The following is a 67432-nucleotide window of genomic DNA, read 5'->3' as shown; positions in this document are numbered from 1 at the left end:
TAGCGTGGATGTTATTCCTAGAAGTCAGCTGCGTTATTTTTCAAAACGATGTACCTTCAATAAGTAAGGACCTGTTGGAATATTTTTTAAAATTAATTTAAAATTTAAAATATAATTTTAAAAAATTTTATTCAAACATTCAATTTTTTAAACTCATTTGATTTTTAAAACTCCATTTAAAATAAGCTGAAATTTGTTTCATTTTAAAAACTTAATATCATAATCAATTCTTGAAATTTTATCCAAACACCATCACATTCTAATAATCAATTTTTTTCAATTAAAATTCAAACACACCCTAAATATTATTTTTTTTATATTTATTCTTCAATAACTAAAAAGTATTTATGTGAGAGTATAATTACTGCAAATATTTTTAAGAATATGCTTATGTAGCGTTGTATTTTTTTATTAAAATATATGTTCTTTAAATATTGGCTTCTAGTTCTTTTTGGTACAAATATTATTAGGTACTTGTTGATTGTTGATACAGACCAAAGCACACCGCATCTTGGGAAGTTGTGTGCACGTGTCCACATCATTTTAGGTTTCAATTGGAGTTCAGTTTTAAAAAGGTAAATATCCAGTAAGGTCGCCGGAATATGGATGGGACTGCCTCCTTGCAAATATAACTTATAAACTATTTCGAATTGTTTTAATTATCAATTGTTAGTTACTCATCCTTTTCGTTTAAAAATACTTTTACGTTCAAACTCGTTATTAACATATTTGCAGGCATGCATAGGTACGTGTATCTTCTGATTATGCATAAAATTTGATAAAAGAAAATTATTATTGCAATAATTAGTTAACCGCTTGAGATGGCCTTGAATCTGTAACTTTTTATTTACCTCTCCAATCTTTTTTATAAATTATTTTTATTAACTTCAGCAATATCAATATAAAAAAATATAATGAATAAAAGTGTATAAAATTCTAGATACGTTTTTGTATAAAAAATTCAAAAAGTAATATTATATTATTATTTTTTTCATAGGATAATTTTAAAAATATTTTTTAAATATTATTTAAAAAATTATATCATAACTGAAACTCATCCGTTTAAAAATATAAAAAATTTTAATCAAATCTCATTCAATAAAATAATTACTTACTTTTTAACTAACCCTATATTTTTATATTTACTCCTATTAACACCCTATAATAAATATAAAGTTATCATTAAAAATAATTTTAAAAAATAATAATAATTACATCTAAAAGAAGACTTAGATTCCATGCCTAGAGCACATCCACGCACCCAATGCATGGCAACATGCGGCAAATTTTTAAGCATAAAATCGAATTAACGGTTACAAGTAAACGCACATGAGAGGTCATTGGTGGATATTTTCACGTATTGGTACTTATTTTCTTCTTTATGGAATCACCCTTAATCAGGATGATGAAGATGAAGCGATTAATCTAAAGTGAAGCAGTTAATAGCATGGTTTCAGTTTTGGATCCATGCTTCAATTCTAAAGTGTTATTATTAGGGAACTCTTTCCACTCCCTTGTAATTTTTATCTCTCAGAAATTTTGAAATTATTTTTAGGTTGTTCAATAATGAGCCTTATTTCTTAGATTGTGGTAAAGATAATGAGAAATTAAGTATTGTGAATTATAATATAATTTTTAAAATGCACCATATTCTGTAAAGTTTATATAAGTAGAGGCTATGTAGGTTGCAATTTAAAATTAAAAAATTTAAAAGCATGCTCATTAATAGATCCGGAATCAAAATCAGCTTTCTCATTCTCGTGGAATCTCTCAAAAATTTAAAAAATAGGAAGTGAGATCCAAATGTTGATTTGTTGTCGAATCAGATCTTCCAAGCTCATCATAAATGACAATGAGTGAAAAACAGAGCGCCTACTCCCTCTCATGTGCATATGCCTCCGACCGTTAACTTAATCACACACTTATAAATTTTCCACGTGTTGCCATGCATTGGGTGTGTGGATTTGTTCCAGGCATAGAATCCAAATCATTCAAAAATTAAAAATATTTTATATTTTTTAATCTTTAATTTTTTAAAAAATATTTTATATTTTTAAATAAAGAGGGTAAATGATATTAAATGTGCCTTTTAAAAGGTGTTTAATGAGATCGGAGGGAGGATACAACAGTCTTCATATACCCTATAGCTCTGCTAGCTTTAATCTGCAACAATCTGATCCTTTCCTCACGGCAAGAAATATCATCCAAGGCTCGAGAATTTTTGTTGACGGACTGTAATGTGGTCAATAATTTTGATGAGCATACTGATTGATTGATTACAGAATAAAAAAGCGATGCCAAAATGAAATTAACAAGGCCTATGCTCTGCCTAGTTCTATTCATACATCATGCTCCTTTAATCTTATTTCATACATAATGCTCCTTTAATTTTATTTATAAATTATTTTTATTAATTTTATCAATATTAATATAATAAAAATATAAAAAATAAAAGTAAGTAAAATTTTAAATATAATTTTTAAATAAAAAATATATAATATAATATAATATTATTTTTTATTTTTTTATTTCTTATTTTTTAAAGATAATTTAAAAAATTTAATTTAAAATAAAGCAATTACATTAATTAATGACTCATAAAATGAGCTAAATTATATTTTTAAAGAGTGATTAATATATAGAAGCGGAGTAGATGCTTGCGTAGGCTTCCTCTCGTGTCTCTTCACTCTTGCGCGAGGATGGCACGTCACATGTTACCTGATTGATAGATGGAACAGAGGAGAACTCTGTGAAAATACAGTATGAGTCTCTACTCTCTAAGTAGTGGAAGGCCGAGCATGACCAGGTATCAAACTTACCCTCCACAAAACCACGCATGGGGTCACCTGTAAGACATGAAACCGCAGTAAAAGCTGACGTGGAGTCAAATCAGAGCAACTATTATGTCAGTTTATGTTGTACAAACCTAGAAAAAAAATTCTTTCTAATTTTATAAGACGTGCTCCCTCCTGTCCCATTTACAATGCACACCTTAAATAGCTCCGTTTAATTTCATTTGTAAATTATGATACTTTCTCCAATTTAAAAATATAAAATATTTTTTAAAATATTAAATATTTAAAAATATAAAATATTTTAAATTTTTTAAGATATAATTATTATTTTTTTAAAGTATCTCTATTAATAATAATTTTATATTACTTATAGGGTATTTAATAAAGATAAGTATAGAAAGATAAGGTTAGTTGAAAAGTAAGTAATTATTTTACTAAGGAGTGAGATTTCGTTAAAAATATATTATATTTTTTAATAAAAGGGGTATAGTTTTTTAAATAATGTTTGAAAAATATTGTCAAAATTACTTTTTATGAAAAAAAAGTAATATGATATTATTTTTTAAATTTATTATATAGAGTCATATTTCAAATTTTACACATTTTTATTTTTTATATTTTTTTATATTGGTATTGATGAGATTGGTGGAAATGATTTATAAAAAGAATAGGAGGAGTACCTTATTAAATTTTTAATATAATTTTTTTGTTTTACCCAAAAGTGTTGAAGAGAACAAATATGTTATTAATATATATATTCTGTTTATTTAAAAATAAAAGGTATTTTTTAAAAATTTAAATGTTAAAAAATATAAAATATTTTTAATTTTTTAAAATATAATTATTACCTTATTTTTGAAAGATTCATTCCCATTTTTTTTAAAAATCAATTTTAATTTATTTTTTTATATAAGAAAAATTATATTTTTTAATAGGCATTTTTTACAAATTTTTTAAATTACCTCTCATGATTTTATCATTAATAGTCATAAGAAACAATTAAGACGGCTTGAATAACACAATTAATAAAGGGTATTGTAGTTTATTTTTTTTTTATTTGTAGACATAATTAATATAGTTAATCAATCTTCTTAACGTGTGTGATGCATTTTTTTTCCTACAAATATAAATAGAGGGAATTTTTTTAAGGGTGAAATACCTTATTAAATAAGGATAAATATGAAAAAATAAAGTTAATTTAAAGATAAGTAACTCCTTTATTAGGGGGTAAGATTCAATTAAAAATACCTTATATTTTTTAATAAAGAGAGTATTTAATAGGAAAAAAATTAAGAATTTATTAAATTTTAAGAAAAGGGTTAATAAATTTTAAAATTTTTTAATTTTAATAAAATATATGAAAAATAATTTATAAATAAAATTAAAGAGGTACTCCTTTCGGCCCTATATATAAAAAAATTTTTATAATGTTTTTTGTCATTAAATATAAAAGATTGTTAGCATATGTTTTAATAAATAAATTATTATACTCTTATTAAATTGAAAAGAGAAAAAAATAGGTACTCTCATTTATTTATTTTTAAAAAATTTATTTTTTATTTATAATAATCAGAGTTAAAATTAAAATAATGTTATACTTTTAATTAAATCACTACTCTCTTCATTTAAAAATGTAAGGTATTTTTTAAAAAGTTAAATTTTAAAAAATATAAGACATTTTTAATATTTTAAAGTGTAATTATTGTCTTTTTTTCAAAAGTATCTTTATTAATAATGAATTTATATTTATTGTAAGATGTTTAATAAAAATAAATATAAAAAAATATGATTAATTAAAGAGTAAGTAATTATTTTATTAAGAGGTGAGATTTAACTAAAAATATTTTATATTTTTAAATATAGAGAGTATCTTTTATTGAGACGAAGGAAGTCCGTGCGTAGCTCAATTCCTGCAGCCACACCACATCACCATCCCTCTTTCTTTCTTTCTTTCTTTAATTTTTTCTTTTTTTCTTTATTTTTTGGTGCCAAATTGCTGTATAGCATACTTCCGCTACAATCGCTACGTGGCATAAAACAACTTGCAATCTCTTAGAGAACTGACACTTCAGCGCCGATCCGTTCATTAAATTATCGTTCTTGACAAAAATATCTTTAAAACTGTATAAATAATTACTTGGTCAGTCCAACAAATCTAGTTCAAATCAAAATATCAGTTATATCTGCCATGTGAATAGCGTGTACTTGGAGTGGTCTCTTAGCTTGTTAAGAGAAACAACGTAACGATGCATGGACAAGTAATTTTAATGTATAGACCACTTTGTCTTATTTTGATAGAACATGTACGTTATAATAATTCAGCGGTCGGTGTTAGAATTTCTGAAAGTTTCATCTGCCTAGACGTCCAGGCGACATGCATACTTCACATTTGATTTTGTATTAATGGAATGAATGAATGCTTTTATACGACAGCTCTTCTTTAAAGATTTGTTAATTACATTTGAATATATCAATTTGTTTCTCGCGACAACGCACTCAGTTATCCGACATTCCATGAGGTGTCCACACGCATTATAACATAGACAAAGGTGTTCTTTTCCAAACTCGTCCCAGTTTAATCAATTACCCTTCGCGGCTTGGGAGAGCATGTCTTTGTGATGTCGAACTTAGAGGTACATGATATGATCTGGATTTTGTGAATGTTGGGTGGCTTTCAGGAGCAATGCTGTGACGGCTCGGCACGATCAATTAATTATAGAAGAAAAACGATTAATATATCACAGTGAATCCTGACATATGTGAGACCAATTATGGTTAGCATCTTCTAGGACAGGGTTAGGGTTTGATTCACGTTTTCGTCTGTTGTCGGCCTGTCAGGGTGATGAGACGTGAGGCATGCGCATTGTCGATTCGCCAATGTTTTAAAGACTGGATGAGCGAATAAACCAGAAAGTTAGCCTGTTGCAATTCTCATAATTCAAATCCGTCTGAATAGATAATCAAAATAACATACTCCTTCGGTGTTTTTTATAAAAAAATATAAAAAATAAAAATATGTAAAATTTTAAATATATTTTTATATAATAATTTAAAAATTATGTCGTATTATTTTTTTTCTCTCATAAAATGTAATTTTAAACATACCTTTTAATTATTATATGAAAAGCTGTGCCGTTACTAATAAATGGTACCAAACAGATTTTTTAAAATGTAATTTATAAATAAAATTAAAAAATAATAATTAAATAAAAATAGTATTAAAATAAAAAACAAGTTAAAACAGTTTAAATTGAACTTTCACGTGTCGTTAAAGAATGCTCAAGTCAAAGTAGGTCAATTAAAGGCAATTGCTAAAACAAGCTAAATGATTGAATCAAATTACTTTTTTCTCCATATGACCACCCCTAACCAATTCAGGTCTGAAAACATTGATATCGGCTAATCAATAAATAAAAAATGATAAAAGTATATTTTTGTTCTTGTAATTTTTTTTTTGAAATGTTAAGCATTCTTTACTAGTAAGTGGGGCATTTTTTTTCATAAATTATTTTGAAATGAGCAGAAATCCCTATCATTGATCCTTTAATGGATGGAATTTTTGCTCCTCTACAAAGTAGTTTTGGAAAAAGAATTTCTCGCTTACAAATATAAAGTATCTAACACTACTTGAAGGAGATTATAGGAAAAAAAATATTTTAACCTTTTAAAATATGCAAATGATAATAAAATTTCATAAAATGTGAAAATAACTAAAATATGCAAGTCCCTGTGGACCTTTCAAGCATTAATTATTTTTTATAAAATAATTAAAATACTCTCAATTTAAAATAAAAATAAATCCTACTGACTATTTTAATTTTAGCAATAGTAACTGTTTTTCTTTTGGCAGTGATAATAATAAAACAACTAATTACAACTTTTTTTATACAAATTTTTTATTTATTAAAATTCAAATGTTGTAAATATTCATAATTACTTTAATTTAAATAATAACTATATTTTTTCTATAAATGACTAGAATTTTGCACAGGAAAAATTATAATTGCTTATTTCATTTTGGTTATTGCTTAAATTAAAATAGTTACTAATATTTATTTTTATGTTAGAGTGTATTTTTGCTCTTTTGCTTACCTTTTAAAAGCGTAGGGCACCTTGTATTAATAAATAAGATTTTTTTCTTCTAAATTATTTTTTAGTTGAGCAAAATTCTCCTCCTTTAAAAATCCTTTAATGAAAGGTGATTTTGGCTCTCCCAAAAAATGATTTAGAAGGGAAAATCTCATACTTATTAATATAAAGTATCCGACACTCTTTGAAAGAAAATATATATATATATTTGAACCTAAAATAAAAGAGACGGGACAATACAAGGGGCTTTTCTTCCATGTCCCCTCCATCCTTCTCCGTGCACTTAGCTCGGCATTTGGAATTGGTTTAGGTACTCGTTATATAACGAATAACATGGATGTTCAGATTTAAATTTGCTATGAATTGATCATTTATATGTATGTTGAATAGTTTAGATTTAGCATTAATTTTAAAAAATTAGAATTTTTTATTTTAGTAAATGTAATATTAAAAATAAAGATAATTTTTAAACTAATACTTAAAAAATTAAAAAAAGTTGCAAGTCAAAGATTTTAAAATCGAACTATTCAAACTTTAGAGTAATTATGGATAATTAATTGATAAAATTCTAAAGGCTTTTAATAGTGAATTAAGCCATCAAGATTAAATATATATCATACATATTAGCGATAAAATATATTTATTAATTTTTTATAATTTTTATTTTAATAATTAAATAATAAAATAAAAATTGTGAATCTCAACAATATCCGATGAGCGCCGAAACCGGGCTCCACAACACTTCCTTTTCCTCTGGTGCATAACTTCCACACTCATTTCTTCCACAGTACATGGCTTACGGGCTCCTTAATCTTCATACAAATGTTTTCTCCTTCTTTCGCATCGAACTGGTTAAAACATCTCACCCGAAAAAGTTTTGAGGAGGAAGAGGAAGAAGAAGGAGAAGCAAAATCACTTCTTGCTGGTAAGTCGAATCTGATCTGTCACGAACAGAATGTTAAGCGGATTGGGTTTTCCTTTTTACGTTCAATGCCAAGACCTTATATATGAATCTAATGACGATTACACTACACAGGGCATCCCATGGATCCCACTTTTTTTTTAAATATTCTGAAGTCTCCATTTCTCATTCGCGTCTATATAATAAATATATCGGATCTGTGTTGATACCCACGCACGCACGCGTTTTTCTTCCGGTAATTAAAAATGATATTTTGTTTTGTTTTTTAAAGAAACGCTTATCGCGGTGTCATTTGTCAAAATTATATATCGACGGTGATCCAAAAAAGGCACCCGTCGACTAATCAGACCAAAAAAGAAACATATGTTGAGAAGGCGTTAATTTGGTTCGGGATCATAAGAGAGTTGTTGTTCAGAATTCAAATGAAGTGTTCTTGACCCTGAGGGCAAAAACGAAATAAAAAGGTATCATATAAAGTTGAAGCAGTTGGAGCTTGCTGGTTTAGCTTTTTACGATGGTTTGACTTTAATTTTTTAAAAAAATATAATTGACGAGAACAGTAGTTTGACATATTGAATCGGTCTCTCTCCACAAATCACAGACAATTATCGCATGGCCGAGAGTTCCGAAACTAGTACATGACATTCAACGCGTGCAAATTTGACGTTCGCAGTGTAAAAGTCATCGATCGCCTCTCTCCATCTTAAACTTGATTTGTTAAATCCGACGTCAATTGTTTACTTCGTTTACAAGTATCAATTGTATTGCCCGCAAATTTTGACTCCCAACAATGGAAGAGTTTTAATATTTGTCTCCCCCAATATTTTTTAAAACTAATCTAATATTATTTATTTTAAAGTGTATAAAGTGACACTACTTTTCTTGGATACGGACGTATAATTAAGATGTATACGAGTTTGACTTTGACTTTTTCCCAGGCATTCACAGTTCTTTCAATATCTAGCTTCTCCCGTGATTTAAAAAGAAGAAGCGTTTAATTTAGTTTATTTAAACATTTGTGTGATCGAATAAAAAGTATAATTATTTCTCACAGGAAAAAAGTATCATTACATTACTGCAGTAATTATTTCTCGGCCTTTTGGCTAAGATCAAGTGTAGAATTTATAAGAACTCGAAATCTTAATATCATCCATGTTTTGTTTCCATCAATATCATCAATGTCAATCAAGGTAGATTAAAGAATGAAATACAATAACATCTCATACAGCCCTCAACCAGAAAAGAAACTCGATCAAACAGAGAGAATCCAAAGAGTCAAATCCTTAAATGAATAAAAGAATGAACTTATTTCGTTGTGGATGAACAGGGAAATGAATCCTTCAAGCAACCCCGAGAATGGAGGGGGAAAAACGCTAACACGGCCTGAAAAGTGAAAAGATGTATATATATCTATGTACAGTTTGAATAGATAAGTATGTATGTGAGAGGCTTAATCCGAGGAAGGCGGTGAGTTCTGGTGGAGGGTGTCGTTATAAAGCATGGAAGCTGCACCGAAGTTGACAGGTTGATCTGGAAATGCGGGCGGAGGTTGAGCATAAGCAACGTGGCCGGCGTCGACATTGATCTGAAAAGCGCACCTCCCGCGACTACGGCCGGGGATGGTGGAGCAAGGGTTTCTGTGAGGACCTTCCACGGGGCCTCGCCGAAGTGATTGAATCACTAGGTTCTTCTGTAACCATAGCTCCCCTTCCAACGGCCTTGCCGCCATTATTTGCTGCAGGCTCAATATCATGATTGTTGCCAGCACTGCAAATATCTTTGTGCAGCAACCCATTTGGCCGAGGTTTTTGAGAAGAATTGGTATCTGTGAAGTGTGCCAGGAGAAGAAAGAACTATAATATCTGTAAATGGGGGAATGATAATGAAGGGAGAGAGAATAGGGTTGAGGAATTTATAGATGGATGTTCGTACCATGGTGTATGCGTATGAACGGGTAAGGTGAGGGTTGTTGAACGTCCGAGTAGATCAAAAGCCGCGTTTCGGAGTTTAAAGCAAGAGTAGAGCATAGTCTAAATCAAAGACTCGGCAATTTCCCTTTTGGACTGGAAACGAGGTAACATGTATTTTATTTGGAGTCTCGGTTTGAAAGAGTCGTCTGCGTTCCTTCTTTCATTTAGGCTTGAACGGGTCTACGGTAGAGGCCATAGTGGGCCTGCCAAATCCATTTTGTGCTCAAGTATAGTTATAACATTAAAAGTCTATTTTCTATATTTTTATTTTTTACAGTAATTTCCCCCTCCCCAATACATTACATTTGGACATTTTATAAATTTGAACATGACAGGGAAGCCAAACCTCTAAAACTGCAAAGCCTTTCTTTAATGTTAAAAAATAGAACATTTTTCAAAACATAAGTACATACACTAACTCACTAAGTGATAAATTTTAATTTTATGTAATTCCTGAAAAGGTACATACACGTATCATTCGTAAGCTTTCTGCTGAATTATCGGTATATTCGTAAGTTATATTATACTAGTAAGTATCCCGTGTATATTTTAGCATAAGTCATAAACAATTTATTATCACTAACGTGTGGAATAATAAAATATAATTTAATATTTTTTAAAAAATTAATTAAAGGCCTCAACCCTAAATCATAGTGTCATAGAAAGTGAACTTTTTGTAACTTAACCCCTTCTTCCTATAATCATGCAACTATCAAATATCCATTGTCCAAGTCAATTTTTAACTTTTAAAAATAAGAATAAGATGATTGGGAGTTAAGATGATAAGAGAGTGGTAGGGATAATGGGTGAGGAATAAGGGAAAAGGGAAATTAAGATTAAAAAAATTGAAGATGTAATTTCTATATAATTAAATTAAAGAACACAAATATAATTTACTAAAGGGCATAGAATAAAACTAAAATATAACAAAAATATTTTATCAATCATTACCACCCATGTATAAAGGTTTATATAAATCTGAAAAAATTTAACATTTTGTTTTGGCAGATAATACAGTCATTTATCTTAATCATAAAATGTGAAAAATTCAATACTAACTAATAATTAAGAATTGTCTTCAACTAAAAGTGTCAATGCAACAAAACTTAATTAAAAAGAAAATCTTAAAAAAAAAGGAAAAGAAAGAAAAGAGTGACAGCCCCAATAATTTAAAAGCAAGTTAAATTATGATACCAAATCCTGTAGATAAGATTTGCAAGCAATTTTTTATGCCCACCAAATGTGATAATAGTTACAAATTAAAATAAAATAGTGCATATATCATATAGACAGAAAGTGATAAAAAAAACTCAAGAGATAATCAACAAATAAATAGGAGAAAAAGAATACGTGAAATGTAAGATAAATATATGTTAAAAAAGAATTTATATGTTTTTTTAACATAATGATTGTCAGTTCGTAAAAGAATTGCATCATTGATGCCAAAAAAAAAAAAAAGGAATCTATAGGTGTCAAGGTCTCTTTCTACCATTAGAGGCACATCTTCCTGCAATACATAGATATGAAAGAAAATAAATTCTTAGTACTCTTTATCAATGCACTGAAAAAGAAAAAAATCTACAAGTAGAATAAATAAAATAAGAATTTTAAAATAACACTATATAATATAGAAATGCCACTGGAGATTGTTGCACATGTCCGCAACTTCATCAAGAAATTTTAATATGCCCTTGACAAGTTAATAATGTATGACTTATATATCTAACAATGTGCTCGCAATAAGATAGCAAATTTCATATATTAGTTTACTTTTTGGTTGGGTCACCTAAGATTGCATTGTGAAGGAGCCAAGAGTTGGTGCATAATCTCCTCGTATTCAAGCAATCAACTAAATGTGACCGGGAAAGCATGGAGTAGAGCAATGAGGAGGCTCTTGTTGGGAGGGAAAATCATCATGATAGTTGAGGGAGGCACAACTTGCAAGTTAAAAGATTATGGGGAAGTTAAGATAACATATGGAGGCTAACATGGGAAGCAATATGCAAAAACATGGACCTAAACACTATGGGAAGTTAAATCAAGGGTAGTTATTAGAATATGAAATTATTAAATAAATTAATTTAAACACATCTAATTGTAAAATATGATACATCTAATTGTAAAATTAAAGAAAATACGATATGATATTTGATAATAGAGATCATGGGATACAGAAATTATTCATGATTCAAAAATTTTTCATTTAAATCTACATTTTATAAATTTAGAATTTAAAATATTTAAATTAATAGGTATTAAAGGGTAGTTATTAAAATGATAAAGTCTATTATACTAATTAAATAAATTATTTAAATGTAAATAATTTTAAAATAATATGCATCACAAATTTTGAAATCCAAAAATAAAGGAGTAATAATATTAGAGAATAGAGATCATGAGACGCAAAAATTATTCACGAGACAAAAATTTCATAATTAAATAAAGTTTATTTTTTTTTATCTGTGGTTTCTTTTTCTGTATTTTAAGAATAAAGATGAGTTGATATGGAATTTTTGTATCCAAGAATTTTAAATTTTATAATGAGATAAGGTGAAATGGAAGTTAGGATTACAAAAATAAAGAAGGAGAAAAGTTGATAAACAAATGAGGAAATTAATAAGGGAGTTAAGATAATGGAAGTTACAATTATAATAATAGAGATAATGAGAGTGAGGATTAAAAAATAAATATCCAATAAAATAAGAGTATAAATTAAAATTAATTTCTTAAACTGATCCTTTATAACTTCATGAAATGGCAGTATTTAAAAAAACAGGACACATGTCATTCATAAGCATGAGCTTGTTATTAGTGGAATTAATAGCAAATAACATCTAAATTTAACTAATGAAAATTAAATCTAGCAAAAGGAATATTTTGAGCTCAATACACGACTCAAATATGATTTGAGACTATTTTGATTTCACTCCATTCCATTTTTTAACCTTAAAATTTTAAAAATACTGTGTTTAATCAGTCTGGTTCGTCCACACAGTATCGCTGATCACATACTCACATGAGTGCAGTAAAATCCCATTTCTGTCATTTTTTTCAGGCACTAAATCCTTCGGGATGACGAACTCGACGTGAAGTCAGAACCAGAACAAGATTGAAGATGATTATTTCTATTTCGATATTTCATATCCCCACACGCTTGAAGCCAACGCCCTGAAACTTCTCTAAACGGAAACATCCATAGAACCGAGACATCTTGCATACAATTGAAGAGAATTAAAGTACAAAAACTAACGTTGGTCCACTCGCAGTTTTCTGAACAGGCAAAAGCACAGATGCAACAAGACACCAAATACATTCTTACAGTCCAAGATCTGGTCATTGAACAATAACTCAAATGCGATGCAAATGAAATGGGCTAAAGGAAAAACTCGCCTACTCTATGCAAAATGAAACGAACCCCAACAAAAAGGCAGGGTACTGAATGTAAGGCGGAGGAAAAAGAAACGCTGCATACAATTCAAGACCCTATTTACTACTGTCTTGAGCGGAAACAAACTATCTTTACTGTACAGTTGGGATGAGTCTCGGAATCCTGGTTCACTATAGTACAATATACCTCCCTCCTAGTCCCAGAGCACTAGCATTGACTTTCCTGCTTCCATCTGCAAAAATATAAACAAGCTATCGCCCAACTTACCCAAGTGTGAAACATCAGGAACATCCGTACTAGAGCTATTATGCTTAAATATTGGCAGTTTGTACTAACTTTCCTGATAAAATAAAGCCTGGACTATCAGGACGGTCTATTTCTCTAATCCCAATCTCACGCAATTGTTGCAGGTGATATGCTATTTCTCGCAATAACTCGAGTCCTTCCTCTCTGTTTCTCATTATGTTGATAGTATGCTCAAGCAAACGCAGGTCTGCCTCAAGAACTCGCAACCTGCCAATCACATCATACTCAAGCTCACCATTCTCCTCGCACACTGGAGGTATTTCAGACGAAGAAACAGAATCTTGCATTGGTTGATTATTGACAATCTTTCCACAATTTTCTTGAGATTCAGAATTTATGCTATTGTCTGTTGGTTGGCAGTCATTTATGAAGCCATACACTTGCTTCTCCAACTTCTTTAACTCCTGCAAAATATATAATCTTTCATTATCAAACTCCAATTGTGGATTTTTCGCATGTGGATTTTTCGCAGGTTCCATATTCTTTTCCTCCAGAGCTATGTTTAACCCTTCAGCTTGTCTGAGATATTATGAATGCTTTCATTGTTTCCCGCACGAGAAGAATCTGGATGATCCAAACCAATATCTTTCACATTCATATCAGAGCTTGATTGAGTCAACTTCTCTAATATTGACTCATCAGGATATTTCCTCCTAAAATACTCAAGCTCTGCTTCCAGGTCCTCCAGCTCTCTCTCCTTCTCAGCAAGAAGGTTGTTGGCTTTTTGCAAGGCTTCTGTCTCGTACTCTGACTGCTCCTCCATCATCCTTAGGCATTGCAAAGCTTCCATATGCAGTGTCGCTTTTTCTTCCTGCAGCCTTGTTATCATGGCTAATGCTTGATTTGCAGCAACTGCAGAAGCATTTCTTTCTTCCTCCAGCTCTTTATACAGAGCACTCACAAGTTTCTTGCCATGATCTACTTGCCTTTTTAATCTGTCAACGACACTTTCACCTTCAATTTCACTGACAATGCTTCCATCCAGGGAGAGACCAGACTCATTTCTCTCTAGTGAGACCCTCTTTTGAAGTATCTGTATTCCAGCAGAGTTTGAAGCATCAGAAGTCTTAGCTTCATCACTATTTACAGAAAATCTAGGACTCAAATCATTTACTGATAGGTCAGTGCCCCGAGCAGCAGATAGTTGTGACAACAATATCTTCAAATCCTCACTGATTCTTGAAGAATCCTTCCCAAGCCATTGCTCAGCAAGCATACCAGATAACTGCCTTCCTCTATTACTTACAGCTAGTTTATAAGCGTCTCCAAGATCCAGTAAATTAGGAAATTGTTGACCATTTTCCCATAACACAAAACCTGCTTCAGATGTTGCTCGCTTAATGTCTGGTTTAATGATTTCCTCGTCCCCTATGGTAGACCGTTGCTCAGATGTCAGTCCCACCGTGCAAGTTGTCAAATCGTCACCTATTCAAAGGGTAGTTCCATCAATTTAAGTGAAGGTTTTCTTTTGAAAAATTACATTCAATGGCCTTAAGTTTAAAAGGAAAAATAATAACTTTAGGATGACCTGATTATAAATCATGAAAGACCTGATTGGAACTCGGGGAAAAAACGAATTCTAACAAGGTCTTTGACTACAAGTTTTAAAAACTTAAAAAGTTCTTTGTTTTTATTATTGCTCTATTGTCGATTATTCCCCTTTTGTCAAAACAAAAATTTATACGAGGGTGACGTTCATGTAGGTGAAACCATGGACTTATGAACATTGAAAACGTGGTTCTTCTTTTCTCATCAAAGCAACTTCAACTTCTCATCAACTAATACTAAGATAATGACATTATATTTTTTATTTCTGCAGAATTGCAAGGTAGACAAAGAGAGGTACTAAAATATAACTTACAGGTTTCTTTTGAAGCTTCCACTGTGGTTGCTGCTGCAGATTTACTTCCATGAGTATCTTTGTATTCTGAATGCATCCCTGGCTCTGATTCTATTGATGGTTTACACGGAGAAGCTGAGCATATAGGTTTTTCTGAGGCCAAATCCTCATCTAAGTCAATGACACAAGGCTTCCTCCGTACACATTGAGCATTTATATCTTCCTTCGTATCACGTGTTTCGCGAATTGGAGTGCTTATGACATCATCATCATCATCAGATAAAGCAACTTCAGACTCACCATCAGAGGTGAGCTTCAGTTCTGTGTACCCGACATGAGACAAAGGATCAATCTGACTAATTATTCTTAGGTGAGTTGCTCTCACTGATACAGGCGGTTCTGACGTCCACTTCTCATGAAAATTGGTTCCAATATCACCTGATGATGATGGAATATCAAATTCTGTAGCCTCAGACCTGACTGACTTGGTCAATACCAACCTTGGATCATTACCCCGAAAGACCCTTGGCTCGTCACAACAAGAACATTGTTTTGTGGTTGAGAGAGAAACCTTATGGTCATCCAATAACGGGTCCTGGTCATACGGGATCTTAGATCCCTCCCCCAATTTACCGAGCAGTAACCGGCAAGTTTCGGAATTGGATTTATTGACAGTAGCGAAGGAGAAAAGACAATCTTCACACATCCCATGAACATTAACTAGCTTGTCATGTGCACGACAAAGAATTAAGGTAGAAATCTCCAACTTATGATCTCTGCAAATCAAGTTCCAATAGTATCCTTTTCTCTCCTTGCCTAACACATGATCAAGCCTCGAGCACAGCAGGCATGGCATTTGCAATTGGCAGTGGCATGCGAATTTCGTAATGATGAAGGAAAAGACAGCATCAACGAACAGGAAAGAGATCAGCAACCATTCAAGCAAGGCTGAAGCCAAGGCTGCAGTGACGCCCGCGGAAAGGTTGCGTGAATTAGCAGATGAGATTCCCGCGGTAGCCATTGTTGAGTCAATTCAAGTGACTCCAAATGGAGAAACCGAATGCTTGCAATGGGCCGAACTCCAATGTTCTCGATATGGTATCGTTCAAGGCAAAAGGAAAAGTGCTGGGAAAAGGGAACAGAATTAGATGACTGATAGCTGTTTTGCCCAAGAATCAGAAGTTGTACAAAAATAATAACGGGTGTGTCGCAGGGAAAGTACTAGAACAAGATCAAGCATCGTAATCTAAATACCCCCAAAGTCAAATTTTTTGTATTCGGATGACTTTAACCGGATGCTAAATTAGCAATGAATCAATAGCGTTCCAGATGCAAAATAAATATCCAGGAAATCTTGAAGTGCTCAAAGGTAAAGAGATAGAAAAATACCAATATAATCAGCAGCAGATAGTTTAAGCAGAAGAAACGTATTCAAGAATCGAAACTCGCAAGTATTATGACACAGGATCAGCTAATCCATTAGATAGAATTTTGTTCTTTAAAAAGAATATGTTACTGGATGCCAAAGCAATCGGCAATCAAGATATTAGAAAAGGAAAACACAGCTCAATTATGTAAGATCAGAAAAAGACGTGATACCTTGTCAGGTGAAAAAATTATGGCCAAGTGAATTAATGCTGGGAATGAGAGAGCTCAATCAAAAAGAGTCACCCAAGAACGATTGAAAGAACAGGAAGTGATGAGCAGGGTGTGGGAGGTGAGTGATCTACACAAAGTAAATCAAAGGCCCAGCCGAGAAAGGCAGGAGCTTTCCAACGGGACGAACGCGGCAATCGCATTTTCCTATTGGCAGAGAACGACTTTTGTCAAATAAGTGATACAAACCGACGAACGCCAAAAAGTCGTCTACTGATAAATGTACGAATGGAAGCCTCATGCAATGCCGAAAATAACCCTTTAGTTGGTGAAAAAAGAGGATAAAAAGAGAGGAATTTGGTGGAGAAATGTTAACGGGCCAATCAGTGAAGAGCGAATATAACAAGTAAATGAGCGCAGTTAGCTTGAGGAGGGGGTGGGGGGTACATGTTGTGAAAACAGAACCAAGCATCGCATTAGAAGAAAACAAGGAATGAGTTAAGAAACAATGGAGAGGTCGGTTGGAAATTGAAAAAGAATATGGGGCGGCGGTTATAAAGGGGTATGGTCGGCGGCACCATAAAGGAAGGAGAGTTGATGGGTGTTGGGTGATGCCAACCTGTGTTAGGATTCCATTATCCATGATGCCCTCTCCCCTTTCAAATATATTTTCCTAAAATATTCATATTATTAATGTTTAATTAAAATGCACCATTAAATGCAAATCCTCGTATAGCATTGGAAATTTTTATTAAATGAACTTTAAAATGGGAGAATTTTCTTATGTTTAAGATGAAAAAAATTTGGTAGTTTTTTCCTGTATTTGGATGGGAAGAGAGTATTTTATCCACCTTTATTGTAAGACATTAAAAGATATAAATGATTTTTATTACAAGTCAGTACTGATTCAGTTTTTTTTTAAATATTAATATATTATCACTATTTAAATTAATTAACTACTTATATGATCTTTATTTCTAGCCACCTCACCAAAATTAATAAGAGATGATTAAGTCATTAATTTTGTCTAAAAAATATATATATACACTTTCAGTTCTACCTATATTTAAATGAAAATTTTTAAATATAAATTATACTCTTTTTCATAATTAATGAGTTTAAATAAAAATAATGTTAAAAAATATAATTAATATTTCATAAAGTGTATTATATTAACAACCATATCAATCTCTTATGAAAAAATTTCACTTCAATATTAGCAAAATTGAAAATCTCCTTCATCGCTTATAAATTTAATAATTTAACCATACCTCCATATATTTTTGTAAGTAATTAGAAAAACTTTGTACTAAAAAAATGAGGAACATACTTCCTCTCATTGTAAAACATTTTCAATCATTTCATATATTTTAATAAATGTTAGTTTTTTTATATCATAAAGAGATAATATGTGTTTTTATTTTTATTCTTAATTTTAAATATTGACATAACTATATTAAATATGTTTACGCTAATCAATAAAAGATAAAATTAAAAAATTAATTTAATTATTATTTAAAAAAAGATTATTATTTTTAAAAGATACTATGTAACAGATAAGGTATGAAAGTTACTATGTCACGCTGTATATTAATTTTTATTGCTATTAATTATTAATATTAATATTACTTAGGCGATTGGAGCCATGGACGCTATTCATGTTCCGAACATACTCCGCAGGATGAGCGTGGCGGCACGCCGTGGAGATGGTTCTGCTTTAACGCCCACACCGGTGGAGGAATGAATCTTCCCAATTTTGATGGGAATATATCAATAAAAGACTTGAAAAAAATTTAATATCAAACAAGAATATAAATGGATATGTAAACTTGCTAATTGTTAATATTTATTCATTAAAATTTTTTATTAGATATTAAATTCTTTTAAAAAAATTTAATCATATTCTCCCTCGTATTTATATTTAATTACATCTTGATATTCTTGTCTCAAACTCTCAATTATCAACACTATTTACATTGAGTAAAGAGTATTTAATTAACATGTTTTATTGGGACCAGAAAAAAATTCATTAACTTTATTTAAATATACATTCTTTAATAATACGTTTTCTCTCATTAACATTTAATTGAGGATAAAGTCAAAAAATATGATATAAAATTTTAATGATGTAATTTATAAATAAAAAAAAAAATATTTTCTATCCATCACATGAATAATGTAACATTCTAATTTAATTTTTAGAGTTAATTAGAATTAATAAAAAAATAAAAAGAATGTTTGAAGGTAAATAAATTAATTAGGAGATTTTTCAGTTTAACTTAAAATATAATTTTATGCTAAGATGTGTTTTTAGGGAGGAAAAAAAAAAGTTAAGGCCTGTTAACTTAAATGTTAAGTTATGATGATGATGATGATGATGATGATGATGAATGAGAAATATGTGCAGTAGTATAAGGAAAATATATATATATATATATATTATAACAACAATTTTGGAGGAAAGGTAGTGGAAAGGGAGTATATCAATTGTGATTTTGCCTTTTCAGGTAGAAGGTAAGAGATTTTGAGGTAAGATTTTATATTCAAAACTCCTTTTATAAATATTTTTCTATTCATTTAAAACTTTCTGATGATAGTAAAATTTTTATGAGTTGAGTAAATTTTAAAGTTTAAACTTAGAGTAAGTATTGATTTTTAATAATAAAAACTATTAATTAGTAGAGATAAACTAGTACTTAAATTCTATTAGTTTAGAGTTGTTTTATTGACTTATTTGAGAGTTTAAAATTAAGTTTTTAACCATAAAAATTGTGATTTATAATGTATAGGGCATCCATATTAATTAAATTGTATTTTTGGGATTTAGATAGGTTAATTTAATTAAATTTTGAATTTTATTAGAGGAATTTAGATTGAAAGGATATGGTTGTAAATGTGAGAAGTTTAGTTGAATTTTATATTTAATTGATAAATTACTATATATATATATATATATTGATGGTATTTATATCATTCAATATCGTAGATTAATCTGTTGTTATGGTTAAGAAATTTTCTATATGTTTGAGTTAGTTATAGCTTGCAAAAGAGGTAATATTGAAATATCCTTTCATATATTGAGATAATGGTTTTCATTAATGTGTGTGTGTGTTTATACTAGTATAATCTTATTGTGGAATGTAACATTTGTTTTATGTGATGTAAAAAAAATAATAAGGACAATTAGTAATATGATTGTTTGTTTGATATTGATGATTGAATATTTATGCATCGTGGTTTGCCTCCACTATACATGTAGTGGTTGGCTTTTTTATTATAATTCTCAATGTCTTTGATATTTTAGAATGATGGGCACTTCTTTTTTAAAGAAGGAAATCCTATTCTAATGGCAATGACCTTTGAACAACTTCAATTTAAGTTCTAGTTAATGGTAATAAGGGAGTTGAGAGCTATAAGGGTGAGGTTGAAAAATGTATCACTGTTGTTTTAATTTTATATTGAATTAGAAATTGTTATATAATTGTGAACATTACATTTCTTATTTTATATATTGATTGTGAAATATATTTATGTATCTATAGATATGTTTGCGAACTAGTTTAAAAAAGTATCTTAGTATATATTAGAATAATTAATTATTATTGAGATTTTGATCTCACATGATACTTTTTATCATGTTTAAGTGAGCAATTAAGTAGGGTTACAGCCTTACAGGGAGGGTATTGAAGAAGTAAGCTTAGGCTCCATTCTCTCAGCTTGGCACGCGGTTCTCTATTTATTTTAAAATTATAGTTGCTATGATTTAAGGACCCTTTATAAATTTTATTTTGGATAATTATTATAAGTTATTTGACTATAATTACTTAATCTTTTTGTTTGAGTTGGATAACTTTTAAACATGTCGATTTGGACTATATTTTTTTTATTGGGCCAAGCCCATTTATTTTGAATTGTACATATTAATGGTATAAAAAATGTGTGTTTAACAAAATTGATTGTAACTATAAACTGTTGTTGTACTCTAAACTTACTGCAAATTGTGTATTAGGCTTCATCTGCCTTAACCCAATAATGATTGTTGATGTCATTTTATTTGAACAGGTATATTTTTTAAAAAAATTTATTTATAAAAGAAAAAGGGGGAAAGGTTTTCTTTTGTAAAAAAGAAATTGTGATAAGAATTAGGTCTGTTACAAATAAAACTGTGAGGAGTAAATTTATTGAATTTTTAGATAAAACAAAATAGGTTGAAAGTGACTCATATTTCCTTGTGATTATTCCATAAATTTTTAGACTAATTTATTTTTTAAAAAAATTTCCATAACTTTTCAATTATATCCTTGAGTTAAATAAATCTAATGGTTAACTTATTCAAACTATCCGGTTAATTATTTGAATAGAATATAATAAATTAAAAATATAACTAATATATATATATATATATATATATATAAAACCAAGATGTCGGGTGGAGGAAGTAAATAGGTTAAGAGAGAGAACATAAATTGCTATAGATTGCTATTTACTTAACGCAATGCAGAACATTGAACAAACGAAAAGAGGAGTGGATGAATATTTGAAACCGCCCCTTTCTTTTTGGCGCCGTTAATGGCCGTGCTCAGTTGGTTCCATTTAAGCATGAATGATACAAGGCTGGCGCGTTGGAGTCACGTATCATTTGTTCCTCGTAATGGTGCACTCTCTTTGGTAGTCTGTGTTCCTTCAACATCTCTACTTTTTGTTTCCTTCTTTTATCCAGACAACAACTTACATAAAGCTTTCTTTCTTAATAAAATAGAACACATGTAAGCTAAGCCAAGCCAACAAGCCAAGGCGAGCACTTACTTTTCCATGCCTTTCAAATTTCAATCTTTCATTATATTTATCCTTTAAGAAAAAGTTATTGAAAAAAATATATATGCATATTTTTACAATTTCACTCAATTTTAAATCAAATCATTATAATTTTTTTCTTTTAACTAATCTTTTATAATTTGATCAATTAAAATTTTAATTTCTAAAAATTAAAATCCTTAAGTTTTTCCTCTAAAAAAGTAAAATTAAGAACTTTTATATTTTTAATAAATGATTGTATAAATTTAGAATTAATTACATAATCTTTATAACTCAAAATTTATATAATTAGGTTGTCTTCTAAATTTTTTATACCGGAAGAATGTTCATAAAAAATCAATAAAAATGCAAACAATGTATTAAATCAAATTTTATTTTTTTATGTTGGCTAAAAGTATTAAATTAAATTTTCTATAAACTCCAAGAATATTTTTTTCTTTATAAAATTTAATAATTTATTACTAATTTTAAATTTCAAGGGTTAACATATATGTTTAACAGATCAAACTATAAAAGCTTGATTAAAACAAAAAAAAATTGCAGGGACTTAATTTAATAATTTAAACTAATATTTAATAACATTTTTGTTGCCATTGAAATAATTTACTATTCACTGTTATAATACTATTTTTAGAGGTATTAAACAAGAGCCAAATTTTATACAGTATGTCGCTTCCTAATTCATGTACAGTAATTTTAAAAGACAAGTGCAGCGGAAGATTACTATCATGGCTAATAATATTGACAGGGCACCGGCTTAGATATTACCATAGTAAAGGTTATGTAAAAAATAATGTAGATGGTGCATTTTGTTCTAAAAGTGGTAAGTAGTAACATATTTCATTATTTACATATATTTTGTGATGATTTTTTTGCATTGTTGCGTCTTACAAAACTCAATTCTTACATATTTAGACATTTATTGGCCTTTATAATCAATTACGGCTAGCCTAGGGATATTTTGATCATTTTAATAATTTTTGGATAAATTTAAGACATTAACTTAGTTTGTATTTTTCTTAATATCAATGAAATAAGTTTGAAAACTCAAGTTCATTCTACAGTACAAAATGATATCAAAAAACATAAGTCATAAGATATTCCAAAAAAAAATATTAATATTAAGTTGTCATATTTTATAGCCCAAGAACTTGAAAATGGCTCTATATTTTGTAATTAAATTTGGGTTTTAATTTGAAATTTTGCATACATGCTTTGATCACTCATGTGTGCATAATTATAGGTCCAAACAAGGATTTGGATAAAGATTAAGTGGCTAAAAGATTAGATTATAAGACAAACTACAGAGCAAGAAGACTCTAGAGTAACATATGTGCAAGATTATATTCAAAGAGTTTCTAATAACTCTAAAACATACGGATTTCAACCAAGCATCTTCATTTTAGAAGTGTTAGTGAGTTTTGATCAAGTGTGAAAGCCTCCAAGAAGAGCTATAAGTGCACTCAAGTCAATTTAACTTAATTAGTGGTCACATGTACTGTTTTACTCTCTAACTAAGTTGTTAAGTAGTTTTAGATTTATCCTTAGTTTTAATCACCTAAAATCCACCCCCTTTCACTTATTTTACACCCCCACATGCTGACTAAGTAATCCAGATGCGATTTACAAAGTGGACATCTCACTAAACATATTATTTTATCACCCACTCACTTACACATTCTCTTACTTCATAATTCTAGTTCTGAACATTTTCATCCCTCTCTCTATCTCCTCTTATTCTCTTCACTTTCAGCAGCCTTTTTTCTCTTCTTAATCAAGGTTTGAAGCTATGAAAATCATTTAAGGAGGTATCCCTGCATGGATTATGAAGAGAACCACTTTATTTGTTGACATTCTTGCTACCAATCTGATCATGTTTACTTTTCCCTACTTCACATTGGCAGTCTGAGTTGTTGATTTCTTGTGCTTGTTTTTGGGAATATTTTGTGTTGTTTTTGATTTGTTGGGTTATTGACCTGTGTTCGTTATTTGCTTCATCTCTATTCCTTGTCTTTCTCACCGATAGTATTTGATGTTAAAAATTTGGGTTTGATTGCTTTTTGATATTGAAAATATGAGTTTGATTTTTCACTATAGTGTTCTAGGTTGGGAGAATAACAAGTAAAGACATTATAAGAATATTAATATTAAATTATGATTTTTCAACAATGACATTCTCAAATTTAAGTACCTCGTTTAGCGTGTTTCAGTATTAAAGTTTTTAATTTGGCATGACAATATTACTTAAAAAAGTTTAGAATACCAGACATTTTAAAAGAAAAAATTTTAGAATATTTTTACCCTTTTGCCCTTTTTTAAAATTGTTTTGTTAAAAACTAGTTTAGCTTAATTTGTAATGGCTAAGTTTTACTCCGAACAACTTTCAATTATTTTCAAATTGAAAAATTTTGGATTATTTTACAAAAAAATTTCAGTTTATTAAAATATTTTTTAAAAAAATAAGAAAAATACAATCATCGATCCCTATAATTTCATCAAGTTTTGTTTTTAGTTCCTATATTTTTTTTCTGATGTTTTCAATCCATATAGTTTTAAAAAAATTGGGTGATGTTTGTTTTCAGATCCCCATAGTTTCAATACTAAAAATACTTGTAAAAAATTATAAGGATTAAAAAAAAAATTCGATGAAATTATAAGAATCAAAGATTATATTTTTTTAAAAAAATATATCCAGTAATGATTTTTACCACACGTTAACCAGCTTTTACTAAACTAATTTTTATAAAGGAATTTTTTTGGTGCAGATTTTATAAATGAATTTTTGAAAAAGGAAGTTTTGGCCAATGTAAAAACTAAACATACACAGTCATAAAAAAAAGTCACTGGCTTGCATCTTCATGAGGAACCTCTGACATGGTGCTCCGCAGATGTGAAACAGGTTTAGTTTGCGAAATTATATTCTTTTATACAGGTTAAAGGGTGAATTTGTCTTGAAATTTTTTTTGCTAGATGTAATTGAATCCTTAAATTTTGACTGGAGTAATGTTGTTTTAAAAGTTCAAAATATGATGCAATATCATTCTACAATAATGTTTGAGTAATGCTGATTATTATTTCAAGGAACAAAAATTATAATGAAGGACTTAAAAAAAATATTTATTAAAGATGATCTTAAAAATAGCTATTATTTAAAAGGATTAAACACGAAAATATAATTTTGAAAACATTATATTACCCTTAATCATGTCTCCTAAAATTTTCTAACCACATCTGGCTCGCCGTATTTGACAGTTATTAAAAAAAAAAAACACACACACACAAATTCGAGAGAAAGCTGTACTTTTATATAGCAAAGAGACGGAAAAAAAAAATGAAAAAAAGAAGAAGGAGAAGCTAATTTAGTGTCCAGGAACTACAAACAAATTAATAGTCTTATCTCTCTTAAAAATTCACGACTCTAGAGATTGACATAGCATGCGTTTTTGGCAAAATTGAATAATTCTTTAAAAAGTAAATATTTTTAAAATTATATTGATTTAATTTTTATAAGTAAATATTTTTAAAAAATTAGATTGATTCAATTATTTAAAAGTAAATATTTTTAAAATTATATTGTTTTAATTAAATTTAATACTTCTTTTTATTTTTGAGTGTGGAGTATGAAATTGAAAACTGCACAGCTTTATTTTTTAAAAGAATATTTTGTAACTTGAACAGTATCCTATGTAAATTTTAAGGTGGACAAATTTTGTACTAAGGTTATAGTAGTCAAGTACATATACCTTGGTTCATCATCCTAATATTAACTTTTATGATATTTTATAATAAATTTTAGCAGTATTAGATCCCTCTTCCTAATTTTTCCCATTTTAAGTATTAAATGGCAATTTCGCTTCCAAAGCTTGTCTTAAAAAAAGAGTAATTGCTATTGTAAATTTTTTCTTGGCGCAATATTTTTGGGTATCAACTTTTAAGTAAAAAAAAGAATTCAACATAACTCTTCATAACTCAAAATTAGAAGAAAATAAAGATTGAATTACATTGAATACCTTCAAATCAAAATATAAGCTAATCTGTGTCGCTCATGTGCAAGTATGAAAAAGGAATGTATTTAAGCTTGTACAAGAACTATTCATGGATATAAAAAGGGCAAGTCTAAACTTCAAAATAAAGTCTATGAAGTGCTCAAAGTATAGTTCATTTTGCCTTGAAGCAATATCTATTTTTAAAATCTAAAAACATGAACCATTTTTAATAATGATAATGGATTGTTAGATTTTTTTTATTTGAACATTATTAATAATAAAAAACACTGTACTAAATTGAAATTCTATGATACAATTTTTCCTCTAAAAAAACTGTTACGGCAAAATTATTCTTTACCTCCATTCAAAATTTTCAATTAGCAGTTAATGTTAGTCAAACATTACTACAAAATTGTATCATTTTTTATATTTTTAGAATAATATTACCCAACACTAATTAAAAGTTAAGGATGATAGTTGCTCCTTGCAAAAAACTTAATAACGGAATAAATTTCCCTGTTAACACTTCTTTTATTTCTATGTATAGATATATAAATTTCATATGTAACGGCAAAAAGGTTTGGTTCTGTTCTCTAAACAAAAAATAATTCAATGCGGCCGGACTAACATAATTTCAATGTAACCATTCTGAGCCCAGAATAGACGAGCAGGAGCAGCACAAGGTTAGGTTAAGATTTAAGTGGAACGAATGTCTAACCTGATCCACTTGTTTTCTAAGCAAACATGTTTACTTTCTTTTGGTTTTTGAGAACTTTTAGATACCAAAAATTGGATGGGCCGCATAACCCCCCGTCAAAAAAAATTAAAAAAGAAAAGAAAAGTTATGATAGATTATGGTAGTAATGATTTTTGAAATAATATTGTTGATGTCCTTGGCACGCTTCTAATTAAAGTAACATCATCAATATGTGTCTGAAATGTACATAGAAAAGTAAATTTATGTATATATCACGCCATTCCATTCGAAATGCATGCGCAGAGGCACCATTTTGTAAATAAATTTTTTACATTTCAAAAACACTTTCTCACTTTTAAAATGTTAAAAGGTATTTGAAATAATTTTTTGGGAGTGAAAGAATTTTAAAAAGGGACTTTTCAAATGGGCTCGAATGAAAAAAATTCAAAATCCATCCAGTAACTTTTAAAAAATGACATATTATTTGGTCATACTACTTTAAATTTAATCTTTTATTTTTTATTTAAAAAATAATTAATTTATTAAAAATATAATTATCATTTAAATAATAATAACTAGACATCAGGTTTTCAATATTACAAATTGAATAATTAATTACATTATTTTTTAGTATTAATGTATAATAAAAATTATAAATTTTTATCACATTTTTTAAAATTACAAGTTAAAAAAGTACAAATAATTAGAAATCAAGTTTTTAGTATTATAGATCAAATTTTATGTTATTTAAAATCTTTATCATATTTTTTAAATATATTATATTTGTATAATAAAAATTATAAATCATCATAAATTAATGTCCTTTTTTATAACTGTACGTTTAAAAGCATGTTTTACTATCATAATCCAAACAATTTTTAATTTATTAAATTAATTTTTGAAAAAAATATAAACATAAATTTCATTACAGCAGTTGATTTTCATTGAACTAATTTTTATCAAATTAATTTTTAACAAATTAAAAACTAAATACATACAAAATTATCCTTCCTTGAAGGAAAAATCATACACTTCACAAATTACTTGTATTTCTCACTAAAACAACAACTTTAAATGCATAATTTCAACATTGATTCAACTAACCACCCAAAAAGGGGAAATCAACTAACAATAATCAATGTAAAATATACATAAAAAATAGAAAAGGCTTACAACTTTCTTATCATTTTTATTTTTTAACTGTATATCTTATTTTTAATATCAATATAAAATGTAAAATCACATTATCTTTATTATGCAATCAGCAATTATTCCCAGGCTCCATTCAATTTTACTTTTTTAAGGATTTAACAAATATAACCTACGTTATAAGATCAAACTAAGTAAATAACTTACTAATTATTATATTTTATATTATAATCAGTTTATTATATTTGTTAATAATATATCATTGTACATCAATAATAAACTCCTTTCAAATTTTTAAAATTTTAATAATAAATTTTTTATATATTAATGATAAATCTTCTATATATTAATGTGAATTGACCATACTCCTAAATTTTTAAATATTTGGTTTACATTTTTTGGATGCAAAATTTTTTTCAACCAGTCAGCTAATTTATCTTATTTTTTATTATTTCAATATCATTTCACACGTTTTGCTGGGCCTTGTGACACATGAAAAAGAGATATCTGCTTCTTGTATAAACATTAGATTCAAGTCACAATATTCATGAACCGTAAATCTTATCATTATTTTTTCGATCAGGTAAAAAAAATCATTATTTTTTCGAATTTGACGTAATACGAAAAAGCTCAAACAATACGAAAATTGTAAAAAATTGTCATTGACGAGTCATGAATATGAGATGGTTTATACTTCATTTACATTGACATGGATAATTATATATATATATATATATATATCTATATATCTATATATAAAGTGATGAATGAAAACAGACACTGATTTTAACGCTGATATAAATTTTAGGAAAATTAATCTTTTAATTTTTAATTTATTTGTCATTCAATTTTTCAATTATAACTTATTGTGACTTAATCATTCAGCTATAACTTGCTTATAATTTAATTTTTTTAATTTTTAACTCATTTATAATGCAGTCTTTTAACTTTTATTAGTTATTTTTTTTCATATTAACTTAGATTTTACATCAAAAAGTAAGAGCAGAGTGTTTTAGAGTAATATATAAAATTTTCTTAGTCTACTTATTTAATAAGGATAACTTTTTTTTAAAAAAATAAAAATAAAAATCAAGTTATAAGCGAGTTAAAAATTAAGAAATTAAGTTGTAATAAATTAAGTTAAAGGATTGAATTGCAGTAAATTATAATTAAAAAATTAAATTATAAGTGAATGAAAAATTAATAGATTAAAATATTAATTTTTTTAAAATTTTAATTTAAACAACAGACCCACATGTGAGGCTCGCTGTAAAGCTAATATGATAAATTAACCGGAGAGTTATGAAGGCGGTAGTTTTTTTCCCCCCATGAAGCCTAAGTCGCGTTCGGGTTAGAAGGCGAAAAAAAGAAAAAGAAATAGGGCAAAACAGTAATTACCGAAAACCGGAAAAAGGAGAGGCCGATCTCCTTTGACCTAAATACCCTCTTTTTCTTCTCAGCCCCGATTCTGTGTGGCGGTATTTCCATTGTCAACCCTCACAGTTGCTCCCTCTTCTGCCCTTCTAATTCCCAATCTTCCTCTCCTCTCCTTACCCTTCTTCCCCTAATTCCGATTTTCTCCAATTCCCCGCCATTTTTCATCAACTTCTTTTCAAATTCTCCTCCTCCTTCTGCCTCCTTCCCCTCCGATCACAAAAACCCTTGCCCTTTGTTCGATCTACATCTAAATGCTTCTGCCCTTTGATTTTGCAAGTTCCGACCATTACCCAGTTCCCGTCTTTATATTTCTGATCCCAGCACTCTAGTACGATACTCTTTTTGGGCTTGGTCTGGCACCGGCGATAGGATTCTGCTTCCAATTCTTCCAGTTGAGATTTCTCAGGTGATTTTTACTAGACTTTTTTTTTTTTGGAAAAATATTATCTTGTTATTATGATTTTTTGCTCCTGCATACTCTACATGTTCACGGAGTTGAATAATCACTCCAATTCGGCTTTGATTGGAGTTCTTTAATGAAAGATTGTTCTTTTTGTTAGTTTCTCTTTCCTTGGTAGGGCTGTACGTTCTAATCTCTCAGGTTGGTCGGGTTTCGGTTCGTGGTTACTCCCTGGCTAGGTTGAAGAGGGTTTCTTTTGTGGGTTGGGCTACAATTTATTAGATTTTGAAACTTGACGGAAGTGGTGTTCTTGTTTTCTCTTATGACTTGTGTGTTGTCCCACTAGTGTTTATTAGATTATCAAGTTAAGCTCAGTGCATGCTTCTGGATTTCAAACGTGATTTTGATTTCTCGTGCCTGTTATTTCTTCCCTGCAAACAAAGGCTGATAATTTAGACCGGAATTTATTTTTGTGCCTTGAATTTTTTTCCCCCGGTCATGGTCATAAATTAATGGCAATCAAAGTGGAATGCTGGGGGACATTGGTTCTACATTACATTGAACTATGCAATTGCAATCAACAGAACACTGGACCTGCAATCTGAAGTAGTTATGATAGTCTTGGAATTCAACATGCATACTTGACATGCTCTAGTTGTACAAAACCGTCACTACATATATTATTAAGGGAGCTTTTTGTAATTAAAGGAAGGAAAACGATAAACTGCAGAGAAATAATTATCCTGTTTGGCGTTTCTTTTTCTCAAGGGGCTGTTGTGCTGCCTTTCTTTTCTTTTCTTTTCTTTCCTGTTTAACTTAACGGGGACATGTACAGTGTATGACAAACGGTGAGCAGAACAAAGTGTCAATATCATTTTATTTCGCTTGACTAATGAATTTCAGGGGTCCTTGCTGCAGGTGTTCCAAGCACTAAGCAGGTTTTTGACTAGTAAACTGAGCGGTAGTTGCTGTCGGTACATCCACTTGATGTCTTCAATGGCTAACCATGATTTGATACTTGGTCAGAGTCACAATTTAGCCCTTGGCCATGATCAGCAATTGGTGATGAGCCATAACCATAATTTGGACCTTAGCCAAAACCATGATTTGGGTCTGGGACAAACCCATGAGCATCATTTGGGTCTGGGACAAGCCCACGATCACGAGCTTGGCTTGGGGCATCCCCATGAACATGAATTGGGTTTGGGACAGGACCATGATCAAGAAGGTGGTGATGATCACAACTATGGGCACGAGAATGAGTTATCCATGGATCGAAAGCCCGAACATGATGACCATGAGCTAGCTCTATCAGAGAACAACGAGTTGACTGTTTCAGAGAACCAAGAACTCGACGAAAATCTGGAACTCGCTATTGTCCAGAACCCAGAAATGGGGATTGATTCTACCCAAGATATGAGTGTTCAGCAGTCCCACTCCCAACTAGTTGTTGCTACCACACCACCCATAATTCAGGCTCGCACAGTTGCTGTAAGTCCTAATTATGAATTAGCAGTGGGGCAAGAATTTCCTGATGTAAAGAGTTGCCGGAGGGCACTGAGGGATACAGCTATTGCTCTACACTTCGAGATGCAGACTATAAAATCTGACAAGACACGCTTCACTGCTAAATGTGCAAGTGAAGGATGTCCCTGGCGCATTCACGCAGCAAAGCTCCCCGGAGTTCCAACTTTTACTATTAGGACAATTCATGAGAATCATACATGCGGAGGAATTCATCATCTTGGTCATCAGCAGGCGTCTGTTCAATGGGTTGCGAACTCTGTGGAGCAAAGGCTGAGAGAGAACCCTAATTGCAAGCCAAAGGAGATACTAGAAGAGATTCACCGGGTTCATGGCATCACTTTATCATACAAGCAAGCATGGAGAGGCAAGGAGCGCATCATGGCTGCCATGCGCGGATCATTTGAAGAGGGATACCGCTTGCTCCCGCAATACTGTGAACAATTGAAACGAACAAACCCGGGCAGTATAGCATCTGTTTACGGAAACCCAACCGATAACTGCTTCCAACGCCTCTTCATATCTTTTCAAGCATCGATATATGGTTTTCTAAATGCTTGCAGACCACTCTTGGGGCTTGATAGAACCTATTTGAAGAGCAAGTATCTTGGTACTTTACTTCTTGCGACAGGATTTGACGGTGATGGGGCTCTGTTTCCTCTGGCATTTGGTGTTGTTGATGAGGAGAATGATGATAACTGGATGTGGTTCCTGTCTGAACTTCATAATCTGCTCGAGATTAACACAGAAAACATGCCGAGGCTTACAATTTTGTCTGACAGGCAGAAAGGAATTGTGGACGGAGTGGAAGCAAATTTTCCTACTGCTTTCCATGGATTTTGCATGCGTCACTTGAGCGACAGCTTCCGCAAAGAGTTCAATAACACAATGCTTGTTAATCTTCTATGGGAAGCAGCACATGCTCTCACTGTTATTGAATTTGAAGCAAAAGTTCTAGAGATTGAAGAGATATCACAGGATGCTGCATACTGGATTCGAAGAATTCCTCCTCGTTTATGGGCGACTGCTTATTTTGAGGGGCAGAGGTTCGGTCACTTGACAGCAAACATAGTGGAGTCTTTAAATAATTGGATACTGGAAGCGTCCGGGCTTCCCATAATTCAAATGATGGAATGCATCAGAAGGCAGCTGATGACTTGGTTTAACGAGCGCCGGGAGACGAGCATGCAGTGGACATCCATACTGGTTCCGTCTGCCGAGAGACGGGTGGCGGAGGCGCTGGAGCGCGCGCGCACCTATCAGGTGCTTCGCGCTAATGAAGCAGAATTTGAAGTGATATCCCACGAAGGCACAAACATCGTGGATATTCGGAACCGGTGCTGTCTGTGTCGTGGGTGGCAGCTCTATGGGCTGCCATGTGCGCACGCGGTGGCGGCGCTTCTGTCATGCAGGCAGAATGTGCACAGATTCACCGAAAGCTGTTTCACTGTGGCAACTTACAGGAAGACTTACTCTCAGACCATACATCCCATTCCCGATAAATCGTTGTGGAAAGAGTTGTCGGATGCCGATCCCAGTGCGAGCCAGGCTGCTGAAATCATTATAAACCCACCCAAATCACTTCGCCCTCCTGGACGACCGAGGAAGAAGCGAGTTCGGGCCGAGGACCGCGGCCGGGTAAAGCGGGTCGTGCATTGTAGTCGTTGCAATCAGACTGGCCACTTCAGAACCACTTGTGCAGCTCCCAACTAACGTTGGCGGTCTGCTTAACCCCAAGTGAAGTCATTACTGTTCTTGTTACTATTATTTATTAGTCTCTCATAGTTAAAGACTGTCCATCAATTAAATGTGAATGAATTTGAGGTAGTTGCTTTATTGTGAATAATAGTATACTCTCAAATCATTACTGCCGTTTATCTCTGCTTCATTCCATATTCTTTGGTCCAGGTTCCGTATCTATGTTCGGGTGTTGCCTGACAAGGTCGACTTCCATTCTTCTGGTTCGGGCTAATAGCCCTTGCTTAGAAGTTAAGAAATTTTACTAAACTGTTTAAAAAATTTGTAGAAAGGCAAAAGGCCTTAAGAAGATGCTAGTAGACATCTAAGCTCGATCAACACGATTACGGTCGTTATACGAATCATGTTCTGTTAGATTTTTGCACACGGCTCGCGGCACTCTCGTCTTAGTTTTCATTTCGCGGGTTTTGCCCACAATCATGAAGATTTAGTGTCCTCCCCCCCGGGGGGGGGGGGTGGTTCAGTGAAAAATATTCGTTGGCTATTGCAAAAGATTCGGCAATAAAACACTAGGGAACTCTTCACTCCGTGGGCATGCATTGCACCGATGTTTTGTGTCATTGAATCACTAATTACTTTCGAACCATTTACCCTCCATTAACAAAAATTTAAAATTACGATGTCAAGTTTCTAGAATTGCTGCAAAAGCCGAGAAGATAAGATGCATCAACCACTCTAGATTCTTGGAATTCGTGACTACAGCTGGAAGCGAGGTATATTAGTCTGGTAAACGTTCTTCAGACCGCAAATACGAACAGACACAAATCGTTTAATGGCGTACAAAAAATTTAAATTATTAAAAGAATACATCAATCCCACGGTTCCTGCCATTTCGGGTGTGGCTAATGGCAGATTGCACCGCCCAGCTTAGAACCCATAGTTTGTGCCATACGCTGAGCCATAGCCTCCGGCATGTCCTGGGTTAGAAGCATGAGCCGAGGCCGGAGGAGCGGCGGGGTAAGAATTGAAAGCTTGGTCAGTACCAGACCCGCTAGCCTGTGGCTGCGATGGCCCAGCTTCAGCCATAAAGTTCTGCACAACAAAGTTCAGAATGCAAGCTAATCGTGTGATAAAAATCAGTCCCAACACTGGCATCACCGAGATGAATAATGCACAAAAAAAATATTCATGCATGGAAATCATAGGGACCAGGGCAATAAGCACGAAGAGAAAAATAGGAAATAACGCGATTTGCCTACAAATTTAACGGAAAATATTCTAATATTTAAACTTGATCCTCATTTTCACTTCTCCCATGTTCCCCGTGACTTCCCAACTCTCATTCTTCCTACATAGCCCTTAACTATCATCCATTCCAACAAAGTATTCATAACAAAGACATACTCCCACCTTTTCCAGGGATGGTGGAAAATGCACATGTTATTGGCACGTAATTTAAATTGTTCCAAAGTTTTACTTGCTCCAAACTCAAGACAAAGTTTGTGTTTCAACAAAGAAAATAGGATAAACATAACTTTTGATCCTTGTACGTTGCTTGCGTTTTGCTTTTGACCTTTATATTTTTTTTTCCAGTGTTTTAAGTCCTTACGCTTTCGTTTTCCATCATTTTGGGTCATTCTAAAATCCATATACTTTGCTCATAGAGGGACAAAAAATAATAAAAAATAAAAGTGTAAAGATCTAAAACATAAAAAAAAAAGAGTATAGGGACCCAAAAGCAAAACACGAGTAAAATACAGAGATTAAAAGTTATGTTTATCTAAAAAAATATGAATATATGCATCTTTGAGCAAAAAGGATTGGTTAGGTTCTCGATTAAACACTGCAAAAGGTTTTTACGAGATATGATGAATGACAAACATTAAGGATAGAATTAAGATTACCTGTATCAATTGCTGAGCAGTTTGGACTTGAGAAGCTGCTCCACTGATTTCAACAGTCATCTCCCCCGGAACACCCCTTGTTTCTTGTATAGTAACAGTAGCCCCACTAATTCGACGGATGTAGCTTATACTTGCCCCAGCAGTTCCAATAACAGCATCAGCATAAGACAGAGGAATTTGCATTTGCTGGGTGATCTGATAAAACAATGAGTCGAGCGACTTATTGCAGTGTGCATAAACGAAGGGCAAGCACTCAGATCGGTTCTCTAATCTTAAGTATCAACACAAGCTGCTTAGTAATCATGGACGGTATGCATAATTTGCATTTCAAAGCAAGTTTTTATAGTTAATTCGATGCACCAGCCCTGTCTCCCATCAGCGCACATTACTTCACACAATAAACCTCGAGATACAAATATATAAACTAAGCATTCAAAGCGTTTGGGAGGATAATTTCATGGGTGGCCGACTAGTTTCCTAAGAGTAATAGTGGAAAACCCGAAAGAAACAAAGTACCTGCGTGACCATGGAAGGTGCAGATTGGGTGTTTGAAGATGAATGGACACCTATAGTAGCATCTCTTCCATAGGCAGATATACCATGATGAGACTGTTTGTCCACTGAAGGCGGCAATTCAGCCGGCGAATAATAATTATCAAGTTGTCTTGGAGGTGGCATGTATTGATGCGTAGGTCCGAAACCAGGACCTCCACTAACATTTGGAGGTGGAGCCCATGATTGGTGAGGTGGCAGGTGCTCTGCAGGATGAGGATTTGCCATTTGCATCTGGAAAAAGAATAAACAAGTATCGTTTCTCATTTCTATTGTTTGAGATAAACCCTTCACAAATTTTAGATTTCATCACATACGTTCGTTTCAAATATTGGAATTACACTGCGGTCAACAAGAAACTTCCTCAGACGGGAGGCAATTAGCTCTACCGCTTTAAGCACCCCAGTGGGATCCCCCACTACTTCAACAACCCTATCATCTTGAAGAGCAAACAGAGGCAGGTCCTCTGCAGAAGATCTCAACGAATCAATGCGTAGCAAAATGCCAAAAATACCAAGAATCTGGGGACTGTTGAAATTTCCACTACTATTATTTTATTTTACAAAAAGTTCAGAAAACTAAACTAAGTAACTGCTGCACAGGAATTAAAAAGATTGAGGGCTATCCTCAGAATCATATCCCCGATTCTTTAATAGGGATGAAGGATGGATCCAAATGCCGCCAGAGTTCAGAGTTGTTTGGATTGTGACGATTTAGACTAGGACGTCAAAAGTAAACTCACGGTTGTTTTCCTAACAGATATAGCAGCGGTAGCAATTAGCAAATGCAATGACACTTCCAGTGGAAAGAGAGAAAAGTCAGCAACATGATTAATAAGGTGACTAACTAGGTTCTGTCTCAAGTGTTCCTATTGATGGCAGACGTTGACAAGAGCTCTAGTACCACTATCTCATCCTATGCTCAAAACTAGATTAGCAATTTTTTTTTTTAAATAAACACCACCGTGAAGAACATGGAATTATACAATTCTAGAATATGGATTAGGCAAAACATATAGCACTTGCACTGAACCAAAAAGAAAAAAAAAAATCTTATAAGTAAACCAAAAGAACCTGTTCCAAGAACTCTAACAATACAATTGGATGCTTCTTGGATAGATTTAACTGTTCCTCCTTGTTTCCCAATTAAACTTCCGGCTTGAGATGCTGATACTAGTAGCCTTGTTGAGACCTTCTCACCAACACCTAAAGGAGCATGGGAAGAATCAGTCTCTAAGCCATCAATAATCCGTTTATGAACTCTCAATAAACCATCCACGGCAGGAGGAAGAGATGAATCAGGTTCCTCTCTAGCAGAAACCATTACCTAATCAAGAACAATAGAGTAATTTCAGACTATTCTTCTCATAATAATTCTCCTCAACATCCATAGTTGCCAATGAATCGCAAATAAAACAAAATAGCATGGACAAACAAAATTTTCTGCTTTAATCCATATTAACAAGCCAGCCAACGACAGCACTATTTACCGAACGCATTGTATTCCGCCTACAATCTCTGCAAGGAATTCAACCAATTCTCATTCACTGACAGGTGTTGCAGTTTTTAGAGTCAACAAATGACAATAAAACAGTTTATATCATCTCAGCAGTTCAACACTTCTTAAAAGATTTGCAACTCACAATTAAGCTTTTTAGTCTTCAAACTTATTCATTATAAACGCCTTTTAATAAAAGAAATAACAAAAAAACATTTTAAACACTATTCATGGTATTTTGAAACATTTGTTCAGATCAAATCCAAGATTTTATATAACTTACACACAAATTTTGATTCTTGCGAATGCAATTTACGATTTTTTTTTTAATATATAAGATTGTTATTTTAATGCATGAGCTGCTAGATTATATGCTAGTTTTAACTAGCATAAGTATCAAATTGAAGAGTATTTAGCGAAAGACAATAATTTCTTCCACCGTCTGATCCCTATTATTCTCAATTAAATGCTTACAACACAAGGCAGTCCAATCATATCTCCACCTCTCAACATATTTAACGAAATGAATGATCAACTGAGACCAGCACTGAAACAGTTGTAATGCTCACTAAATTCAAGAACTCAATACCTACACACATCAATTTCCCTCCATATCAGTATATATAACTGAAATATATAACTACTTTTGGTTTAGTCTTCTTTTTTATCCAAAAAAAAAGAGCTACTTTTGGTTTAAGTACCAATGGTAGCAACACATTGCTCTACATGGGCATCATGGCGTTGCACAGTTTGGCCTCCAGCTAGTTGGAAGCAGGGTGCATCTTACTCGAGGAGCAAATCCTTATGCATATGAAAAGCCAACAGGAAAAATATCTATGTAATGCTTTCTCAGCCTGCCACTAACACGTACAATCTCTCCAAATACTCCATAAGTTTTCAGAAATATCCCTTACTAATAGCATTTCAGCTACTCAAGAGTCTAAACATTTCCTTGGTCCTAGATTCTTTCCCACTTATTTTTCCTTACCTTGAAAAAATGCATCTCCTCGTGGATGTAATCATTCCAGCAGGTCAATAATTCATTAAATGACATAACTGATGGAACAGTGAAACTGTCTTCTCATTTACACAAAGAAGCTCCCCATATGCTGAAAATAAAACTAATCAAGAGAATTTAGTAGCTTTTAAATCCTTTTTCTCATAGTAACATATAGACAAATGAAGAACACTAGGTATTTATATTTGATGGTTTCACTATTGTGCATAAGTTTCTTTTCATTACTTGCATTCTGTGGCAAGGCATCAATCATCCAGGTTCTGAATTTACCAGATCGAATGCAGAACTTCATGATACTTTGGTACAAAATATCTACATTTTCATAAACTTTTCAGCACTTTGAAATGGTCATGCTGATCCCTGCATCTGGATCTTTGGTTCTTCAAGATTGGGATCTTATTGATCATTGAGTTGTTGCCTTAAAATTGGTCCACAGAACCTGCACAGATTCATTTTGTTAGAATTAATTAATCTTTTAAGGATTTTTTTTCTGTTACTCTTCTTTTCTTTCCTTTCCTTTCCTTTGTTTTTTTCTTTTTTGATAAGTTGGAATCAAACACATCTTTCTGGATCTCCTTCCTCATCTTCATCTTACTTTGGTCACTGAGAATGAACAAGTTCATCCTTTAAATTATGAGCCCTCCGTACATCATTGTTCTCAATTGTTTAATAGTCGAAATAAACTTCTAATTACGATATAGGGCACAGTGAAACATCATGATTGGCTACTAAAGGAAAGACAGCCACCATCTATTCTCCTCCTTGACATCTTTGTCAGGTACATACAAATACTGGATATTTACTATTGCCATGAACGACAGCCACCATCTATTCTCCTCCTTGACATCTTTGTCAGGTACATACAAATACTGGATGTTTACTATTGCCATGAACTATTCCCGAATGTTAAGAATGTATTTCAATTCGTCAACAGGGCCTCATCCCTGATACTTTTGGCTCTTTTCCAAATTTTCTAATCTAACTTCACCAGCAGTTTCAAAGCACAAACCAAATAGAAAAATACAATACCTAAATTAGTTACATATATAACATTATCTTTAAAACGGAGATACACTTCATGGCCATAGTCGGTTTTAAAATCCACTTATTTAATAACTGAAAACAATAAATAGGACATGCGTATCATCTGTGATTGTGACATGACTTAAGCATAGCAATGGCTAAGAACATCTGAAAATTCATCAACAATTCTCTCTAATCAATAAGAAACTCATCCAGAAATGTCTGAAAGCTAACACAAACCAAATGGAGAAAAAAATTAGTGAAGTAAAAGTAAAAAAAAGTTCCATTCTAATAGCAACTGCTCAAAGAAATAATAAAAAGCCCCAAAATAAAAAGTGAAAGCATTTCAAGAATGAAATTAATTTTAAAACAAAAACTTTGCAACGGTTAAACAATCCAAACAACTCATAGAGACTGAGTTGATAATTTGATAATTTTACTGGAGATAATCACATGAAAAGATTAAAGAAACTTACAGCCCTTTCTGAAGTTCCTGGAGGACCGTCAAGAATTTTAATTCGAGCTTGAGTCTCCTCTACAATTTTTTTGATAGACTCTCCTTTGCGTCCAATTATACCACCAACCTTCTGGGCAGGAACCAACATCCGAAACACACTGTCCCCAGGCCATCCTGGCCATTTCTTCTCCCCAGTTCCAGCAACTGACTCCTCAACGTGCCCCTCTCTTTGCTCATGCTCTAAATTCTCGGTTGGTTGCTCAGCATCAGTTTCACTTAAATTTTGATCAACTTCTGCCATACGGGTGCTACTGGTTTACTACAAGGAAGGACGCAAGTACATTAGAAATCGGGAAAGACTTAACTAAGATCTAGGATGAGTGGCAGAACAATCACATGCACTCCAAGCATGGCTAGATCGCTGAACAACAAAAGCAACTGATTTTTGCATCATGCCATAACTTTAAATGATTAACTGTTGTCCTCTTTAAACACATGGGAAATATTTGACTGGGATGGGTGGCAGAAAAATCACATGCACACCAAGCATGGCTGGATCGCTGAACCAACTGACTTCCACATCAAGTGATAATTTAAATGAATAACGAAAAATATACAGCCATTCGTTATAAATAACAAAAGAAATACTCCCCAACTGAAACCCCCATTATTTAATGTGGAGCAAAACGAGAAAGGGGATGAAGTAATTATAATACGATAGAAGAACGGCGTAACCAAGGAAACGCAGAAATATCATCTTAATTCGATCTAGACGGCTTTCCGAAGATGAAGCCAAGAGCCAAAAGTCAAATAGAAATCAAACAGTCCCTTAACAGGTTAGATCAAAATGGATAATATATATAATCACAAACATATAATCTGGAAAATCGTGCTATTCAACAAGGGAACAAGTGCCAGAGTAGAAAAAAAGTCCTCCAGCTGATTAAACTTGCCTGGGTCAAGCGAGAGTTCGAATGGCGGAATAACGGTTAAAATTCTAGGGTTTGGGGATAGAAAAGAGGTCTGAGAACGTTGATGTAAAATTTTGTCTACTGAACTAGGGACGGGGTTGGCCGGTGTGGAGTTATGTTCCCCGCGATATCCATAAGAAATATCATGCTTTGGCACTTTGCATGTCGTTTATCTCATCAAGAACCCCCTAGAATTTTACGTTGGTAAAATTCAGAGATGTCTGAAAGCTAACATAAACCAAATGGAGAAAAAATTAGTGAAGTAAAAGTTAAAAAAAATCCACCTTTTGTTAAAATTTGCTTGTGTCCCCTGTCCATGAAATCCTTGACACGGTAATGTTTTGGGCAAAGCCGAAGTAGGCTTCGACTTCATATTTTTATTTGCCTGAAAAATAAATAACGGTGTTCAGACTCCATGCCAATCGTTTCTTGTCCTCCGTTGTGAAGGTACGCCTAGGTGCTATCATATTCAAAATGAGCGTCTGAACTTTTAGAGTGGGGAGCTTCACTCTAATGTTCCCTAGACATTCAAAATTGGCTCCTCAACTCTTCTGGGCGGGGCGAGCTTCACTTCATTGTTCCTTGGACAATGTTCCCATTACATTTATATCAACGGGCTTACAATGTTACGAGATTAAATAATCAAAATTCAAAATTTGCTCCTGTCAAACGTTCCCTAGATGTACTCTAAATCAGGGCGTTAAAAATACATCGGATTCTTCTAAAATTAGGAGTCACGAGCAAAGCTTCGAGCCGGGTTCCATGTCTAAAGAATAAGAGTTTAAAATATCAGAATCTTACAGTCAAAGCTCAACACAATTGAAACCAAGAAAATACACCACCACTTCTCCAGAGAGAAGGGCTAGCATTCACCCTTTAGTGCTGGGAGCAACTGTAATGACACACGAAACCATCTTTATCTTCGCAGGCTTAAAACCATTGATCATTATCAGTATGTGTGGCGGAGAAATATTACGAACTATAACAGTGGAAAGATGAGCTCTACTGAGACCACTCAGTAGCGCCTTATCATTATAATGTCACCCTTTACCTCATGGGCATCCAATGAAACAATTATACATGTACTCCCTAGTTATCTCTATAATCGCAAAGAACGCAGAAGAATTTGAATATTAACTACAACAGGTGCACATTATTGACAGGGTTCTACGCTATTCATCCCTTCTTGGCATCAGCAACAGCTGCTTCTGATGCAGTTTTAGTGGCAGGAGTAGTTGCAGGAGCCATCAAATTGTCAAACTTCTCAGATTTTCCCAGCACAATCTCAATCTAAGAGGATCAATAAGAAGAAATTAATTGCTAACAAATTACAGGGGGAAAAACAGATGAAGGTCAGACACTTAGAACCTACTTTAGCCTTGTGCATCAGACGACCTTTATTCTCGTCCTTAATGCCAACGGTAGATGTCGAAACTTCTGTTTCATCCCATGATTAATTTGTTAGCCACATTAATCATGTGTGTAAATCGAACATCGATCACATGAAAAGGAGAAAGAAATCTTACTCTTCTCAGTAGCGAGTCCATTGTTCTTCAAAATCTCTGCAATTGTGACAACCGTCGCGATCGCTACACAGAAACAAACAAATTTAGTTCTAATATTCAAGTCAAATTCAAAGAATCAAAATTATGGAAATGCGGAAAAAATCAAGTGTAAAATAAATTCCTCGGTTTCAGTTTCAGGTTCACCTAGGGAAACTTTAACACGGATGCTTCACCAGCTATATGCCATAATTTTGGATTTAGCAACTACGAGTCAGAGAAAGCCAATGGCAACAGAAGGATTCAAATTTCCAGACTATACAACTCTTGATGGTGTTATTCATTTCTCCACTAATCAACAAACATAGAGAGACTAATGGGATAGAGAATTTATCAGTCATTTGCATAGCAACATTAAGATGCTGGCGTTTCTCCCCCCCCCCCCCAAATAAAATAAGAATCAGTCAAAAATCATATAACTGGGTGCAAAAGAACAAGTAACTCCTTATCTGCTAGCTGCATTTTAAGATTCAAATTAATATATATATATATATATATTTCTCATATGAAGATAAATATATCCCTTGTATGGGGGTTGCACTAGGTGGGGAATACAATTTATACATTACCTTTTATAAAAAGGAACATTCAATATCCAATGACTAATAATGGAAAATATACATAAGATTCTGAGAAAGAAGTACCCATCCCCAATGCAGAAAGCTCAACCTCATTGTGCTGCTGTATGTACCTCTGTATCAAAAAGAACCCATTTGGTCATTATACATACATCCAGGAAATAATCTACCCTCATCATAGGTTGGGTTTTACCTTTTCTTTCAAGTATACCATTCTATTACATTATTTACTGCCAAAAATCGCAAATCCCCCACCCTATTCAACCATCCGTAACAAGTAAGCAAAGAAATAAATAAAGAGCGAGAGAGAGAAGTAATATATAAAGCATCAAAATGATTATTTGCAGATCCAAGAACCGACTACAAAAGGGGGAATCCATAAAGTTTAATCAACAATACTCCACAGATTCGTAAGAACGAAATAGCTGTTTCCTAAAGTTGAATCGACAGCCATCGTATCCATCACATTGAGACATGTTAGCCGGCGGCACAGTGTTTCTTTCATTCTATCAGGTTACTGAAACTTTATGGCTTGTTATCGATCAGAAGCCAAGAAATGGGGTTCAAACAGTCAAGCACAGATCATCTCGAACAATATGTATACCAATAATGTGCCCAAAAAAATCTCCGATTTCAGAACAAGATTCCCTTTCTACAAGAAATGGAAGCTTTCTTTTGTTGTTTATTTGCTAATGCCATTGAATAGATCACGTTTCTTATATAATATACGAATCAAGAGTAAATAAATCCTGAATAAAAAGAGATATTATGATAATAAAACAAAGATGGATACCTTGGCGAGATTGACGTAAAAGAAAAGCGGCTTCTTGGTGTTGGAAACCTGGATTCTGTTCTTTTTCGAGTTTTCGGTGTCTCCATTTTCAGCGAGGGTCGTGGTGCTTTTCTTCTCGAGGGCTTCAGCGTTTCCATTGACGACGACGGACGTCACATTTTTCTTGGGGGCTTCAGTGTTTCCATTTGCAGCCACGGTCGTCATTGTTATCGTCTAACTCTGTCTTATTCTGTTGCGCTTTATTGTACGGAATGCTTTGGAGCGGGAAAATGATTAAATGAACAAGAGGTTCGATCGGTGAAGTAGGGGAAATCAGTTAGAGCCGAGTTCACGTAGAACGTGACTCTTAGAATCGCAAAACCATTAAGAGGAGGACACGTGGTGGTGCCTAATCGCACGTGGACGCGGTAAAGTGTATTGGCAGTTGGGATTGAACCTAGTGAAAGAACAAGCCCGTTAGAAGGGGAGAAAAACACTGCGTGGTTGTTATGTTTTTGAGTGGATTGACGAATGTGACCCTCTTTCAATGGGCTCTTGGCCCAAACCTTCAAATAAAAAAGCCCGCCCCAAATTTTGGGTCTGACGATCGCATCGACCTCGATTTGTAGTTTTCTTGTTGACAACGAAACCAAAAAGTGCCACCTTTTTCAAAAAAAAATAAAAAGAAAAATCCAGTAACGAGATCACTCAGAGGCCGTTCCTAATTCATCTTCCTCCTCTCTAAGGGAACATGGCGGAGGCTCTTTTAACAACACAGACTCGGTGTTATTTGCAGATCTACTATTAGTTTTCTAATATAAGAAGCCATACTTTTAACGTGAACCGGATCGGTAAAAAGGATGGATTAGATATTGAAAAGCGATGGTTAAATCGAAGGTAAAGATTTTCTGAAATTAAAAATCGAAGATAATAGCGTTTACAATCATGTCACAGAGTAGTGTGCAAGAAAGATGCACGCGACATACGGATATATAATAGAGATTATGTCACAAACTAGAATCACTAATTTGGTCGATCAAATAAAGATGATGGAAAAGGGGGAGTGTGGTTTTATGTTGACCGTAATGGTTGGGAGGGGAAGAATCAAAGAAAGGAAATGATACACGTACGCTGCTGGTTGGAGAATAATTATGCATGCGTGTGTACGGATAATTTGCAAGCTTGATGCTTCGGACTCAAATGTTGGTGTTGTGGTCCAGTCATATATATATGAATCCCCATTGATTTGCAGCATCTGCTTCTAACTAATATGTAGGTCGGCACTCTGCAGAATGATGTGGCGGGTCCACACAAAATCACACTAACTCGTGTCTGTTTCGCTTTCCTTTGACATGTGGGGTTCCTTCTCCACACGTGCGAATTCCAAATTTGTTTCATTCCCCTCGACATGTTCCACCAACAAATCAACAAGCCCGCCTCTTTCCAATGATTATTCGTTGTGACAGAAATCTCAAGGTTACTCGCACACGTTGCCAGGTCATGTCTCCCAAAAATGCAAGTTCGCTGCTCTCGGCCTTGGGCATGCATGTCGCGATGATCAATCTCCCGCCAAGAGCTTCTTAAATTTGGTAGTTTGCTGTCGAGACGAGCCGAATTAATAAAAGGGGAAGAGGTCGGGGGTGGGAGCCATGTTTGAAATGTGATTGCTCAATTGACGATAGAAAATTGAGAAAGCAGCGGGTGTAGCGGGATCCATGCCCATTCAGTTTATATGGATGACGTATGTCGACTTATCGTGTTAGTCTCTGATTGGATTTACATCCGAGAGCGTCATCTCACCAAGACAATTGACTACTCATTCGGGCCAAGTTCCACGTCTCGTCTTGATGACTGAAGCCAAACTCTCGAGAGGATTCTTGGGACCATACTCACAGTCGGTGCGATTACAGGAGATAAAGAATGCCGAATTAGTGGACTAGAAACCCCAAAGCTTTCTTGGCCAGCTGCATTATCCTTGCACGTGGACGTGATTTGTGTCGTTTTAGAATTTAGACTGGAGATCATGCGCATCAATATTTATAATTTATGGGCTGATTGCCGAATTCAAGCTCAAGTTTGGTGCGGCACAAACGATAGGACCACCGCCAAGCCCGCGAAAACCAGCAGTGTTTGATTCTGTAAGAGTGAGAAGGTAGCACAAGGAACCCATTTGGAGGGTGGGTGTGGGTGAATCTTTTTTGACTTTGTAGGTGCCTCGAAAGCAGCGGAATGTCGGATATTCAAAACTCAAAAGTGAAGCCTAGAGGTAAAGAGCTTACTTTTTCTTTGTTTTTACAATAAGTAAAGAGCTCACTAAATCTGAATTCAAAACAAACCCCAGGTCCAATTTTCATTATATTTCATGTTGCAGAAAAAAAACGTTGTTTCACATTGCAGGTAACAATTTTTCTGTTTCACCCTCGTAATAATTTTCCATTTATTGTTATAATATTTTTAAAAATAATAAATGCGAGGCAGATTTAATGAAAAATACCATATTTTTATATATCCATTGTCAAAAAGAAACGGAGGAGATGAGCAGTTAGTAGTTGCTACCCCAGGCTGGTCCAGAAACTCCCAGTCCCGGGTGACGCCTGCTGGTAATTAACGGCAACTGTGTTTCCAAGCCTCTACTGTGCTAATTGATTTGAAACAAAATAACTATGATATACATGGTCGGACTTAAATTATAAAATATTTTTAAATAAAATCTTATATATCAATAAATTTTATTAAATACACTTACTAACTTTATTTTACAAAAATAAAAATATAAACTTTTAAAAATATATTTTATTTAATAATTTTAAATCTATAATTAATTAGTATTAAAGAGAAAAAGATAAAAAATAATATTAAAATAAGTCTATTCAATAAAATATTAATCTTATCAAAATATTTTATTTTTTAAAGCAATAAATTTTTTTAAAAAATATTTTATAACTTAGAATGGATTTTAACACAGTGCTATTGTTTATCTTTTTGGAGTGCTAGTCTATGCACGAATTCCAATACTGGAACAAACTAGTTATGTTGGCTCGCCAGGGCAAAAAAAAAAAAAATTATATAGGTACTGATGATATTGAGATGGGGGAGATTCAAAAAAGGCATTTGCCTCCGCTGGGCTTTGAAATTCAAAAAAGGGCTTTGAAGGGTGAGTGGAGCGAAGATAAAAGCGAAAAAGCCAGTCAGCCAGCAACAACCAGCGAGCAAAGTGAGCAGCGAGGAGTTTTGAGGCCTAGGCGTCATCTGTACATTATGACCCAACTTTCAGGTCATTATTATTAACCGAAGAAAACGATTGTTGAACACCATATTTTATTTATTTATCTTCGCTGGATAATGGAGTTCTACATTTCAAAACGATACTTTGTCTACATGTGAATCGCTATCAGGTGAAGGGAAATTGATAGGAAACTACATTTTATTTCTACGAACTGGCTGTTGATCAATGCTTCAGCTCCCAAGTCGTCATTAGTCAGTCCTAATATTTTGGTTTCACCGTCATCTTGCTTGCCGTCAGCCCATCACGCGTTGCTTCATCTAACATACTAATTACCATAAAAAAAAAAAAACGCAGTCACAGGAAATTTATAAATTTCTTATTTTCTCTCAGCTTAGATTTTTTATTTCTCGACGTATTAAATCTCAAGCCTTGTTGTATACCTTATAGTGTTGAATTTTAATTGAAATATGATGAATTAATAAGTTGTAAGGACAACTCACATAAAATTGAAACTCTCATCGCCTAGGATCGTTTTAAATAAGTCAAGAGGGAAGGGGATTACAAATGATAATTTTTAGGATGTTTGTTGTGACTTTAGGTTTCGGGATAAGAATAATTGGACCGTAATTTGTCACTTGACTTGATGCCATTCATCGCCACGATAGCATGCATGGGTTAGTAACGCCCTTGAATCATATACTTACTGTCTTTCAAATATGTTAGCATTCACCAAGTGATATAAATCTTGACTTAATTTTATTTGCAGGCTCTTGCTGTCACGATTAATTAATATTTATAAAATAACTTATTAATGAAACTATAAATTTTTTAAAAAATGATTTATAAATAAAAATAAAGAGAGGATTATCTATCTTATTCTAATAATAAGTCATGGACTGAGTTTCCTTCAAATTTTCTATCATAAAAACCCTAGTCCAATTTAATAATTAAATTGAAGAGGATGTTTTGAGATGTTGATTTTGGCCCATCAATTATCATCTTCCTAATTAATAATCATGGAGCCAATCCGTGCAAAACTGGACTTCCATGGCTCCTCCGCCGCTGGTGCCTATCCCTTTTCTTTTCGTATTTTGTACGGGTGGAAGTTTTCAACTCTAACGTCACTCCGTTGAAATCTCCCTCCCGTTTAACCCCGTCAATTATTCGAACCCCACGCTCAGCGGATAGTGATATAAGTGGCGAAGTGGCGACTTTCTTGAAGGAAACAGAAGTGAAATTATCGCCGTTAAGAGTCACGCAATTTTCTCTATATAAGCGCATCTACATTAAACCACCGGTGCGAAACAAAAAGGGAAAGCTTTTTTGTGAACTTCCCTGAAGACAAGGAATATCGTCGAAACATATTTGAAATTTTTCTATTTCGCACGTCCTGAAAAGCCCAATAGCGAGAGGAGGGAGGAGGAGGGCCTCGAGATCCTGTCAGATCGAAGTGGAACTGGAAGCGAAATTTTCACATTATTGACTTTCTGGTGCGATTCCCGCTCTTTCTGTGTTATCGTAGTTAATCTTGGCAATGCGGGTATCAATTTTTTATGTCGCTGGGGATATTTGGTTCATCGATATATTGCTTTGGGGCTTGTTTGTTGTATTGCCTTATGTGCTGTTTTTTTTTTCTCCTGAGGGTGCCCATTCTTTACAACGTTGGCCTAGAAGAAGTCAAGCCTATCTCATCTTCTTTTTATTTTATTTTTCTTACTACAGCGCTAGCTTCAGGAGAAAGGATTTTGGCAATATCTGATCCTAATCTTCTTTCACGGCGGTTCGACTTATCCGGGTAGCTGCCAAATATGAGCTATTTCCTTTTAATAATTATAATACACATGTATTGGGCCGATTGGGAGAATTGAAATCTGTGGGTCTATTACATATTGTTCGTGTTTAATATTGGTTCCCTTCCAGATTTCCTGTATCTATGTCGTCGGTTTATTTCTGGATTTGTTGGGTCCAGCTTAAGCCTTTCATCTGCAGTTATATTGACCGAAGCTTCTTCCGGAGCTAAAGAACCATTTCCATCCATAGTGAATTTAATTCTCTGTGTTAGGCCCTCTGTGATCCTCTTTATTGATCAAACTGAACGAAAACGGTATCTCAGTTGAATTTATAATTCCAAATTTCCAGGACGTAAAATTGTCTTTACATGTGGTTCATTTATCTTTAGATCACGTTGAGATTGCTCTTAAATGGTTGGGCGTCATACACAAGATTTGCACTGGAGATTCGTAATGATTCTGCAATAGCTCTTAGAGTCTTACCTAAAACTGCCCCAATATCCCTTTTCTCCTTTTTCACGTCGAGGCTCAAGAGGATTCTTCTTCTTCAAAAGATCATGTAAAAGAATGATTAATTTATTTATATTAGGAGGGGTTTGGCCATAAGAACATTTTCTTTTCTCAACTGGGGAGTCCCATGCATATTATTTAAAGTTAATTGGGAAAAATAATTTATTTTTCTTTACCATGTTATAGCAATTTGTCTTCCGCATCATTTCTCAAGTTCCTTTTTTCTTTTTCTTTTTTTTCCTCCAGGTGGATGATTTCTAGGTTTCCCTGGACAGTTTACGAAGAATCTATCAGTCTCTAGAATTTTACTTTAGAATATTAGTGGACCGTGTTCTTTATCATTTACTTTAGAATGATGCTGTTTTTTTTCCCTATCGAAGTTTCGTTTCCATCTTTGCTGTAAATTAACACATATATAGTTAGTTTGGAAGGCCTTTGTCCCCCTTCCCCCCGGTTTGCTTACAATTTTACATATTTTTTGTATTCTATGTTGCTTAGCCTATAACCTATTATTTGCAATATTGCAGCATCATGGGGAGGGAAGTTACAGGCATACATGTTGTGGACAAGAGGCCAAATGCTGTCCCAGTGGCCTCAAACGGTAGGTCTAATGACAAAGTACACATTTCTCCCAAACTTGCAGCAGTTAAGTGTGATGCAAAGGATCATGAGGTAGAGGAAAGTAGTGGAGCTAATTCTCTTATTGAGAAAAATCATGTAAAGAATAATGTTTTGGGTACTAAAAGCATAAACCATGATGCTGTCTTGCCTGAGGAGAAGAGCGAGAAAAATGAAATACATGATATCAAAAAGCTAAGCTCGCCTGCTAGTAGATCCACTTTTGTAGAAGAGCATACAAAACACTCTGATTCAACGTTATCTGATCTGGCTAATGAGAAGCATGACTCCAACTCCCAGGCTGGTGAAACTGGTGGTATTTTGTCACCAAATGCTGATAATAATCATTCCCCTAGCTCAACAAAGAATTCACAGGTATTTGAAATTTAAGTGAGACTGCAATTTCTTGTCAATTGAACATGTAAAGTTGTTAATAGTTCCCTTGCTTCAAGACGACTGAGCACACCGAATGAGAATGGCACAACTGGGATCTTATTATTGTTAACTTTTTCAATGTGTTTGTTTGTGATTTATGTTTCTGTGAGTGAGCTTTTGTTTCTGAGATGATTTTAATATTTAAACAGATTGGTCTGATACAAGAACCCTTTAATGCCACAAAATTGATATTCCATTATTTACAGAATTTAGGGTATTCACACTTGAATTATACTTAATTAATTGTTGAAGCTTATAGACCATGCCTAATAAATGCAAGCAGCCACTGGCTAAGATTGAATCAACCAGAAGCCTTTGAAATGGTGTTAACCCATTAAAAAGCGATTGTCTCCCAACATTGCTAATTTGCTGATGGCAACAGACTTCCCTGTTGACGTGGATACAGTTTGAGTTTGTGGGGGCATATAAAACACATATTGCTATTTGTGTGCGTGCGCTTCTGAAAATAAATTATCAATCAGATTACTGATCTGTAAAATGTTCTGATTTGTTTTTCAGTTTAGTTCACCTCTTCCACCAGGAAAGCTCTTGCAATCTGAAGATAACAAGCACTGTGATGATGAAGATAATTGGTCTGTAGCTTCCTCGTATCCTCTAGACTTTTAAGGAGACATACTTATTAATACGCCAATTGTTCAGTCATTTGTTCCTTTAACCATTCATTTTAGTGCCACATCTGGGCGTACTGCCAGATCTAAGGTAACTGTGGGCACAGCCCCTACATTTAGATGCTCAGAGCGGGCAGAGAAACGGAAGGAGGTATTGTTTTACTGAACTGTCAACTCTGATGTTTATTTAGCTTGAGTGGTTGATATTATAGGTTGAAGTGAAGAGGTAGTTTTGGTTCTTATCATCACTTTGATTTATCCATTCAGTTTTATATGAAGTTAGAGGAGAAACATCGAGCGCTCGAAGAAGAAAGAAGCCAGTGTGAAGCAAGGCAGAGGGTACAATAATCTTTCTTTAACATTCATATGCAGCGCAACCCAAGTGTTTTTATTTTTCACCTTTTTCCTTTCCTTTTGTCTTCCCCCTGGCAGAAACATCCACCACCTCTTTAATTACCCTGGGATGTTCCATGTATATCGGTTATCCCTAGGTTACTAAATACACATTGAACTTATGAAATGACTTATTTGCTGTTTTATTTAATAATATACCTCATAGGAAGAGAGAGAAGCAGCTATCAGGCAATTAAGAAAGTCTCTGGTAATTAAAGCAAATCCAGTACCAAGTTTCTACTATGAGGGGCCTCCACCAAAGATTGAACTGAAAAAGGTATTCTTCCTCTTTTTTCACGTGTTTGTTTTCCTAGTTCCCAAAGAATCTGGATGAATATGACACTATCATTGTCAATTCCTGAAGTTGCTGGGATAGACCCCTAGAAGTCCATGAAAGATAGCAGTATGTTCAGAATTTATACTTCTGATGTCAGGATACTGTTAATTATTTGTCTGCTCTCAGTAACTTGTCCTCGTCAATGACTTGGCTGTATTTTCACTTGGCTGTATCTTCAGCTCTAGTTGTCGGGGTTCTTGCTTCTAGGTGCTCCCATGTTTACTGCCGACTTCATTTTTTTAAATGCATGGGGCAAGCCAGTGCTTGGGGTAGCTAAGTGGGATTGAACCCACAACTTATCCCCAACTAGGGTGAACCCCGTGTCACAAGGCCAACTTTGCTTTTAGTTCTTATCAATTAGAAGAATGATGATCTTAATTGGTGAACGACCATATAATCTCAATGCTTCTCTAATACAGCTGCCACTGACTCGGCCCATATCACCAAAGCTAAGCCGGAGGAAGAGTTGCGGGGATGCTGTTACCTTATCTCCAGAAGTTTGTAGTCGTGCACAGCGTCACAGCATTGGTAGCTTCAAACAGGGATGCAACAGCACTCCTGTGACTAAAAAAAGTAAGGAGCAGGTCATTGGACGTAACAGCAATGGCAGTTGCAAAACCAAGGAACGACCAAAACTGGACAAGGAAACGAAAGCGGCTCCTCCTAATATGTCGGACCTGGCGAATGCAGATATATCTGTCCAGTCATGAGCTTCCAAAAAGTCTTATACTGACCTCCAGTTGAGAGGAAAATAGCCTTCGTGTGGGATTGTTTGCACAAGAGATGAACCTATTTTCTTTTCATCAGGAATGACTTGTTAAACCGTTTATGCTAACTTGAATTGTATATGTTTTGTAAGTTATAGTGGTGCATATCATGTTGTATGTAAAGATAGAGTTGTGATCTAATGCCGGACTAAATGTGATATTCCGCAGTCTGCCTGCCCCTTCCCGCTGGTGAGAGGATATATTCTGTACGAGAAAACGTTGTGTTTCTTTCTCCAGGAATAGTATTAAGGGATGCTATACATTGATTTACCGATGTGTGTTTCTTGCCCTATTTGTACAAAAGGGGAGGTGGATTGGCCATTTAAGTTTATATATACACTACATATATTTCTAAACAGGTTTGCAGAAATACACGAGCAAATGCTTTAGATGGCTGTACATTTCTGATATGATATTCGTATGGTTGAAAGTTAGTTAAAACTTGAAAATTTCTCAAGAGAATTCTAGTGTCTGAACAACATAAAAGCGTCGATCATTAGACAAACTACAGACTTGTGACAGCATGGGAAAAAGTGTTACGATTGAGATGGGTATGGGACGATAAAATTAAAAGCTGGTTTGAATAATCTTCAAAAGTACATTCAAATTATATTTAAAATGTTCTTATATTTAAAATGTTCTTTTATCAAATTTAATAAATAGTTGGATCTTTTAAATATATTTTTGGTAAATGTAAACTAAAATTTAAATGAATATTAAAATTAAAAGAATGAAGGAATCAAAATACGCTTTCACTCATATGGTAAAAATTTATCTCAATTGTCTATTGGCATCTGTATGAGGGTATAGAGATAAAAATGATCAAAATCATGTATCTTTTTGGGCCAAATGAAAATCATATATTAACTTCCATGAGAATAGTAATTACAATAAGCGAGGGTATGCAACTATGTATAGTGTTGCAGAGGGTGTCACGTGATACATGGGGTGTAAGAGATAAGATATTGAGTGTCGGATTGTATTGGCTGATGATGGGCTGGGTGTTAGGTGTGGTGCTATTGGTCTTGATTGTTTATTTGGTGTTGGGCTGACTGCATTCTCTAATAATATAAACAAACATTTCAAATGGAACGAATCAAAATGCATTTCTTTCATCAATTCTTTTGAGCAGTAATTACATGAATGGAGTGAACTCATGTTGTCTTTTAATAAGATTTGAATTCTATTCTTGAAATTGTTTGAGCAGAATTGTAATGTTAATGTATTTCAGGATGAAAAACTAATAAATCAACAATTAATCTCATATCAAAAGAATGCCGTAAAGGCTACGCATGCATAGCCACAAAAGAAAACAAGGCCTGGGATCTGAGTGCTAATGGGTAATTACTAATAATTATTATTTAATGGACTGATTTCGCTAACCCCTATCGTTCGCTCTTGCTCGAGCGGTCTCGGCATATATGTATTATGTCCAGTCGACCACCTGTTGACCTGACTATCTCTTCTTGCCTCTAAAAATCATGGTCACTTCTTGCCATTTTTCCTCTTCCCTTGCTTTTCAACCCCTCAAGACCCCTAAATCGCCCATTGACTTCTCATTCGCACGGTTCAGAAATCTGACCTGTACTTCCGCACTCGATGCCCCGAAACCGAAGCCTAAATTCGCCCCGGATAGGCACAAGGCTAGCACTAAAAGCCGCAGAAAATCTTCTTACGGCATGTCGAGAAGGTCACTTCTCAAGAAAACATTCAATCAAGAGCAAGTGAACTTCACTGCTCCCATTTCGGATGACCCAGTTGTTGGCATTATCGGAGGTGGCGTGTCGGGAATAATTTGCGCCATGTATTTGGAGAAGCGTGGTGTACGGTCCACTGTATTCGACACGGTTAGTGTTTTTTTTTTTTTTTCCTTTTTTTTCTTTTTTGTATTCTGCTTTCTGGTTAATAGCTGGCTCGTCGGGGAACCTGAGTTGTGTTGGGACTTAGGAGTGCATAGTTAAAACATAATTGTTAATCGAGCTTTTCTATGTTCCTGACCTCAAGTATGCATCAAAGGTCGAATTGTATAATACATTGGTTTCTGCATCTTCCATTTGAACCCTGGGGAGCACCGTTTGACAACCTACAGGTGCATTAGTCAAGAACTCCAAGGAAAGAAAATTGCAATAGAAGCATTGAAGTCTTCCTCTGCAACAAGAAAAAGGAAAAATGGGAATTAATCACCTGTTTCTGCATATTGTTTATAGGGTATTCATGGTGTGGGAGGAAGAATGGGAACCCGAGTTATTGATCCGCAGCCTTTGATATTTGACCACGCAGCCCAATTCTTTACGGTGAATGATTCACGGTTTAGTGAGCTGCTTGATGGTTGGTTGGACAAGGGTCTGGTCCAAGAGTGGCAGGGTACAATCGGAGAACTTCATAATGGTGGTCATTTTGTTCCATTTCCACCATCTCCTTCAAGATATGCAGGCACAAATGGAATGCGGCCACTCGCTCATTCATTACTGTTCGAGGTGATTAATTATTCAATCAAAACATCTGATAAGAAAATAAAATACATTGTTGAGATCAATGTCCTTCCTGCTTCCAAGGCACGGGGGTAGTTGTGCTCAGCTAACTTCCAAGTCCTAAATATATTTGTTAAATTACTAACTTTTTACTAGGAAATGACATTTGTTCCAAAGAAAATAATCTTCTCCATACAACAATAATCAGCAAACCTGTTTCCTCTTTTCTGCTTCTGTTTCCTTTTCATCCCTGACAAGAATCTGACTTTCAGTGCAGACTCACATGGTTAGTGTGGTGAGACCATGCTGGATCAGTAAACTCGAGCCATTCAATGGGATGTGGCACTTGAGTGAGAATGGGAAACCTTGTGGGAAGTTTGATGCTATTGTTATTGCACACAATGGTAACTTAATACGTCTATCTTGAGCTCCCTTTGTGTAGCAACACTGTCTTTTCTGCTGCAATGCCTGAAAACGATGTTTTGGGTTCCAAAATTGCCGTTTGGACATTTTTTGGGGAGGATTTTGACATGTAGCTTGAGTCATTTGACTTGTTCATTTATAGTAACTCTTTCCTGCTCTGTTTTTCTTACAGGAAAATGTGCAAATCGCTTGCTTATGTCATCAGGGCTACCACTAGTCGCTGAGCAAATGAAGGTAGAACCCAATCATATTCCTAATTAGTTCATTTGATTTTATGTAATAACAAACCTTCATCTACTGGTAGGCGCACAGCTACATTCTTTTCATACTCTTATTTTTGTTGTCTGCTATGCTAGAGGTTAGAGTTGAGTTCAATATGGGCCCTTTTAGCAGCATTTGATGATCCACTTCATCTCCCGGGCAGCACAGCTGCAATACCTTTCGAAGGAGCTTTTGTGAAAGGAGTTGATTGTCTTTCACGGATGGCCAATAATACCAAAAAACTGCTGAAGTCCCAAAGTGGTGGTCCTCACTGTTGGACCTTTTTGAGTACTGGCGCTTATGGAAAGCAAAATAAGGTTCCGCAGGTTTGTATACAAAATGACTATCCTATATTTTTTTCTTATGCTGACTTCGATTGTGAGGTCACGTCCAGGCCTTTTGTTTGGTTTGAATAGGCATGGGAAGTAACGATACACTATCACCGTGCTTAGATATGTGGTTTTGCACTGACCAGGACTCTTCCTATATGTCTTGCTTGCATTTTCGACTTTTTATTTTTGGCCACGTTTTAAATCTGAATTCCATTCCATCGACGACTGTGTTTATCAGGAAAATATCCCTACTGCAACTGCAACGAAGGTAAAGGCAGGCATGCTAGAGGGTGTTGAGGCTGCTCTTGGATTATCAAAAGGATCGCTTCAAAAACCATTCTATGCCAGGCTCCAATTATGGTAGGAATTCAATCTTTAAGTACCAAGTTTGATTGCTTTGACAATGTCGTGCCATCATTACGACGAAGCCGGAATTGAAAAGATTTCCGTCTGGCATATAAGATAACAATGAAAAATTCACGGGTGAGTATAATTTGGGTTGTGTCATAGTTACCCTTGACCTGCAGCTATCCTTGAGAAAAATCATCTGGATTCACGTGATTGCAGTTATCGGATATTTTCTATACTCAGAAATTGTGCTAGCCTCTAAAATGACATACATGGATGCATGCATAATTATTGTTTATATAGCTTTGATGCTCGTTTTTGCCTCAGTGAACGTTGGCTCAATCAGGATGTTCAATACCGATTTGACTTTTATCTCGTTCGACGTACTTTTGGATAGAATGTTAGTCACGTACCCATAGTTGCATCTCTGATGTACTTGTTCGCCCCAAACCTCAGTCTATACCAAGCTTAGAAGATAAACTAAAATTATTTATCATGTTACTGTTTCAGAGCTTGTATAATATTAGATCAGCTTCAGGAGCAGTATTTGTGGACGAGGAATTAAAATTAGTGTTTAATATACGAAAGGAATTTTTGGTTGACAATATTTTCAGTGATTTCATGCAATCTGTAGCAGTGAAATAAAACATTGTTGTTTAATATTTAATTATAATGGACCCACATATTTGCACAAAGCCCGAGATGAAGTGCATTACTTAATTAACTTACTACACTTACTATATTTTATATAGATATTGGTATGTTGATGATATTGATTCTGACATTCGATTAATGACTTGCAGGGGTGCAGCTCTACCAACAAATACACCTGGCATTCCCTGTATCTTTGATCCTTATGGAAGGGCCGGTATATGTGGTGATTGGCTGCTAGGTTCAAGTATAGAGGCAGCAGTGCTAAGTGGAATGGCTCTCGGCAACCATGTAATTGTCGTTCCAAACTTCGTGAATTTTATTAACGCAACGGATAAACTAAATGGTTGTGCTTAATTGCTTGACACAGATTGCAGACTATTTCCAACATGGAGTTAATCATCCTTCAGATTTTGCTGTTGGTTTGGAGCAAGAATTTCAACCGCTCACAAGTCATGATATTGGACAATTTCCAGGCTTAGAACCACGAGAAAAAATGAACGAGATTGAGATACCTCGGCCTGTAGAATAGACCTTCCTCCGATTACTAGGTACTAAACTGTGGTTACTCATTTACTCCATATCGACTGGCTAGGAAACAAAGAATCTGAATTTGCTGGAATCAAAATTGCAACTAGAAACATTCTTTCATTAGCAAATAAACGAACTATAATCCTTTCCATTCTACAAACGAATTTACAGACAAACAACCGCTTGCTACTTTCTACTTCTTGACCTTCTTGACAGCCTCTTTTTTGGCCGGCGATTTGACGCTCTTGGGCTTCTTCACATTCTTTGCCGCTTTGACCACCCTCTTCCCGAGAGAGGTCCTGGCCGATACCTTTACCGGCCTCGAAGTCGCTTTTGCACTTCTTGCAGATGAAGGTTTGGGTTTGGGAACGGCTTTGGGCTTAGCCACCACTTTTGGTTTAGCAGAGGGCTTAGATGCGGCCTTGACGGTTGGCTTTGGGGGCTTCTCCGTAGCAGGAGCCGGCTTTTTAGGTGGAAGCTTGAAGGAGTTCTTGACCTTGACGAGCTTGCCGGCAGCCACGGACTTCTTCAAATTGTTCAGCAAGAGCTTCCTGAAAGTGGGAGGCAAATGCTTGTGCTTCTCCTCGATGAACTTGGTGATGGCATACTGGCTGGAACCGGTCCTCTCCTTGAGACTTGCGATCGCATCCGCGATCATCTAGCAACCCAGCAAATACATATTATCAATTATCACGCCCCACAAGGATTATCAAAAACGAAAAATGAAGATTAAAAAGAATACCTCGGCGAAAGGTGGATGTGAGGGCGAGGGTTTGGGTTTCCTCGCGACGGCAGATTTCTTGGGCTTTGGCTGGGCAGAGGCGGCCATGATCACACTTACGATGGACTACGATATTGATAACCGCTATGCATATGGCGGAGGATTATCGGTGGGTGCCTATTTATAAAGCCAGAGGGAATATTTTTCCGAGGTGCTGATTGGTGGAAAACGCAGTCGCCCGGATCCGCATCCCGTTTGGTTTAATGTTTAAATATGATCCGTCGGATCTAGATTTATCTACGGTGTAGGATCCTATCCCGACAAAGAATTGAAATGGTAGTCACATGCTATACACGGAGGTGTGTTTCTCCGTGCGTGACCTGGTGGATAATTGAGTAAAAATGTATTTGAATTTTCGGTATATCACACTTTCGAGTTTCGCCGAGGACCTGAGGTTTTCTTCACACACAAATGGAATGTAGAATATGTATTAGATTTAACATTGAGATTAATACTTTTATGTTATTGTAACAATGATATTTTAATTTCATATTCATATTAAAACTTTCTATAACCCTAAAGAATATCACGTTGGTATATAATAGGGGTAAAAGAAAAAAGAAAGTTTCCGAGCAATAATAGTTTTGGGCACATTACGCATTGATGTCTGCAGGAACCAGGATGCGAAGCTAATGAACTATATATATATATATATATATATATTAATTAAATTTTATATATTTGGATTGGATATGTCTAGCAACATGAGTGATAGAACGCTTGAAAGCCAACACAAATGACAGTAACAATGTTTCTATTGACTTGAATGGCATGGCTTCCATATCGCCCGGAATATTGTCATCATCGCCCTGTAGGATTGACGATTTGTGAGAAGATCGCAGATGAAGTATCACCAGAATCTTGGCTTGTCTCATGCTCACATGTATGGCTAAGCTTTCCCACCTCGTTGTCTATCAAGCTCACTTCTTGAAACTCACTTTCCTCCCCTTTTGAAGGGTGACTTGACTCGTTCGTGTTTTCTTGGAGGTTGAGAGCAAGTTCTAGATTCCACAACAGATCATTCATTGAGGGCCGGGCAAGCCTATGATCGCTCAAACACTTCTCTGCCATGGCTACAAACTTACTCAAACTTTTTGGATTGATCTTTCCTTTCAGATATGGGTCAATGATATCCTCCAACGTCCCTTTTCTTTTGCAGCTCAGAGCCCAATCCGCAAGAGACACTTGTTCCTTTGGAAGGTTTGCATTTAAAACTGGCCTTGCACACAAAACCTCAAACAAGACAACCCCAAATGAATACACATCAGACTTCTTGGTCAACTGTTGTCTCCTAAAATATTCAGGGTCCAAATATCCAAAGCTTCCCTTTACCACTATACTGACATGCCCCTTTTTCATGTCCGGACCTGTTTTGAATAACCCAAAATCTGAAACCTTAGCAGTCCAATTTTCATCCAACAAAATGTTAGTTAACTTGACATCTCTATGAACGATAGTGTATTTAGCCCCCGTGTGAAGGTAGTGAAGCCCTCTTGTAGCTCCAATGCAAATCTCCAGCCTTTGCTTCCACGACAAAGTAGAAAGAGATTTGTTGCCCTTGTATAGATGCTCCCTTAGGGTACCACGTGCCATGTAGTCATAAACCAAGCACATCTCATTCTGCTCCTCACAGAACCCAATCAAGGACACCAAACGCCTGTGTCTTAGTTTTGAAAGCATCTTAATTTCAGTCTGGAACTCATTCGCTCCTTGTTCTGATTGTGGATTCGACCTTTTTATGACTACTTTCATCCTGTTGTTGATAACACCCTTGTAAACCTTCCCAAATCCTCCAATCCCAATAACATTAGATTCGTCAAAATTCTTGGTCGCTTGCTTGATCTCTTGTAAGGAGAAATAGCGGCAAAGACCTTGAGCCATGGCTGATAAGTTACTACCAGCATAGCTCTTCCCTGACATTGTGGACCTGCTGCCATTTGTAAGGGAATTCCCATAAATTGGTAGCCATGATGTATGTGAATCTGATCTCGGTGCTCTCTTCTTCTTCTGGTACACAGCAATGTATATTGCAGCTAAGAATGCAACTCCTGCAGCTCCTCCGGCACTTAATAATACCGCTTTTTTGCAATTGCTTTTGGGTGTGTTAAAGGTTTCCAATTGCTGCTCACTCTTCATGAGCATATCTAACGGTCGAGGATTTGGCCCAGCTAAGGTTGTGTCATTGATCTTGAATATTTCTACCCCGTTCAATATCGCGTCATAGTACTCAGGCTTTGTTTCGGGCGATGGATGCAGAGCAATCCATAATTGCTCATTGCTCTTCCCATTTTGTATAATCACCGCATAATCTTTATACATTGGCGCCCCTTTTTGCCCTGTCCATGCCATTACATCTGCTTCGGCCTGTGCAGTTTGATTGTTCATGTAGATATTGAAAACTATCTCGTTCACTCTATAATAATAGTAGTCACAAAAGTGAAACCTTACTAGGTACATGAAATTTGGATCAACTTGGAATGTCCAAGTGAGGTTATATCCTATGTTCACATTCTAATCATTCCCCATTAATCTTGATGTAGAGTAGATACTGGGTGGAGCAATGTAATGCGGTATGGTTTGGTAGTTGATAGTGACATCATTAGCAGCTTCATTAGTGACACCAACTGATGCACTATATAAATAAGGTGTGTCATCGTACCATGTCCTTGTCAGATTAGAATCTTGGAGTGGGGATATATATTGCCTACCAACATTGAGCCTAAACATTGTTTGCAAATTAAAACTTTTTACACCCACAGTTTGGTCAGAAAACCCAACTAACATGGCTGAGTCGAACAAATTTGGCATTTCAATCACCTCAATGCCGTTCACAATGGCAAAAGCTTGATCATACTCGTCTGATGGCTTAAAAGTAACCTGGAAGAAATTAATCAATTATAATTATCAATCTCATATAAAGTCTATCTATATATGTGCATGCTGATATACCAAAAACTCTCATAAATCTTCACACAAATTGATTTTTTAATTGAGGTTAAGAATTTAAAAAATGCAACATTACCGTGAGAGTATCTGAATTCAAATGGGCAAGGGAATACTCTCTGTTAATGTAAGCTTAAGACAGGGCCTGACAAGTAATAGAAGCACTAAAGTTGCTCAAAAGTGTAACGCCATTGGCTGTTGGGGAGAAATATGAATTACTTGGATTATAGGAACCATACACGGAGGGATAAAAGTGGAGGCAGAGCCAATAACGCTTGTCAGGTTGAACTGGGAATTTATATATTGCCTTCGAGGTGAAAACTCGTGCCCACATGTAAGGAATCTTAAACATGACTGAAGGGTCTTAGTACGACGCTTTAAATGTTGTGGAATCACCTCTCGGCAGGTACTTAGTATCGGCCTCCCATTGCCTTCCATCTGCATCCTTGCCGCCACCGTCGGCCAACCCACAGCCCAAGATCAATGGCTCTCCGCTCTTGGCCCATGCTTTGTGGGCTTTCAGGAGACCCAGGATGCACACAAGACACAACAACACACTTTTCTGACTATACATGATGAAAGGTAATTGGAAGGGTTGTTGTTCTTGACGTACACCCAGAAAGAAGAGATTGGTTTCTTGGATGTCTAAGCCATCTTGATCATAAGATGGCTTTTGGGGAACTCCTACCTAGCTTGAGGAACCAAACTAGGCAAGAGCTAGGGATGAACTCGTAGTTTTGATGTTCAAAAATTTGATTGTGGGATTTTTTTTCCCCTCTTGTTGCTCGTACCAAATGTCAAAGAAGGTTGTTGAAAAGCAATGATTGGGAGAGAGCACCGTAATTAATTGAATGTATTTAGTTATCATAAGATTGGAATTTAGTTATCATAAATTTAGGATGGATTTTTCCGGACAACATGTGGACTCATCATTCGTTCAAATAACACACCATCACTTTTCATTTCCCTCCTACAGCAACCAGGAGAGAGAGGCCAAGAAAAAAAGTGTCTCTTCACCTATCACTCTCACTGGGGGCTTCTTCATCAGTTCCCTTCTCAAAAATCGAACTAAAATAAATATTATTTATCAAAATAAAGTGGCGCTAGGTTAGTTTAAAAGTAATTTTTAATTTTTAATTATTTATCAAAAATATTAAAAGAATTTACAAGTTGAAGTTGATGGAAATAAATGTTTTGGAGGCTCTAACTGTGTTACTATTTTTAGAAGTGAGTGTGAATTTGGATGGTTGGGACTTGAAGGAAGCTATGAAATTGAAAAGGAAAATAAAAATAAAAATAAAAAGAGGGATAAATTCAGAGGAGGAGGATATCTTACCCAAATGTAGCAGGCAGGTATCAAAAATTACGCGAAGATGTTAGAAATGAATGGTAGGAGAGGAGCATTGAAGCTGCTGCGAGTGGTATTTATGTAGAGAGCTGTTCAGGCTGGCAATGGGCGAGGCATTGAGGCCTACCCCACTCCTCCGTGTGCTGGAACGACGAGGCAGCTTTGATCGCTGCCTCCAATGAATAAACCAATGGCAAAGGAGGAAATCAGGCACTCGGTGGAGGAACAAATGAAGCAGGTGACACCGCCGACAACTCCGCTGTGGAAGAAGAGGAAGTGGCTATCAAAGCCGTTATCACTAGGCGATACGTCCAGAGAGATTGCATGGGAGAAAAGGCGATCAAGGTCGGAGCGAATCAGGAGGGCGGCAAGGAGTCATGATTTCTACAATCACGTGACGGACGAGGACCTGAGTGAGCTAAGAGGGTGTATAGAATTAGGGTTTGGCTTCAATGAGGAAGACGCCCAAGCATTGTGCACCACATTACCAGCACTTGACCTCTATTTCGCTATTAACCGCCAACTCTCAGCCTCCCCTCGCTCCTCTTCTTCCCCCAGCCCAACCGCAACCAGTGACCCTAATGCCTGGAGGATTTGCAGCCCTGGTATGTATATACTCATCTTGTTGCAACTCGCAAATACCATTCCTCGCTGATCTCATGAATTAAATCACAATCCAATAATACTTAAACACTTAAAGAAAGATATATAAACAACAAAGACATGTTATTACTTGTGTAGAAAGAAATCCAACATGCAGTCATCGTTTTTAACGTCGTGGCTTTATTTCCAAATAATTACAATATTCATCACTTTTTAAAGCTATCATTTACATGTGGACCGAGCTATCACCAAAACAACTCATTCGCTTCAGAGTCTATTATTTACTAACAGCATCACACATGAACACGGCTCTCCACAAAATTGTGCATTTGATAATTTATTTTTCTTTCCCCACAAAATTCTCTCGATAATTTGAGTCCAAGTTATTTTAGTTGTGTGTGTGTGTGTTATTAAGCCAATGTATATGAGTATATTTTGACACGATGAAAAATAAATGGGAATGTGAAGGAGAGGACCCGGAGCAGGTGAAGACGAGGTTAAGGCACTGGGCTCAAGCCGTTGCGTGCTCTGTGATGCAGTCTTCTTCTTGACGTCAAGTATAGGAGGTGGTGTACAGAGGTGGTGAAGATGAAAAAAATAATTGTAAAAAATAAAATAAAATAAAAGAATGAATAAAGGGGAGAAGTTTATTAGATTCCATCAGTACGAGGAGGCTGAACCTTCAGACTCATCAAAGGTAGCGTTTCTAGCAATGAGATCATCAAAAAATAAAAAATAAGAAGTAAAGAGAGACAGGAAAAGAGAGATGTGCAGAGTAGCTTCCCCAGAGGCCCAGACATTAAGACATAAATGCCATATTCCCTCATCTTTTGTTTTCTTGTATCCCCGACACATAATATTTTGGTTTTGCCTTCTGTTCTGCCACGGCCTTCCTTCTCCCCCTTGCACCCCCATTTTGTTAGTTAGATCTCTACGCTCAATGCTTTTTACAACAGCCAAATATACCTGAAATTTGTTTTTCTTCACTAAACCTGTTCTCGCACTTGTTTCTCCTTCATCCCTATTGATTTAACTATTTTTTGGCAATGAATGATGATGCTTTAACATGACTCTAGTTTAATTAGTTTTCTTGGAAAGCTTTAGTTAATTAATCTATGAAATAATTAATAATATAATTTTGAATTATAGGAAACAAGTCGTCTGTAGCACGCACTAGGCCTTCAAAGTGGATAGAAAACAAAGAGAACAAGCGTGAAAAAAAAAACTAGGGATAGAGTGTAAGGCCTAGTTCCAAACATGGCTGAATTCCTATCCTCCACAGAGTTCTTCGTAGTTATTCCCTCTGATTTCATTCATAAGTAGAGCCAATAATTTAGGTTAAGCCTGACAGGCTAGTCCAAACTCATCAAAAAAATTTAGGGCCAAGCTAAAAAAAATATTAATTTTTTATTGTTTGGGCTATTTGGGCCGCCCAAATACCCAAATAAAAAAATAACTTTTTAAAAAATATATAAAATATGATAAATATTAATTAATGTTTTAAGTTTTATATTATTTTATACCAAAATGCTATATATATATATATATAAGTGTTTTAATGTAGCTATTTTTTTAAAAAAATTAAAAATAGTTATATTTCATATTTTTATTATTTTTAATCAATAAAATATCTCAAAATAATATTTAAAATATATTTTAATATTTTAAGACCAATCTTTTCAAAAAAAATTTTAGTCCTATAAATCATTTGCATATAAAAAAAAATTTTATATTTTTTATAAATTAAGATAATTAATTTTAAAGTAAAAATAAAATTAAAAATAATTTTAAAAATAAAATTTAGGCATGCACAAATTCCTGACTATACTACTAGATAAATATAATAAATAGAATAATATTCTTGAATAATTACTTGGTTATTATCCATACTAAATTTGGTTAAAAATTAAGAGTAAATTAGAGTAAGAATCCCTTATATGTAAGAGTTAAACAAAATAAAAAGTTAAAGAAAAATAATTTCAAAAAAATAATATTTTACTCATAATTAAATAATTTTTTATATAGTATAATGATGGAAATTTTTTTTATATTCATAAAAATGAAAAGTACAATTTATCTAAAAGTTATTAAAAACTTTAAACTAATTGGGATAATAATTTTAAATTAATAGTCTAACTGTGATTGAATTGAGATCAACTTAATTATAAGAAAATAATATAATTTAATTAAAATATATAAAATATTTATACACGACTATGATAAGAGAAATATTTAAACAACTAAGACATTAATTTACAAGTAAAGAAAACATTCATGAATAAATTATACATAGTACAACAAAATAATAATAGATCTACTTAACTATAAAGTTGATAAGTTATTTTTTATTTTATTCTTTTAAAATTAAGATAATATTTTATGGTTAATAGAATTATTTTAAAATTAAAATTGATTCAAAAAATAAAAAAAATACTTTTTAAAAAGTTTTGGGTATTTGGGCTAGCCCGAATAAGAGCAAAGGTGTTAGGGCCGAGCTTGGCTATATAGGCTTTTTAAAAAGAGTAGAATACTTTAAGCCTGATCCAAATAAGCCCAACCTAAATTGAACCCGACTCGAATAAGTTCGATCCGCCCGAATTACCGACTCTATGACCACAAGGCACAATTTAAGAATCTTTGCTGTCAAGAGTCAAGCCCAGTGCAGAGTTTCATAAACATTTAATGATATCTTTTAGAAACAATTATACATCTCCATCTTCTCATGCACGGGTAATATTAGTCCAACTATATTTTCATCGTGAATGAAATAGGAATGGCAGTATTTTTAAAGCAGCGGTTACTTTTAATAATGTTTTATTATTAATCTGTAGTTAAAATGTATAATTTTTTTTAAATTTTAAGATAGTTGCATATAATTCCCTCACCTTTTAATGTTTAAAGTTAACTCCTTTAATCTTTAATTTCTTTTTTTCAAAACCCCTACCATTAGTTGAACAATATTATTCTCATTGTCACAAGTAATACAATTTAAGAAAAAAATATAATTTTATTATTTTTTATTAATTAGAATAGTCTTTTATATTATACAAATAAAAAGAAAAATATTTAAAAGTTGCAATCAATAGTAGTCAACTAGTTACAAGAATTTTGTTATTTGTTTTGTTTATTTTCTCCCTACTCTTATTTGTTTGTATCTGTTATTTTTTCTTTTGTTACTTATGTTAATATTATGTTATAAATGGAATATGTGTAGCTTTAGAACAATTTTTTTGTTGTTGCAATCAGTGTTTTTGTATCAATTTTGTTAAAAACAACTTATAAAATATTATAGTTTTCTTGTATTAAATGATACATTTTTGTTTATATGATTTTTAAATGACAACTTGTAGATTTTTTTTTCATTTGTTTAATATAAAAGGATATTTCAATTGATAAAAATTGTTAAAATTATAACCTTTTTCTTAAATTGTGTTACACGTGAACAATGAAAATAATATCATTCAATTAAAAAAATGAGAGCATTGTTATATGTATTAAAAGTAAAAATTATAATCTTGCCCTTCCTTAAATTGTGTTAAAAAAATAAAAAAATATTTTTCTCATGTAATTTATTATGTGTATTGTGTTAATCTGACATGACAATAACTATATTAATAAATTAAAACTTAATTAATTGTAGGAAGTTCTAAAAAACAAAATTAAATGTTAATGTGGTTAAATTTAAATGTTTGGAAGTGATGGAGGTCATATGCAACTGTTTTAAAATTTAAAAAAATTTTATATATTTTAACCTCGATATGTAAACATTATATTTGAGTTTTGAGAATGGATAGTGTTTGGTAAATAACATCATGGATCTAATGTATATTCATGAAATGGAATTTTGTCTATCAACTCTAAACTCCAAATTTATTAATGATTGAAATACACTGATGTTCCTTCTATTTTGCTTAAATTATAAAGGCATCTTTTTTATTTTTAAAACCCACACTCTAGTCTAATTTTTAACACAATTAAAAATATTTTGTTAAAGATTACAAAATATTTAATTTTTTATTTATAATTGTGTAGACAATTTTAAAATGATTAATTTGTCCTTATAGTCTATTTGTCTACCATCTCTCTCCATTTTAAGTAACTTTAAATAATTAAGTATGATGGTATTGAAATAATAAAGTTTAAAATATATGATTAGGATTATAAAATTTATAGAAAAAAATATATTGAATAAATTACCTCTTATAATTTTAAGTTCCTGTTTTATTAATTTTTTTACATACGTGTTTAAAATGTAATTTTAACCAACATATTTATTTACTTTTTAAAATCCTAAAAAAATAAGTTTGTATGACCAAAAATATGAATAAAAAAGGTAAAAAATATATCCATTAATTTTTTGAATAACTTAAATAAATTTCATTTATAAAGAACTTAAATAATTTTTTGATAATATTTATATTTAAATAGGAATATTTTGGTCGAACATATGTAGGGCTGCACAAATGCCGAACTAGACCGGGTTGGATGCCAACCCGAAGTCTAGTTTGAATGGAGATCAGGCTAGAATTTTCAGTCCAAGGATTGGTCTAGTCTTGTTGGACCCGAGACCTAGACCGGGTTGGACTTGGTCCACCGAGTTACCGAACCAGTCCAGTTTCTTGAATCTAACTCTATCTAAAAAAAAGACCCTTATATCCCCTTTCCTATTCACTTGCACCAATATCATAAGCTTATTACTGATTGAGTTTTAAAGTGAGCACTGTTTAATTACACATAGTGCTTGTTATGAGATTAATTATGTTTCTTTCAGTTTTTTAGAGTATAAATAATCATCTTTCTCGTGTATTATATGAAGTACAAAAAAGGTGTCACACTATTCAATATCTGTAAATGTTACTGCTGCTTTGTTTTTATTCTTGCTAATGTCGAAGAGCTAGTTAGATATTTGTTTTAATTATAAGTGTAAGATTTCCATTTTTTGTCTCCTGCATTTTTTTTGTTCAAATTACCCTATAATCATATTTTCATGCGACATAGAGAAATGGAGAAATGACAAATGAGGCTATCAGACTTCAGAGTTTAAAGACCGAGTCTAAGGCACATGCGTGAGGGTACTGTTACTGAGCTT

The 67432-nt window shown here is 33.8% G+C and overlaps 9 protein-coding genes and 1 pseudogene across 19 annotated transcripts; 4 read left to right on the top strand and 6 right to left on the bottom strand.

Annotated features, from left to right (window-relative positions):
* Positions 1–8978: 8978 nt before the first annotated feature.
* Positions 8979–9808, bottom strand: LOC129302867 (uncharacterized). Its single transcript, XM_054941783.1, has one exon. It carries the CDS (start codon positions 9599–9601, stop codon positions 9257–9259), a length of 345 nt encoding a protein of 114 aa, XP_054797758.1. The 5' UTR covers positions 9602–9808; the 3' UTR covers positions 8979–9256.
* A 2870-nt stretch (positions 9809–12678) lies between these two features.
* On the bottom strand, positions 12679–17334 carry LOC129292336 (myosin-binding protein 1). The gene is given in 4 exon segments (XM_054929909.1): positions 12679–13980; positions 13983–14895; positions 15332–16435; positions 16910–17334. Coding segments are annotated over 3 exon segments (2418 nt in total). The 5' UTR covers positions 16332–16435; positions 16910–17334; the 3' UTR covers positions 12679–13475.
* Positions 17335–29016: 11682 nt separating this feature from the next.
* LOC129284546 (uncharacterized) lies at positions 29017–32802 on the top strand. Of its 2 annotated transcripts, none has more exons than XM_054920062.1 (2): positions 29017–29396; positions 30309–32802. In XM_054920062.1, exon 2 carries the CDS (start codon positions 30378–30380, stop codon positions 32625–32627), a length of 2250 nt encoding a protein of 749 aa, XP_054776037.1. In that variant the 5' UTR covers positions 29017–29396; positions 30309–30377; the 3' UTR covers positions 32628–32802. The 2 variants fall into 2 exon arrangements, with proteins under 2 accessions (XP_054776037.1, XP_054776045.1); XM_054920070.1 differs by having other exon boundaries at positions 30294–32802.
* A 527-nt stretch (positions 32803–33329) lies between these two features.
* LOC129284563 (flowering locus K homology domain) lies at positions 33330–40509 on the bottom strand. Of its 5 annotated transcripts, none has more exons than XM_054920087.1 (7): positions 40319–40509; positions 39083–39382; positions 36142–36394; positions 35386–35534; positions 35033–35302; positions 34517–34711; positions 33330–33704 (listed from the first exon to the last, which is right to left on the bottom strand). In XM_054920087.1, the coding sequence occupies exons 2-7, from the start codon at positions 39362–39364 to the stop codon at positions 33540–33542; spliced, it is 1314 nt and encodes a 437-aa protein (XP_054776062.1). In that variant the 5' UTR covers positions 39365–39382; positions 40319–40509; the 3' UTR covers positions 33330–33539. The 5 variants fall into 5 exon arrangements, with proteins under 5 accessions (XP_054776062.1, XP_054776069.1, XP_054776054.1 ...); XM_054920094.1 differs by lacking the exon at positions 40319–40509 and adding an exon at positions 40017–40206 and having other exon boundaries at positions 39083–39374; XM_054920079.1 differs by lacking the exon at positions 40319–40509 and adding an exon at positions 40017–40204.
* Positions 40510–40949: 440 nt separating this feature from the next.
* On the bottom strand, positions 40950–44510 carry LOC129284594 (uncharacterized protein At2g34160). Its single transcript, XM_054920123.1, has 5 exons — positions 42968–44510; positions 42241–42289; positions 41561–41623; positions 41407–41471; positions 40950–41324 (listed from the first exon to the last, which is right to left on the bottom strand). The coding sequence occupies exons 1-5, from the start codon at positions 43169–43171 to the stop codon at positions 41211–41213; spliced, it is 495 nt and encodes a 164-aa protein (XP_054776098.1). The 5' UTR covers positions 43172–44510; the 3' UTR covers positions 40950–41210.
* A 148-nt stretch (positions 44511–44658) lies between these two features.
* Positions 44659–46342, top strand: LOC129304140 (uncharacterized). Of its 3 annotated transcripts, XM_054943814.1 has the most exons (3): positions 44659–45212; positions 45318–45343; positions 45941–46342. In XM_054943814.1, exons 1-3 carry the CDS (start codon positions 45176–45178, stop codon positions 46232–46234), a joined length of 357 nt encoding a protein of 118 aa, XP_054799789.1. In that variant the 5' UTR covers positions 44659–45175; the 3' UTR covers positions 46235–46342. The 3 variants fall into 3 exon arrangements, 1 of the variants encoding a protein (XP_054799789.1); XR_008591614.1 differs by lacking the exon at positions 45318–45343; XR_008591616.1 differs by lacking the exon at positions 45318–45343 and having other exon boundaries at positions 45935–46342.
* Positions 46343–47192: 850 nt separating this feature from the next.
* Positions 47193–51921, top strand: LOC129284444 (protein WVD2-like 1). Of its 4 annotated transcripts, XM_054919934.1 has the most exons (8): positions 47198–47662; positions 47895–47967; positions 49000–49465; positions 50045–50133; positions 50215–50305; positions 50422–50493; positions 50714–50824; positions 51304–51921. In XM_054919934.1, the coding sequence occupies exons 3-8, from the start codon at positions 49004–49006 to the stop codon at positions 51592–51594; spliced, it is 1116 nt and encodes a 371-aa protein (XP_054775909.1). In that variant the 5' UTR covers positions 47198–47662; positions 47895–47967; positions 49000–49003; the 3' UTR covers positions 51595–51921. The 4 variants fall into 4 exon arrangements, with proteins under 4 accessions (XP_054775931.1, XP_054775909.1, XP_054775917.1 ...); XM_054919956.1 differs by lacking the exon at positions 50714–50824 and having other exon boundaries at positions 47193–47662; XM_054919942.1 differs by lacking the exon at positions 47895–47967.
* A 1129-nt stretch (positions 51922–53050) lies between these two features.
* LOC129286488 (uncharacterized) lies at positions 53051–56828 on the top strand. The gene is made up of 8 exons (XM_054922447.1): positions 53051–53498; positions 53859–54128; positions 54400–54526; positions 54718–54779; positions 54902–55132; positions 55377–55498; positions 56290–56428; positions 56508–56828. Exons 1-8 carry the CDS (start codon positions 53133–53135, stop codon positions 56667–56669), a joined length of 1479 nt encoding a protein of 492 aa, XP_054778422.1. The 5' UTR covers positions 53051–53132; the 3' UTR covers positions 56670–56828.
* On the bottom strand, positions 56766–57554 carry LOC129286496 (histone H1-like). Its single transcript, XM_054922452.1, has 2 exons — positions 57411–57554; positions 56766–57326 (listed from the first exon to the last, which is right to left on the bottom strand). The coding sequence occupies exons 1-2, from the start codon at positions 57495–57497 to the stop codon at positions 56862–56864; spliced, it is 552 nt and encodes a 183-aa protein (XP_054778427.1). The 5' UTR covers positions 57498–57554; the 3' UTR covers positions 56766–56861.
* A 696-nt stretch (positions 57555–58250) lies between these two features.
* On the bottom strand, positions 58251–65650 carry LOC129302968 (receptor-like protein kinase ANXUR1; annotated as a pseudogene).
* Between the last annotated feature and the right edge of the window lie 1782 nt (positions 65651–67432).

This window comes from Prosopis cineraria, unplaced genomic scaffold, assembly GCF_029017545.1.
Source record: "Prosopis cineraria cultivar Desert tree isolate PC_DT_omini unplaced genomic scaffold, ASM2901754v1 PC1, whole genome shotgun sequence".
Taxonomy (NCBI): Eukaryota; Viridiplantae; Streptophyta; class Magnoliopsida; order Fabales; family Fabaceae; genus Prosopis; species Prosopis cineraria.
This window is presented reverse-complemented; position numbering and strand designations above follow the sequence as displayed.

Bases quoted from the DNA above. Each gene is read 5' to 3' on its own strand.
- LOC129302867 (XM_054941783.1), bottom strand. From the start codon at position 9,601: ATGGGTTGCTGCACAAAGATATTTGCAGTGCTGGCAACAATCATGATA.
- LOC129284546 (XM_054920062.1), top strand. From the start codon at position 30,378: ATGTCTTCAATGGCTAACCATGATTTGATACTTGGTCAGAGTCACAAT.
- LOC129284563 (XM_054920087.1), bottom strand. From the start codon at position 39,364: ATGGCAGAAGTTGATCAAAATTTAAGTGAAACTGATGCTGAGCAACCA. The intron at 35,535-36,141 runs GTTCTTTTGGTT...GATCTTCTGCAG, and splicing joins TGTTAGAGTTCTTGGAACAG to AGGACCTGCCTCTGTTTGCT. The intron at 34,712-35,032 runs GTACTTTGTTTC...TTGTTTTATCAG, and splicing joins CACCTTCCATGGTCACGCAG to ATCACCCAGCAAATGCAAAT.
- LOC129284594 (XM_054920123.1), bottom strand. From the start codon at position 43,171: ATGACGACCGTGGCTGCAAATGGAAACACTGAAGCCCCCAAGAAAAAT. The intron at 42,290-42,967 runs GTATCCATCTTT...TTTTTGATACAG, and splicing joins TTTACGTCAATCTCGCCAAG to AGGTACATACAGCAGCACAA. The intron at 41,325-41,406 runs GTAGGTTCTAAG...TGATCCTCTTAG, and splicing joins GTCTGATGCACAAGGCTAAA to ATTGAGATTGTGCTGGGAAA.
- LOC129304140 (XM_054943814.1), top strand. From the start codon at position 45,176: ATGTCGGATATTCAAAACTCAAAAGTGAAGCCTAGAG. The intron at 45,213-45,317 runs GTAAAGAGCTTA...TTCATGTTGCAG, and splicing joins CTCAAAAGTGAAGCCTAGAG to AAAAAAAACGTTGTTTCACA. The intron at 45,344-45,940 runs GTAACAATTTTT...TTGGAGTGCTAG, and splicing joins AACGTTGTTTCACATTGCAG to TCTATGCACGAATTCCAATA.
- LOC129284444 (XM_054919942.1), top strand. From the start codon at position 49,004: ATGGGGAGGGAAGTTACAGGCATACATGTTGTGGACAAGAGGCCAAAT. The intron at 50,134-50,214 runs GTATCCTCTAGA...CATTCATTTTAG, and splicing joins AATTGGTCTGTAGCTTCCTC to TGCCACATCTGGGCGTACTG. The intron at 50,825-51,303 runs GTATTCTTCCTC...TCTCTAATACAG, and splicing joins CAAAGATTGAACTGAAAAAG to CTGCCACTGACTCGGCCCAT.
- LOC129286488 (XM_054922447.1), top strand. From the start codon at position 53,133: ATGGTCACTTCTTGCCATTTTTCCTCTTCCCTTGCTTTTCAACCCCTC. The intron at 54,129-54,399 runs GTGATTAATTAT...CTTTCAGTGCAG, and splicing joins CTCATTCATTACTGTTCGAG to ACTCACATGGTTAGTGTGGT. The intron at 55,499-56,289 runs GTAGGAATTCAA...AATGACTTGCAG, and splicing joins TATGCCAGGCTCCAATTATG to GGGTGCAGCTCTACCAACAA.
- LOC129286496 (XM_054922452.1), bottom strand. From the start codon at position 57,497: ATGGCCGCCTCTGCCCAGCCAAAGCCCAAGAAATCTGCCGTCGCGAGG. The intron at 57,327-57,410 runs GTATTCTTTTTA...CTGGGTTGCTAG, and splicing joins CACATCCACCTTTCGCCGAG to ATGATCGCGGATGCGATCGC.